Below are 61,582 nucleotides of genomic sequence, written 5' to 3' on the forward strand. Positions count from 1 at the left end.
CTTTAAATTGTTTAACTTGGGTCAAACGTTTCAGGTAGCCTTCCACAAGCTTCCCACAATAAATTGGGTGAATTTTGGCCCATTCCTCCTGACAGAGCTGGCGTAACCGAGTCAGGTTTGTCGGCCTCCTTGATTGTATACGCTTTTTCAGTTCTGCCCACACATTTTCTATGGGATTGAGGTCAGGGCTTTGTGATGACCACTCCAATACCTTGACTTTGTTGTCCTTAAGCCATTTTGCCACAACTTTGGAAGTGTGCTTGGGGTCATTGTCCATTTGGAAGACCCATTTGCGACCAAGCTTTAACTTCCTGACTGATGTCTTGAGATGTTGCTTCAATAAATCCAGATAATTTTCTTCCTCATGATGCTATCTATTTTGTTAAGTGCACCAGTCCCTCCTGCAGCAAAGCACCCCACAACATGATGCTGCCACAACCTTGCTTCACGGTTGGGATGGTGTTCTTCGGGTTGCAAGCCTCCCCTTTTTTCCTCCAAACATAACGATGGTCATGACGGCCAAACAGTTCTATTTTTGTTTCATCAGACCAGAGGACATTTCTCCAAAAAGTACGATCTTTGTCCCCATGTGCAGTTGCAAACCGTAGTCTGGCTTTTTTATGGCGGTTTTGGAGCAGTGGCTTCTTCCTTGCTGAGCGGTCTTTCAGGTTATGTCGATATAGGACTCGTTTAACTGTGGATATAGATACTTTTGTACCTGTGTCCTCCAGCATCTTCATAAGGTCCTTTGCTGTTGTTCTGAGATTGATTTGCACTTTTCGCACCAACGTACGTTCATTTCTAGGAGACAGAACGCATCTCCTTCCTGAGCGGTATGACGGTGTCACGTCCTGGCCAGTATATAAGGTTAATTGTTTTGTAGTTTGGTCAGGGCGTGGCAGGGGGTATTTGTTTTCTGTGGTTCGGGGTGGTGTGTTTTGTGTAAAGGGTGTTTGATTTAGTAATTCCGGGTTTTGGTTTATGTTTAGTAATTCTATGGTTAGTCTAGGTTGTGTGTTTCTATGTTTGGTTGATTGGGGTTGGGACTCTCAGTTGAAGGCAGGTGTTGTCTATCTGCCTTTGATTGAGAGTTCCATATATTAGGGTGTGTTTGTATGTGTGATTTGTGGGTGATTGTTCTGTGTTTCGCCTTGTGCCTTACCAGACTGTTTTTGTTGATCGTTCGTGTTTTTGTTATTTTGTATGTTCGTTTTGAAAGATAATTAAAAATCAAGATGAGCATTCACGTACCTGCTGCGTTTTGGTCCTCATTCACCGACAACAACCGTGACAGAATCACCCACCACCAAAGGACCAAGCAGCAGAGGAAGGAGCAGACGGAGTTCGAGTTGGACTGGCGGGAGAAGTGGACTTGGGAGGAAGTTCTGGACGGGGCCGGACCCTGGCATCAGGCTGGGGATTATCGACGCCCGCAGGGGGAAATTGAGGCAGCCAAGGCAGAGAGGCGGTGGTACGAGGCCAAGTACGCGCTGAAGGAGAAGCACGAGAGGCACCCCCAAGAAAATTTTGGGGGGGGCACACGGGTAGTTTGGCTAGGCGTAAGAAGAGCCGGAAGCCAGCTACTCGTGGTTATATGGAGGAGCGTATGGGGTGGAGAGCGCTATGTTTCGCTGAGGAGCGCACTATCTCACCCATACGCACGCACAGTCCGGTGCGCGTTATTCCAGCCCCTCGCAGGTGCCGTGCTAGAGCGGGCATCCAGCCTGGTAGGAGGATGCCTGCGCAGCGCATCTGGTCGCCGGTACGCCTCCGAGGACCAGGCTACCCAACTCCCGCTCTACGCACGGCTACCATCAGGCCCCTGCACAGCCCAGTCTGCCCTGTACGAGCACCCCGCTCGTGCAGGGCTACTAGTTCCATCCAGCCAAGGCGGGTTGTGCAGGAGGTAAGATCTAGACCGGCTGTGCGCCTCCATAGCCCTGGGTTTCCAGCTCCTGTCTCTCGTGCGGACCCGGAAGTGCGTCAACCCAGTCCGACTCGTCCTGTTCCCGCTCCCCGCACTAGCCTGGAGGTGCGTGTACATAATCTGGTAATCCCAGTACCAGCACCACGCACCAGGCTACAAGTGCGTCAACCCAGCCTCGCCAGTCAACAGTCTTCATCAGAGCTGCCCGCCAGTCAACAGTCATCGTCAGAGCTGCCCGCCAGTCAACAGTCATCGTCAGAGCTGCCCGCCAGTCAACAGTCATCGTCAGAGCTGCCCGCCAGTCAACAGTCATCGTCAGAGCTGCCCGCCAGTCAACAGTCATCGTCAGAGCTGCCCGCCAGTCAACAGTCATCGTCAGAGCTGCCCGCCAGTCAACAGTCATCGTCAGAGCTGCCCGCCAGTCAACAGTCATCGTCAGAGCTGCCCGCCAGTCAACAGTCATCGTCAGAGCTGCCCGCCAGTCAACAGTCATCGTCAGAGCTGCCCGCCAGTCAACAGTCATCGTCAGAGCTGCCCGCCAGTCAACAGTCATCGTCAGAGCTGCCCGCCAGTCAACAGTCATCGTCAGAGCTGCCCGCCAGTCAACAGTCATCGTCAGAGCTGCCCGCCAGTCAACAGTCATCGTCAGAGCTGCCCGCCAGTCAACAGTCATCGTCAGAGCTGCCCGCCAGTCAACAGTCATCGTCAGAGCTGCCCGCCAGTCAACAGTCATCGTCAGAGCTGCCCGCCAGTCTACAGTCATCGTCAGAGCTGCCCGCCAGTCTACAGTCATCGTCAGAGCTGCCCGCCAGTCAACAGTCGTCAGAGCTGCCCGCCAGTCAACAGTCGCCAGAGAGGTCAGACTGCGCTGAACTGCCGGAGTGGCCAGACTGCGCTGAACTGCCGGAGTGGCCAGACTGCGCTGAACTGCCGGAGTGGCCAGACTGCGCTGAACTGCCGGAGTGGCCAGACTGCGCTGAACTGCCGGAGTGGCCAGACTGCGCTGAACTGCCGGAGTGGCCAGACTGCCCAGACTGTCCCGAATTGCCAGACTGCCCAGACTGTCCCGAATTGCCAGACTGCCCCGACTGCCCCCCGGCGAAGCCAGAGTGGCCGGACAGCCTGGAACGGCCGGAGCCAGAGCCACCTCCAGAAATAGGTGGGTTGGGGAGGGGGGGTGTAGCACAGTGCCGTCGTTGACGGCAGCCACCCTCCCTTCCCTCCCTTTAGAAAAGGGGACTTTTTGTTGGTGTTTCTTGGGGTTATTTTTTTGTTAAGGTGCTTCTGGGGTAGCACCTTTAAGGGGGGGTACTGTCACGTCCTGGCCAGTATATAAGGTTAATTGTTTTGTAGTTTGGTCAGGGCGTGGCAGGGGGTATTTGTTTTCTGTGGTTCGGGGTGGTGTGTTTTGTGTAAAGGGTGTTTGATTTAGTAATTCCGGGTTTTGGTTTATGTTTAGTAATTCTATGGTTAGTCTAGGTTGTGTGTTTCTATGTTTGGTTGATTGGGGTTGGGACTCTCAGTTGAAGGCAGGTGTTGTCTATCTGCCTTTGATTGAGAGTTCCATATATTAGGGTGTGTTTGTATGTGTGATTTGTGGGTGATTGTTCTGTGTTTCGCCTTGTGCCTTACCAGACTGTTTTTGTTGATCGTTCGTGTTTTTGTTATTTTGTATGTTCGTTTTGAAAGATAATTAAAAATCAAGATGAGCATTCACGTACCTGCTGCGTTTTGGTCCTCATTCACCGACAACAACCGTGACAGACGGCTGCGTGGCCCCATGGTATTTATACTTGCGTACTATTGTTTGTACAGATGAACGTGGTTACCTTCAGGCGTTTGGAAATTGCTCCCAAGGATGAACCAGACTTGTGGAGGTCTACAATTTTCCAAGCTGTTTAAAAGGCACAGTCTACTTGGTGTATGTAAACTTCTGACCCACTGGAATTGTGATACAGTGAATTATAAGTGAAATAATCTGTCTGTAAGCAATTGCTGGAAAAATTACTTGTGTCATGCACAAAGTAGATATCCTAACCGACTTGCCAAAATTATAGTTTGTTAACAAATTTGTGGAGTGGTTGAAAAACGAGTTTTAATGACTCCAACCTAAGTGTATGTAAACTTCCGACTTCAACTGTAACTTGTAAGCAGGTCTACTTTGGCAATAAAATAATTTTGCACAAATACTTTTCTAAAATCGTCTGAATAGGAGAATGGTATCCTCAAGTGTGGAGAAAAGGCTGAGACTACCTCAAGCTAAAGCATGTCACAAACAATATAATTTTAGTTAGTGAATAACATTTTTTAAATGTACAATAATTCCAACTCTTTTGACCCCATTCTGGCATTACTGGCATGTGTCTCTAAAGGTAGTAATTTCTAAGATGTCTAACAGTTACAGCAGTAGTAATTTGGGAACATACTGAGACAGAGCACAGATGTACGCGCCTCAGGGCAGTATGGGTAGAATGCAAATTAAGGCCATTACATCACCCGCAGCTCCACTCTACAGGCTGAGACATTGTGGGATGGGGGTGAAGTTGTGGATTGCTGGTTCCCCAATGGTTCGGTGCAGCCAGAGAAGGACTTAGGTCAGACTTCACTTAATTTGTTCTGGATCAGTTCTATTTAGTGTGGGATTTCCCTAATGGCCCCATTGCCAGTTCTTGACTCGGGCCCCAGCTCACAAGAACTGTACTGGCACCTCAAATGTTCTACAGCTTGAGTTCCAACACCTTAAATATTGGCTTAAAGTTCCAGCACCTAAATACAAACAGTACTGGGACCCAAAAATAGTACCGACACCTATTTCAGACCAAGTCAAGCACTGCCCATTGTCAACCAGGCAGCCTAAGGTCGTCGTCATCCAATCTTTTCAAAATGTTATGTTGCAAACATGGATTAAAACTATAGGTTTTGTGTGGGTGTTTGTCTGGATGAGGTTGGTTGGTTATAAAATGCACAAAATACAGATGGATCTGGTGGAAAAGCAAGAGTGATAAAATGTAAACTTAGATATAGCTTAATAATGGGGGGATGACTAGGACTGGGAAAGAAGAGCCCTAAAATGGGAAGTGGTCGTTTAGGAGGAAGACAGTGGAAGTGGATGCCGGGGTTGAATCGAGCAGTGCGTTGAGCAAAGTTGGTGAAGATGAATGGACAACAGTAGTGTCATAGAATGAAACAAAAAGGAAATGATCTAAAGTTGGAATGGAGGATAGATATTTGTGTATGTGAAGGATGCATGCATCCTGGGGACGCAGCGTAACCTAGTGGTTAGAGTGTTGGATTAGTAACCGAAAGGTTGCAAGTTCGAATCCCTGAGCTGACAAGGTACAAATCTGTCGTTCTGCCCCTGAACAAGGCAGTTAACCCACTGTTCCTAGGCTGTCATTGAAAATAATAATTTGTTCTTAACTGACTTGCCTAGTTAAATAAAGGTAAAATTTAAAAAAATACATGGGAGACCTGTTTGAGGTGTTGAAGATGGTGAAGCATACTCTGGGAAAAGTGGAATCTATCAAAGTGACCAGAAGTGCTATTATTCTGATTAAGTGGGTTTCTGTAGAACAGAGGAAGGTTGCAGTATCCCTCAAAAGAATCCATACAACAGAAGTATCATGCTTTGAACTTCAGAGCAGAGTGCCTGTGAAAGGAGTCATCTCAGGGGTGACGATGGATGTTAACATTAAATACCTGAAGAGAATTCCAGGTTGTCGTAAATGTTTGCTGCCATTCAAAATATACCGTGTGTTATAAAGGTGGATTTTGTGGCATTCATCCCCACAGTTATAAACTTTAGGTAGGTGGCGGTGTACTCACCTTAAGTCAGATGCGAGCCACCAACCCAATCCCAAAGAAGAAGAATCTTAACTCAATTAAAGGTAACCTGTAGTGGACTTGTGATATTTGTTTGTGTTACTTATGACCAGAGGGAGAAGGCGCTTTGTGTCATGCAACGTGGGTTAAGATCTGTTTCTTGTTTGCTCTTAGTTCTCTGTGGTAGCGTTAAGTGTGGAGGTGTAGTAATTGAAGTTGAACATTCCTGGTGTTTGTGATGCCTGCCGTTTGGTGCGATGCAGACCCAGTGGGGAGCATGGTGAAACAAAAGAGTCATTGTCAGTCTCTATCAGACAAAGTCATGTTAGGATATATCAGTTATCTGGTTAGGGCTTTTGTGCAGAATCCACTGCTCTGTTTCAGGTGCAACGTTTATGTTCATGTTGCAGCAGTGTGTAAGAGGGAGATTCCAAGATGTGGGAAGTGTGCTGGAGGGCATGTGCCAGAGGATTGTGAAGTTAAGGTGGATAAAGTTGTTTGTCAATTGTAGGGGTGCTCATGTTTCTGGGGATCTGAAATCTATGTGGCTCTAGAGGCAGGTTGAGGTGGACCCTGGCAGAGTAGTGCAGAGGGTGTCATATGCTGAGGAGGATGGGTCAAGGGTGAGGATCCCAGTGAGTGTTAGATTTGTGCCAGTACAGAGGGATAGGCCAATCAGTGAGTTATGCTTCAGTAAGGTTGGCTTCTTAACGTTCATAGTAATGGATATCAACTGTATTGCAGAAATGGGAAGTAAATCACAGAAAATATATGCTGTAGTGGCAACTGCAGAGAAGTATTTAGTTATACAAGATTTAACTTCAGAAGAGTTACAGGGTGTGTTGAGCAGTGATGTCCCATCTTCTCAGGCTGTTGACCTAGGGTAGGATCAGAGAGGGTTAAAGTCGTGGAATAAGGTGATGGGTTTTAATCAGTATAGGGTTAGTTGATAGGGTAATATTTGTTTAGTTTTTATTCCCATTTAGTATTTTAAGTGTAATGGATCTATAGTTCAGTTGGGGGCGGTAATGCAACATATTGGATGCCAACCGCCATTAAATCTCACCGAAGAAGTCTATTTTTTCTGGGGGCGCACGTCTGCTGAGAAGCTAGCTGTGCTGAGCCAAAGAGGGTGTTAGCTGACCTAGCATTAGCTAGGTAGGAACCTTTTTAAGTTAGCATTATGACCGGCGGGAAACTTAACTTTTGTAACTTAACGACCGTAAGCGTTGTGAACGTGTGCCTATTATGGAAGTGTTTGTACAGTAAACAAGCAAGGTATAGTAGCTAGTTCATGTTATTCATTAGGATATGTTCCTTAACACTAGAGAAACTAGCTTTGTTGGCTAACGAAATGAGTTTAGGCCTAAAAGTCGACCCCGTAGTTTCTTGCTTAACACAGACGAAGCCGCTGCACTTGCAAGGAGAGGGGGACAAATGCTGTTAGCAACTCACAGAATCATGTCCTGGCCCGTGTGATGTGTGGCCATTTAAACATCTAGTTAAGTTATGTATCCCATAAATATGTATTATAGACGGAAATAAATGATTTCGCTTACTTGTTTCGCCTTTAGGCACGTTGTATGAAATGCCTAACGTTTAGCTAGCTTTATTTAGTAGGAGGTTGTCCTGCCTGCTTGCTGTGGGTGCGTTCCTACATTAGCTCTATCTACTCCGATTTCAGAGCACTCTCGTCTGAGTATGCAAGAGCGCAGAATACCGTTATGAAGTTACGAACGCTCAACACCCGTTGAATATGGCCGGAATCAGTAAACGGCAAAAAAACGTGATTAACTTGTTTCCAGCACCCCATTTAGTCACCAAAGCTCTGAATAACATGAAAACAGCCTAACCTGCTCTGCTAGGGTGAGTAATGGTCAGAGTGAGGTGTTCTCTCATTTGTGTCTGGAAGTAGCTAGCCAACGTTAGCCAGTTCGTTTGGGTGATTGACTGCGGTTGTGAGGTCAGAACGCTCGGATCAACCCTACTCTTCTTTGGCCGGAGCGTCCAGTGTGCGCTTGCGCTCTGAACGCTACAAGAGTGAAACGCTCTGAATTTACAAACGCCCAGGGCACACTCTGTCACTCCAGATTGAATTTACAAACACACCCTGTTGCTTGCGATGCAAAAAATGATTAATGTACACTGCCAAATGTCAATTTAACATAAGGCAAAGCCTACTATTCCATCATAGTTAAATCATGTTAGCAACAATGTAGCTGGACATTAAGAATGATTGCAGGCTTGGTTATGTGTTTAGAAAGGTTTATTCAGTTAGGCCTATTTTATTAGTGTGTTCAGACTCCGAGCCCATACCGTGGTAGAAATCGTTATGGTACCAGCCATTAGTCTAGTGTACATATAAATCAGTAATCAACCACTGCCCATGCATATATAGAGTGACAGCAGTAGCTACGCAGAGCTGGGACCAGGCAATAATGCATATAAACTAAAAAGTCAACAAATATGAGTGTAAATAAAATAGTTTCTTGATATAATCTACATTATGCAGGGCATGCATGCATTGTATAGCGTTGTGGATGTCATCAAATCACATCGGTTGTGTTTTTTTTGCTGCTGCAGGGCGTCTGATGGAGAGGATGAGTTGGGGCCGGGGAGCGAGGAGGAAAGCTGGCAGGCAGCAGCCCACTGACGTGGAAGCCTTTGACCCGGAAGTAGTTGCAGAGGTCAGAGAACTCTTCAATAAAGTCAGGACATACGTCAAACCGGCCAATGGGGAGTGGTGTATCCCTGACCCCAGTGACGCACTGAGACACCCGGCCCAGGACCACGTCCTCCTGCAGACCCTGAAGACGTCACTAAATGAGGTGAAGAACCAACTTAGCGATAAGGATCTGGAAGTCTGGCACCAGCATACCAATTCCACCAACCGTGCCGGGAAGGTCATTGCTACTGTGCGAGCTGCCGCCAATGCCGAAATCTGCACTCAGGCCTGGTGCAAGTTCTATGAGATCCTGGGCACCTTCAACCTTCTGCCAGAGGAGGCGTTGCAGAGCGGGGAGCTGAACACTGTTCACCTGTGTGAGGCTCCAGGGGCCTTCATCGCCGCTCTGAACCACTATCTCAAAACCAGCAAGCACACGCACTACTGTGACTGGAGTTGGGCAGCCAACACACTCAACCCCTATCACGAGGCCAACGGAGGGGGCACCACCATCACGGACGACCGCCTCATCGCCAACACTCTGCCCTGGTGGTTCTTTGGCTCGGACAACACAGGAGACATCATGAGCCAGAAGCACCTGTTGGAGCTGCAGACCTTTGTGGGTAACATGCGTCGTATTGACGTGGTGACGGCGGACGGGAGCTTTGACTGCCAGGGGAACCCCGATGAGCAGGAGGCCCTGGTGTCATCGCTGCACTACTGCGAGGCTGCGGCCGCACTCTTCCTTCTGGGCCCAGGCGGCTCGTTTGTACTGAAGATGTTCACTCTGTACGAGCACTCCTCCGTCTGCCTGCTCTACCTGTTAAACTGCTGCTTCCGCTCCGTCAGCGTCTTCAAACCGGCAACCAGCAAAGCAGGGAACTCTGAGGTGTACGTCGTCTGTCTTCACTACGATGGTAGGGAGGCTGTGAGGCCCCTGCTGTCCAAGCTGATCCGTCACTTCGGGCCGGACCTGGCTACACGTGAAGCCCTATTCCCCAGCAAGCTCCTCCCACAGTCGTTCATGGCGCAACATGAGCAGGCGTGCTCCTACTTCCATGCCCTACAGACAGGGACGATTAGGGAAAACCTGAGATTGTTTGAGGGCCTGAATGAGAAGCAGAGGCAACGACTGGAAAACATCAGGGACTGCACTGCTCAGGAGTACCTGCAGCGCTTCCAGGTAAGAGTGGCAAATGTGCAAAGTTAAAGTAGATGGCGAAGCCTATAGCTCGATAAAAGTTTGCTGATGCCCTTTGACCATTAGTTAGACATTATAAAGTGCTAGGATAATAATTATCTACAATTTAAGAATAATTCTTAATGAGTATAATATGAGATATTCAGTGACCGATGGCCACCTCCTGAATTTATTTTTGGTGGATCTGTCATTTAGTATCAGTGACTTGTTTAATACAAAGTTCTGCATAAAAATTTTCAAGCCACATGCTTGAGCTGTTCTTCCTATTCCTGTGTGTAGGTGAGTTTTCTGCCGCGGGCCCGCTGGTTGTCTCGTAACACAGTGGCCCTATCGTGTTGCAGCGTAACGAGTCGGAGGCCCCTGAGCCAGAAGAATCAGATGGGCTCCTTTAACCAGCGGATTGAGCTGCAGGCCCTGGGCTGGAAGGAGCGTGTTGGTAAGGGCCGCTACGCTGCCTGTGTGGAAGGGCACGGCCCCGAGGGCACAGGGACAGGCTGTGTGCTGGCAGGGCCACTGGCAGAATGCCATATGGACACCTGGTTTGTGATGGTGGGGGCGGTCCTCACTGTAGTCAGGAATTCACCATTCTGTGATGGGGGTCTGTTGAACCACCTCAATGAAGCCTTGGAGCAGGCTACCCTAGGCTCAGGCATGGGCAGGTCAGCTGCCTGGACTCTGGTCCCTCCCTGTAGCTCTTGCCCAATGGTTGGTACCACCTCCATCCTCTCAGAGGTGGCAGCCCAATGTGACATCACTCCCTGCAATGGCAAGGGAAACAGAAACTGCCTAGTCTTTGGCAGAGCATCGTGTTGGGGGGATTGTGAGGAGCAGGCTGGGGGGTTGGTGCTGGAGTTCTGTTCGGAGCCCTCGTTACCACCTATGGCCCACACCACTCTGCATGACGGGGAGCCGCAGTATCAGAGAGACCTGCTGGACTGCGTCCTGATCTCCCTGCGCCGCATGGGACCCGGCGACGCCCTCCTCCTGCCCATCCTCTCCGCCTTTACCCGTGTAACCGCGGCAACCGTCCTTTGCCTCCACCTGTCCTTCCGCTCTGTCACCTTCAGGTGTCCTTCTCCTCCAGGTGCTGCGGGGGCGGTGCTGGTATGTGTGGGGTTCTGTCCAGAGGCTGCTGCTCGACTCCTTCCCTACCTTGGTGACCTGCAGGAGCGTATGGGCTGCCTGGCCAGGAGGGAGGAGGACACTGACAGTCTGCCTCCTGGAGGCCAGAGACAGGTACTGCAGTTTGTTCCCATGGAGGAGCTGCTCAAAGGAGAGCTGACAGAGTTCCTGTGGACCATGAACTCAGCCATCGCCCGTCAACTGCTGCACCTGCTCATGCAGGCTTAGCTGGGGTCAACAGAGGGGCTCTGAGTGTCTCAGGTGGATTGTACCATAGCCTGGCCCAAAAACAAGCACTGACTAGCTAATTTCTCTAGCCCCTACCCCATCAGTGTTGACAAATGTGAAGGAATTGGATGGGTGGAAGCAATATGGTGGAAGCTCCCCCTTAACTTAATCCCATCTGGTCCCTTCAGATCTGTATCACAGAAGTGGGATGGGGTTGTTTTTGGACCTTGCAACTTTCAATATTTAATAAGGGCACAGTTGGTCCTTGTTTTCATGAAAATTAGAGGCAAGCAATTCGGTGAAGTAAATCTATTTGATATCATATGATTGGTGCTGTGATGATCAGACATTGAAGACCTAACTGACTTATTTTTTTTTATGATTGTAAATATCAACAGTTAATCTGTTTTGAATTAGGACAACATTTGGTCACATTTCCCTGGGTCTCTGATCTAATGTATTTTTAGGACAGCACAATAACTCATGTACTGCTAATTCAAGTTATTTGAAGTAAAAAATACTTCATATTAGTTTCACTATTAAAATAAAAATATTATCATGCATTTTGTTAGGAGTTAAAAAGCCTTTTTTGTGTCATTTTCCTGACACTGTCTAACCAGAAGTGACTAAATACAGTAGATTGTGTGACTGTTTTTTTTACCTGGTGACTGCTGTGAAGGCTAGCAGTGCATGCACTGTTTCACTCTGCAGGGGTTTGAAGAAAATGTAGTCTTGCCTCTACGGCATCTATACTTAAACCCCATTTACACCTGGTGTTAAAATGCAAATGAATACCTGATTATGTAGGATCTGATAATGTCCACAGCACAGCTGGCCTTGAAATGCGTCTCATGTCAGTCTTGTCTGCATTTTTACGTTTTCTTTGGAATGATGCATCCACTAGAACAGGTAGCCTATGTGGTCAGATACTTTATTGAAGAAAATGGTTGGACCGAAATGTGTTTTGGGAACGTGCTGTGCAAGCCAATGTGTCCACAATGTGTTTTATATATACTTTTGTATAGGTTTTGTTTGCCTTTGAAAAAACTATTTTTTTATATTTATGTGCTGTTGAATATTTGAAGTCATTTTTTTTGGGGTGCAGGTTGTATTCCTTTAATAAAAAAAATATTGACTTCACTGAATTCTTACCTTGTTTTGCCTTACTTTAGTGAACAGAAACAGAGGAGAGTTTATTTATTTTCAGGATATTCACAAGAGTCTGGAACACAGCCATTTGTGAAAACCAAGAAAAGTCTTCATTAGCAGAAACTGTCAGGACAATCCTGGTGTCTACTTCAGCAAGAGCCTCCACTTCAGGAAGAGGGTTTAAGGTTTACCAAAGCGAGTGAGAACCCCCAAGGGTGCTCTGTAATAAACACAAGCTGCTGAAATCAGGGTAAATAAAGATCCTGGGAGAGGATTCTTCTTTCTCTTTGTTGTGCTCTAAATTTGTTTTTATAAAACCATCCAAAAGCACAAAGGAAACTTCAGAGCTACAGCCCTGAGCCTTCTTTATGCAGTACAATGTACTGTCAGTACATGTTATAGGTAGATGAGGTATAAGATTAAGTGATGATCAAATCTTTGTATCACAGTAGGCCATTTGGAGAAAGGGAGTGTTTGAGAAGCTGTATCAGTGTATCATCTGAAGACCAGCCATTCCCTAATTTTCTGATTAATACTTTTCCTGTGTGTGTTAATTAGGCAGCAGTCAGGAGGGAAACAACTGAAGGACAGGGTAATAGAGAAGATGACAGTGAGGCTTAAAATGCCTCAACAGCCAAGGGGTTCCTGTCAGCTCAAAAGGAATAGATTCAGATTGCATTTTTAGACATCTCATTGTTTCGCTGCTGACCTCTTCTTCTAATCCCTGTGGCTGCTGTTGAACACAGTTTGTCATTTTCACATTCTTCCTCTATCTCTCTCACACTCTGTTCCTCTTTCTCAGCCCCCTCCTCCCCCACTACTCCACTACCAATTCATCTCTGTTGATTTCCATAGCTGTGGAGTGGAGGGCTTCAATGAGTGTAGTGCGATCTAATGAATTGTTTTAATGGAACCATTGAATGATTCCGAGTAGAATCCCTGCTTTTGCTTCGATTAACCAAATCCACTCACCATTTGTGAGTGAGGGTAGAGATGGGGTTTGGAGGGGGGGAGAGTAGCCGAGTCGGAAGCTTTATGTAATATCTGAACAACTAGCATCTCCCCTGGCAAAATACACACGCCAGAGACTACTAATGAAGGACTGAGCAGATGTCTGGATGAACAGAAAAGGAGAAAAGGAGAAGGTAACAAGCCACCCCTCTGCAGGTTCATTCAGATCAGAATGTGTGTGCGGGTGAGAGAGTGTTGAGGCAACAGCAGAACAGAGAATAGTGTTTGTCTTTTTCTATGTCTTGTTTATCAGAATCTTGCTGTGTGGATGAGGCTAAATGGTGAACCCTATGATGGATGGCTAGTGTTCTACAGGGTCACACACACACATTCTCACACTTTAAGCACTGACCTGGTGTAAGCTCATTACCCACACATTGCCTTTGCTGAATAAATCACAGTTTGAATCACACAAACGTGTACATACATGCTAACAATACCTTGGAGAGTTTCAAAGGCATCAACTGAACATGGAAAAGCAATGTCCATTTGATTACATTATGTCTGTGTGACAGTGTGAGATTACTGATTAACTTCTGTCTGTGTAATATACTATAGATGAATTTACGTCACAGAGAGTGAAATAGAGAGTGTGTGTGGATAAGCGAGATAGATGACAATGAGTTATGATAGGCTTAAGTTGGTGAGAGTGGTAGAAATTCAGGTGATTGGGTGACATTTACTGTAAATGTAATCCCTTTTCAGTGCTCCCAATTTGTTCCTCTGTCACTGCTCTGTCCAATCCCAATCTGTACAAACACACACACACACACACACACACACACACACACACACACACACACACACTGCTCGTTCATGATACAACTGCTACTACCAGACTCTTAATTACTATTGTTAATAATGCACAATTTAAAAACTTGCCCCCCAATCCCCCCTTCCCTGATACGTACATGTGTACATATTGGACTATAAATTGTGCCTTACTGTATTATACTTCTGCTAAAAAGGTTATTCTATTCTCCTCAGTCATTTACTTTATGTTCGTATTCTTATCTTTGTTGCATTGTCGAGAAGGAACCTGCAAGGAAGCATTTTGTTGAACGGTGTATACAATGTGCATCCTGTACATACGACTAATATAACGCTAAACTTGAAACACACACACACACACGTACACACACACACACACTGGATGTTCTCTATGAACCCTGCCTCTTACACACTGAATGGATGAACCCCTTCCCCTGCCCCCTCTTCAGTGGATGGATGGTCTACACTGGTGGCATGATTCCAGCTACATCAAAATCTGTGGAAAGCTTCTCCTTCCATATGTCCCTCCATCCATCCAGGAGTGAATCCAAATATAGTTTAGCGATGTAATCACTTAACACCAGAGAGAAAGGCCAAAGGTGAAGTGAATGGACTGGAAAGGCCGTCCTCTTATAATAATTAATAATTATGGGGGGAACGTGTTGCGTTGAAGATGTAGGGGCTTGTTTGGGAAATTACACTGAAAATCCCACCCTACGCCCCAGTGATGTTGTCCACCATGCCCCACGTCTGCCGCCCAGGTTATACTTGTGTGTCGATGTCAGCCATTGTGTGAAAGGGGGTATTTACTTTCTGTGGGATGTCTCCAACCCTGGCTATAATAGCAGACTGACATTGACATGTCATAGTGACAGTGTGTCAGACATAAATGGTTTACAGTGTCAGGGTTTTCGAATGATAACAGTATCAGCGTGTTTGGGTTTTTGGAATGAAACATGTGTCAGAGTGTGTTTCTGTTTGGAAATGATGGATTGGTGAAGTTCTGCATTTTGGGAATGATGGAGTGTGGGGATGACAGCTCTGTTCTGTGGCTGGTATGCCCTGAGACAAACTATCACACTGAGACACATTGGGATGCAGAGACTTGATATAAATACACAGTGAAAACAGAAGGGCCGCTAGAAGCACAGTGAAAAGCTGTTTTCTGTTGCAGCAACACAACAACAGGACAGAGAGGCAGTCACCCTCCTTATTCCTACACTTGCTCAGTTAAGAGATAGAATAGATTTAAAGGAAGCAGGTCGAAAGAGAGAGAGAGTGAAGAGTCATAGGAAGGGAGCGAAGACAGGAAAGAGAGAGGGAGTACAGAGACAGAGGAAAATGAAGGATGATGAAAGTAGGGGAGATGCAGGAAGAGAGGGAGAGAGAGAGTTTAAAGAAAGGGAGGTGCGTGGAGAGGTTTGTGAGACACAGTTGTTCTCCCCAGATGCTTGTTACAGGCAGAGCCTTCTGAAAGAGAACTGTGAGAGCAGCTGTGAGAGGAGCTGGGCTCCTGTACTGTTCGCTCTACAATAAACATGCAAATAGGAATAAATATAGAATAGAATAAAAAATAATAGAAATCATCAATGGCAAAGACTGGTAATCAGGTCAGGCCACAAACAGCAGTAATTAAAAAGCTGATGCTCAAGGGAGGCTTTAGTCCTTAATGAGGTGCCTTACGGTATGTGATTAACCAAGAGGAGCTTGTTGGGTAAATGAGGAGTAGGTTCCCCTGTCATGTCATTGATTAACGAAGGAGTCTTGTCCAGCCTCATAAAGTTGCTATGGTAATAAACATAAAGGGGGTGCTTGGAAGAGGGGGGGTCTACAGCCAAATCAAAGGCTGGCCAATCAGATGAGAAGGGGAAGGGGTGTGAGGATATGGAGGGGTCACAAATCTCTCTGGATGGCAGGTGTTTTCCATCAACAAACAACAACAAATGAACCACTGACACCTAGTCTGGATTGGAATATCCATCTTTGTCGTTACTTGAAAATATTGAATTCTGCCCCCCAGTTAAACGGCTGGTTTTATGGACTGAATATATATGTACATCATGCTAGAATGTCTATGTATTGCTGACTCCAGATGGTCTATGCCTTTGTCTCTTTAAAGTGTTCTTCATCAATGCTGTCTTTCTTCATGTATTTACATTCTGTCTTTCATTTGCCGTATGGAACAAATGAGGCCTGTGTGTGTTTGTGTTTCCTAAAGATTTGAATTAAGCGTTTACTGATTTAATTAACATTTCTCCCCTAATCTGTGCTGATGTGACGAGTTGTCTGTGTGTGTGTGTGTGTGTGTGTGTGTGTGTTTGTGAGACAGAGCTAGAGAGAGAGAGAGAGTGTGTGTGCACTTGAAAGTGTGCATGTGCAACTGTGTGTGTATATGTGTGACTGTGTATGTGCATGCAAGCATGCTGGTACACAGAGCAGTCCCATAACACACACAGTGCCTTAGGTGAACTTCTGTCCTGGTTGTATTTGGGAACAGAGCCAAATATTTAGGGAATGAAATTCAAACACTCTTAACAACCTAGTGGAGCCTGCATAGTCTGACACTCTAATAGTCTACTGCAATCATCCCTCTTAAGCTCTCACCCATCAACATAATGGAGATGCTTCAGTGTTTGTGTATATGATTAGATGAGGAATGGTACTGGTGGGACTGGTCTGAGGTCAGTCTTCTGTATTTATGATTTCTGTGCTGTGAGCTGGAGAAACTGACGCAAACACCCCTCTCAGTTTTATTGCAGTCTCGCTCCTCCTTCTCACATGACAATTTACTGTCATAACTCAGTGTCAGTGTGTGATAAATGGATGAATGTGCAGCTTTGATGATGTGTCTGTAAATTCCACATCTTCCTTTCCCCAACCTGTGTTGTGTGTGTTCATTGTGTTGTTTTATGGCTGGATTGTATTTCCATTTCTCTTGGTAAGTGGAGGCCTTACACTCCCCTTGCAGTAAGGGTTGTGATTGTATAGGCCCCAGCCCAGCTCAGAGTGAGAGTGTGTGGGTCGGGGCCACTATGTGGCTTTTCTCTTCCTGTCACTGTAAAGTGTAAACTAATGCCATGAAGCCTCTCTCATGCATTACAGTATGGCCATTAGTGCGCTTATTGACCCCATGCGAGGGGTCTTTTATTCATGCTTTTAATGCTTTTAAGAGCTCCAATTGGGCTCCATTAATTGACACTACTTCAGTTTCCATGAAGCCACAACACTTTTTAATTTCCTTGCATTTATACACCCACTCCTTTACTTCTCGCCCTTTGCTATAAGCACACATGACAATGAGAAATTGTTACCATTTATGCAGAGGTGCCTATTTATAGAGATGGTATTTTCTGATCCAAAAATGGTTTGGGGTGAGTAATCCCCTTTGATGTGAGGCCTTGCTCACAATGGCCCAGATCAATGCGCTCAATGCGCTCAATAGGCCTATGTGTAAAGTTCCCTATAGCTTATGCTTTATGGCCTACTAAGCACATCACTTGTCCTAAATTCTTGAATATACACTCTGAAACGTGGTTGGTTATTTCATGACAGGAATATGATTAATCTAATGGCACAGGCCATATGACCAATATACAGTGCACTCGGAAAGTATTCAGACCCCTTGACTTTATTCACATTTTGTTACGTTGCAGCCTTATTCTAAAGTTGATTAAATAACACACAATACCCCATAATTACAAAGTGAAAACAGAAATGTTTGCAAATGTATTAAAAATAAAAAACAGAAATACCAACACAGTGAAAATTGTACAATTAATATCCATTATGGCCGCCATAATTCAATAAAGGGGAGAAGGGTATAGTAGTCAGCCTTGAGAGCAACGTAGGTTATTAAATCATGCAACAACTATAAAAACAGACATTAACACGTGTATTTTTTTATTTCTAATGGACCCAGATGGCAGATTTTTCAAGATGGCCGCCATTGAAACTTTAAAAAAGAGTAAATGAAGTCACCCTTGCAGTGGAGGTTTCAGTGAGGAGGCATACAGGTGGATCCAGTGCAGCGCACGTGATGAGGGCTTTTATAAGTGAAATCACGGAATCAAAGACCGTACACTATGTACATGTATGTACAACAAAATAACAAACAGGACATAGACTGGACAGGTAACATAAACTGGGGGAAAACTGAAAGTACATTTAAACATTGTAGAGCTCTAAAAATTAACCAGGCCTCAATCATGCCTGTAGACTGCCAGCATGGCACCTTACCTCTGTCTGTCCAAGACACAAATGACAAGGTTTAAATACACTGCTCCAAAAAATAAAGTGAACACTTAAACAACACAATGTAACTCCAAGTCAATCACACTTCTGTGAAATCAAACTGTCCACTTAGGAAGCAACACTGATTGACAATACATTTCACATGCTGTTGTGCAAATGGAATAGACAACAGGTGGAAATTATAGGCAATTAGCAAGACACCCCCAATAAAGGAATGGTTCTGCAGGTGGGGACCACAGACCACTTCTCAGTTCCTATGCTTCCTGGCTGATGTTTTGGTCACTTTTGAATGCTGGCGGTGCTTTCACTCTAGTGGTAGCATGAGACGGAGTCTACAACCCACACAAGTGGCTCAGGTAGTGCAGCTCATCCAGGATGGCACATCAATGCGAGCTGTGGTAAGAAGGTTTGCTGTGTCTGTCAGCGTAGTGTCCAGAGCATGGAGGCGCTACCAGGAGACAGGCCAGTACATCAGGAGACGTGGAGGAGGCCGTAGGAGGGCAACAACCCAGCAGCAGGACCGCTACCTCCGCCTTTGTGCAAGGAGGAGCAGGAGGAGCACTGCCAGAGCCCTGCAAAATGACCTCCAGCGGGCCACAAATGTGCATGTGTCTGCTCAAACGGTCAGAAACAGACTCCATGAGGGTGGTATGAGGGCCCGACGTCCACAGGTGGGGGTTGTGCTTACAGCCCAACACCGTGCAGGACGCTTGGCATTTGCCAGAGAACACCAAGATTGGCAAATTCGCCACTGGCGCCCTGTGCTCTTCACAGATGAAAGCAGGTTCACACTGAGCACGTGACAGACGTGACAGAGTCTGGAGACGCCGTGGAGAACGTTCTGCTGCCTGCAACATCCTCCAGCATGACCGGTTTGGCGGTGGATCAGTCATGGTGTGGGGTGGCATTTCTTTGGGGGGCCGCACAGCCCTCCATGTGCTCGCCAGAGGTAGCCTGACTGCCATTAGGTACCGAGATGAGATCCTCAGACCCCTTGTGAGACCATATGCTGGCCCTGGGTTCCTCCTAATGCAAGACAATGCTAGACCTCATGTGGCTGGAGTGTGTCAGCAGTTCCTGCAAGAGGAAAGCATTGATGCAATGGACTGGCCCGCCCGTTCCCCAGACCTGAATCCAATTGAGCACATCTGGGACATCATGTCTCGCTCCATCCACCAACGCCACGTTGCACCACAGACTGTCCAGGAGTTGGCGGATGCTTTAGTCCAGGTCTGGGAGGAGATCCCTCAGGAGGTCATACAGGCACGTGGAGGCCACACACACTACTGAGCCTCAATTTGACTTGTTTTAAGGACATTACATCAAAGTTGGATCAGCCTGTAGTGTGGTTTTCCACTTTAATTTTGAGTGTGACTCCAAATCCAGACCTCCATGGGTTGATAAATTGGATTTCCATTGATTATTTTTGTGTGATTTTGTTGTCAGCACATTCAACTATGTAAAGAAAAAAGTATTTAATAAGATTATTTCTTTCATTCAGATCTAGGATGTGTTGTTTAAGTGTTCCCTTTATTTTTTTGAGCAGTATACATTTCAAACATGGCATTCACCTGGACCATACCATTCTCAGCCAATCAGAAATCACTTGTAGAATTAACTTTAAAAAAGGCATGAAATGCACAATAAACCGATTCCAGCAATAAATCAACCATTCTTAAATACATATACACTTCATCATAGTGTTTTAACAAGCATGAAGCATACATCAATAAAAACGTGTATTTCATTCAGAAAGGTCCGGCCGGCCAGATAAGTAGGTCAGGCCAGATAGGTCCTTTCGGATAGGTAGGTCTAGCCAGATAGGTCAGGCCAGAAAGGTCCTTTCGGATAGGTAGGTCTAGCCAGATAGGTCAGGCCAGAAAGGTCCTTTCGGATAGGTAGGTCTAGCCAGATAGGTCAGGCCAGAAAGGTCCTTTCGGATAGGTAGGTCTAGCCAGATAGGTCAGGCCAGAAAGGTCCTTTCGGATAGGTAGGTCTAGCCAGATAGGTCAGGCCAGAAAGGTCCTTTCGGATAGGTAGGTCTAGCCAGATAGGTCAGGCCAGAAAGGTCCGGTTGGCCGGCCGGCCGGACGGCCAGATAGGTCAGGTCGGTCAGATAGGTAGGTTCGCGGCCAGCCAGATAGGTAGGTCCGGCCAGATAGGTCAGGCTGGCCAGATAGGTCAGGCCGGCCGGCCAGATAAGTAGGTTCTGCTGGCCGGCCAGATAGGTAGGCCAAGTTGGCTGGCAGGCCAGAGAGGTATGTTCGGTCGACCGGCCAGCCAGATAGATCCTGCCGGCCAGGTAGGTAGGTTCGTATAGGTGCGGTGAACAACCCATCATATTATGTGGACACCTGTTCAACTTAGTGGATTCGGCTATTTCAGCACCCGTTGCTGACAGGCCTAGAAAATCGAGCACACAGCCATGCAATGTACATAGACAAACATTTGCAGTAGAATGACTTTCAATGAGGCACCATCATATGAAGTCGGTTCATCAAATTTCTACCCTACTAGAGCTTCCCCGGTCAACTGTAATTGCTGTTATTGTGAAGTGGAAACATCTAGGAGCGACAACAGCTCAGCTGCGAAGTGGTAGGCCACACAAGCTCACAGAATGTGACCAGCGAGTGCTGAATCACGTAATGCGTAAAAATCATCTGTCCCCGGTTGCAACACTCACTACCGAGTTCCAAACTGCCTCTGGAAGCAACGTCAGCACAAATCTGTTCGTCAGGAGCTTCATGACATGGGTTTCCATGGCCGAGCAGCCGGCTGGAGTGGTGTAACGCTTGTCGCCATTGGACACTAAAGCAGTGGAAACGCGCTCTCTGAAGTGATGAATCACGAATCACCATCTGGTAGTCCAACGGACTAATCTTGGTTTGACGGACGCCAAGAAAACGCTACCTGCCGCAATGTATAGTGCAAACTGTAGATTTTGGTGGAGGAGGGACAATGCTCTGGGGCTGTTTTTCAAGGTTCAGGCTAGGCCCCTTACTTCTAGTGAAGGGAAATCTTAGCGCTACAGCATTCAATGACATTCTAGACGATTCTGTGCTTCCAACTTTGTGGCAACACTTTGGGGAATAACCTTTCCTGTTTCAGCATGACAATGCCACCGTGCACAAAACGAGGTCCATACAGAAATGGTTTGTCGAGATCGGTGTGAAATAACTTAATTTTTTTATTTAATTAACTAGACAAGTCAGTTAAGAACAAATTCTTATTTACAATGACGGCCCAAACTTGACTGGCCTGCACAGAGCCCTGACCTAAACCCCATCGAACACCTTTGGGATGAATTGGATCGCTGACTGCGAGCCAGGCCTATTTGCCTAAGATCAGTGCTCGACCTCACTAGTGCACTTGTGGCAGAATGGAAGCACGTCCCCACAGCAATGTTCAACTTGCAGTGGAAAGCCTTCCCAGAAGAGTGGAGGCTGTTAGAGCAGTAAAGGGGGTGACAAACTCCATATTACTGCCCATGATTTTGGAATGAGATGTTTGACGAGCAGGTGTCCACATCCTTTTGGCCACGTAGTGTATGCAGGGGCAGCTAGTAGAGCTTAATTGCAAATCACATGTTCATCATCATAAAGGCTGGAGTGAACTGTATGGAACAGTATCAGATGGAAAAATAAATAATACAAGAAGACATAATAATTTATGTCCATTAGACATACAGTTGAAGTCGGAAGTTTACATTCACTTAGATTGGAGTCATTAAAACTTGTTTTTCAACCACTCCCCAAATTTCTTGTTAACAAACTATAGTTTTGGCAAGTCGGTTAGGACATCTACTTTATGCATGACACAAGTAATTTTTCCAACAGTTGTTTACAGACAGATTATTTCACTTATAATTCACTGTATCACAATTCCAGTGGGTCAGAAGTTTACATACACTAAGTTGACTGTGCCTTTAAACAGTTTAGAAAATTCCAGGACATTATGTCATGGCTTTAGAAGCTTCTGATAGGCTAATTGACATAATTTGAGTCAATTGGAGGTGTACCTGTGGATGTATTTTAAGGCCTACCTTCAAAGTCAGTGCCTCTTTGCTTGACATCATGGGAAAATCAAAAGAAATCAGACAAGACCTCAGAAAATAAATTGTAGACCTGAACGTACTTTGGTGTGAAAAGTACAAATCAATCCCAGAACAACAGCAAAGGACCTTGTGAATATGCTGGAGGAAACAGGTACAAAAGTATCTATATCTTCAGTAAAACGAGTCCTATATCGACATAACCTGAAAGGCCGCTCAGCAAGGAAGAAGCCACTGCTCCAAAACCGCCATAAAAAAGCCAGACTACAGTTTGCAACTGCACATGGGGACAAATATCGTACTTTTTGGAGAAATGTACGATATTAACAGAACTGAACTGAAAAATAGAACTGTTTGGCCATAATGACCATCATTATGTTTGGAGGAAAAAGGGGGAGGCTTGCAACCCGAAGAACACCATCCCAACCGTGAAGCACGGGGGTGGCAGCATCATGTTGTGGGGGTGCTTTGCTGCAGGAGGGACTGGTGCACTTCACAAAATAGATGGCATCATGAGGAAAGAACATTATCTGGATTTATTGAAGCAACATCTCAAGACATCAGTCAAGAAGTTAAAGCTTGGTTGCAAATGGGTCTTCCAAATGGACAATGACCCCAAGCATACTTCCAAAGTTGTGTCAAAATGGCTTAAGGACAACAAAGTCAAGGTATTGGAGTGGCCATCACAAAGCCCTGACCTCAATCCTGTAGAAAATTTGTGGGCAGGACTGAAAAAGCGTGTGTGAGCAAGGAGGCCTACAAACCTGACTCGGTTACACCAGCTCTGTCAGGAGGAATGGGCCAAAATTCACCCAACTTATTGTGGGAAGCTTGTGGAAGGCTACCCCTAAACATTTGACCAAAGTTAAACATGTTAAAGGCAATGCTACCAAATACTAATTGAGTGTATGTAAACTTCTGACCCACTGGGAATGTGATGAAAGAAATAAAAGCTTAAATAAATCATTCTCTCTACTATTATTCTGACATTTCACATTCTTAAAATAAAGTGGTGATCCTAAATGATCAAAGACAGGGAATTTTTACTCAGATTAAATGTCAGGAATTGTGAAAAACTGAGTTTAAATGTATTTGGCTAAGGTGTATTTAAACTTCCGACTTCAACTGTATTAATAGGCAAATAGTATTTATTGTCTTAGTGCCTTCAGAAAGTATTCACACCCCTTGACTTTTTTACAGATTTTGTTGTGTTACAGCCTGAATTTAAAATGGATTAAATATAGATTTTGTGTCACTGGCCTACACACAATACCCCATAATGTCAAAGTGGATTTAAAAAAATAAATTAAAAAAATAACAAATGAAAAGCTGAAATGTCTTCAGTCAATAAGTATTCAACCCTTTTGTTATGGCAAGCCTAAATAAGTTCAGGAGTAAAAACAAGCCACATAATAAATTGCATTGACTCTCTGTGTGCAATAAAATTGTTTAACATGGTTTCTGAACGACTACCTCGTCTCTGTAACCCACAAACACACAATTATTTGTAAGGTCCCTCAGTCGAGCAGTGAGTTTCAAACACAGATTCAACCACAAAGACCAGGGAGGTTTACAATGCCTCGCAAAGAATGGCACCTATTTGTAGATGGGTAAAAATTAAAAAGCAGACACTGAATATCCATTTGAGCATGGTGAAGTTATTAATTACACGTTGGAAGGTGTATTGGATGGTGACACCTACTCTCGTTGCCTGCTGCACTACTGCTTGGATTCCAGCTGGCGATCTGTTCATCGTCTGCCCTGGTTGTCTGCTGTACAATATGCTGTACAATATGGTCTTGTTTCCATCTGATGCACATTCAGATGTCATAAATCAGCACTGCAGAGCTCTCCCTATCCTATGCCATGCCTTGATTGTATTACTGTTGATGATATCTGGAAATGTGCATGCACCCCCTGGCCCATCTACAGTTGCTTGCCCCAAATCTGACTTGTGCTCTGATATCTGCTTCACTGATTTCTGCTCTCGTAAAATCCTGGGTTTTCTACACGTTAACACTAGAAGCTTATTACGTAAAATAGATCAATTGAAAGTGTGGGTTCCCAGCTCCAATCCAGATGTGTTGGTCATTACTGAGATGTGGTTAAGGAAGAGTGTTTTGAAAACTGATGTTAACCTTTCTGGTTATAACCTTGCAAGTGGCAATCTTTACCAAGGATCACCTTCAGTGTTCGGTTGTCTCTACCAAGTCTGTCCCCAAACAATTTGATTTGCTGGTTTTAAGTATTAAACTTTCAAATAGCTCTTTGTTGACTGTTGCTGGGTGCTATTGTCCTCCATCAGCGCCGGCCTGTACCCTACCTGCCCTGACCTCTCTCCTGGCCCCTTACACTAAGTCTGAATTCGTCCTGCTAGGTGACCTAAACTGGGACATGCTTAAACCAACTGACCAAGTCCTAAAGCAATGGGACTCCCTAAATCTTTCTCAGATTATTACCGATCCCACAAGGTATGACTCCAAACACCCAGAAAAGGCTACTCTTCTTGATGTTATCCTCACAAATAATCCTGATAGGTATCAGTCTGGTGTTTTCTGTAATGACCTGTGTTCGTAATGGCTGCTCAGTGAAACGACCTGTCCTGATTTGACATAGACACTTGCTAAAAATGTTTAATGAGCAAGCCTTCCTTTATGAACTGGCCTCTGTAAAATGGTATAGAATCAGCTTGATCCCCTCTGTCAAAGACGCTTGGACCTTCTTTTTTTCTATATTTTCAGTGGTATTGTTAGCAAACACGCCCCCATAAAGAAAACGAGAATTAAAAACAGGTTCAGCCCCTGGTTCGACGGTAATCTTGCAAAGTTACTCTACCTCAAGAACTGCATTTGGACGAAATGAGAAGTAAGTGCACTCAGACGATCCGGAAGTTACTTTAAGGAGCAGTTCTCTCTCTGTGGGTCTAACCCCAAGAAGTTCTGGAAAACGGTTAAAGACCTGGAGAATAAACCCTCCTCCTCACAGCTGCACATGTCCCTTAAAGTTGATGTGGTTGTTACTGACAAGAAGCACATGGCTGAACTCTTTAATCACCACTTCATTAAGTCAGGATTCCTATTTGACTCAGCCATGCCTCCTTGCCCGTCCAACATTTCCTCGTCTCCCACCCCTTCTAATGAGACTATCCCCAATGCTTCTCCCTCTTTTTCCCCTGCCCCGCAACAAAGTTTCTCCCTGCAAGCAGTCACTGAGTCTGGGGTGCTTAAGGAGCTCCTGAAACTTGACCCCAAAAAAACATCTGGGTCAGATGGTTTAAACCTTTTCTTCTTTAAAACGGTCGAAGATAGGCTTGGCGATGATAGGGGCAGCAACCTTAACCTGTCTCTCCTTTCTTGGGAGGTACCCATTGCTTGGAAGGCAGCCACGGTTCGTCCTTTATTTAAAGGGGGAGATCAAGCTGATCCTAACTGTTATAGGCCTTTCTATTTTGCCCTGTTTATCAAAAGTGTTGGAAAAACTTGTCAATAATCAACTGACTGGCATTCTCTCAAAGAGTGCAGTGTATAAAGTCAGAAAATCTGCTGTCTCAGCCACTGCCTGTCACCAAGGAAGTACCCCAAGGCTCAATCCTAGGCCCCACGCTCTTCTCAATTACATCAACAACATAGCTCAGGAAGTAAGAAGCTCTCTCCTCCATTTATGTGCAGATGATACAGTCTTATACTCAGATGGCCTCTCACTGGATTTTGTGTTAAATGCTCTACAACAAAGCTTTCTTAGTGTCCAACAAGCTTTCTCTACCCTTAACCTTGTTCTGAACACCTCCAAAACAAAGGTCATGTGGTTTGGTAAGAAGAATGCCCCTCTCCCCACAGGTGTGATTACTACCTCTAAGGGTTTAGAGCTTGAGGTAGTCACCTCATACAAGTACTTGTGTGTTTGACTAGACAGTACACTGTCCTTCTCTCAGCACATATCAAAGCTGCAGGCTAAAGTTAAATCTAGACTTGGTCGCTCCTCTTTCACTCCAGCTGCCAAACTAAACATGATTCAGAAACCATCCTACCCATGCTAGACTACGGAGACATAATTTATAGATCGGCAGGTAAGGGTGCTCTCAAGAGGCTAGATGTTCTTTACCATTCGGACATCAGATTTGCCACCAATGCTCCTTATAGGACACATCACTGCACTCTATACTCCTCTGTAAACTGGTCATCTCTGTATACCTGTCGCAAGACCCACTGGTTGATGCTTATTTATAAAATCCTCTTAGGCCTCACTCCCCCCTATCTGAGATATCTACTGCAGCCATCATCATCCACATATAACACCTGTTCTACCAGTCACATTCTGTTAAAAGTCCCCAAAGCACACGCATCCCTGGGTTGCTCGTCTTTTCAGTTCGCTGCAGCTAGCAACTGGAACGAGCTGCTACAAACATTCAAACTGGACAGTCTTATCTCAATCTCTTCATTCAAAGACTCAATCATAGACACTCTTACTGACAGTTGTGGCTGCTTTGCGTGATGCATTGTTGTCTCTACCTTCTTGCCCTTTGTGCTGTTGTCTGTGCCCAATAATGTTTGTACCATGTTTTGTGCTGCTACCATGTTGTGTTGCTACAATGTTGTGTAATGTTGTTTCTACCATGCTGTGTTGTCATAGATTGCTGCCTTGCTATGTTGTTGTCTTAGGTCTCTCTTTATGTAGTGTTGTGTTGTCTCTCTTGTCGTGATGTGTGTTTTGTCCTATATTCATATTATCTATATTTTGTATTTTTAATCCCCGTCCCCGTAGGAGGCCTTTTGCCTTTTGGTAGGCCGAACTTGCCTAGTTAAATAAAGGTTAAATAAAATTGTGTTTTTAAAAATACACCCAGTCACTACAAAGATACAGGTGTCCTTCCTAACTCAGATGCCGAAGAGGAAGGAAACCGCTCAGGGATTTCATCATGAGGCCAATGGTGACTTCAAAACAGTTACAGAGTTTAATGGCTGGCATAGGAGAAAACAAAGGATGGATCAACTGTCACACCCTGATCTGTTTCACTTGTCTTTGTGCTTGTCTCCACCCTCTCCAGGTGTTACCCATCTTCCCCATGTGTTCTCTGTTTGTCTGTTGCCAGTTCGTTTTTTTTTGTCAACCCTACCAGCGGTTTTCCCGTGCTCCTGTTTTTCTCTTGTTCCTGTTTCTAGTTTTCCCAGTTTTTACCATTCTGCCTGCCCTGACCCTGAGCCTGCCTGCTGTTCTGTACCTTGTCACACCACCTTGGATTACTGACCCCTGCCTGCCCTGAGCCTGCCTGCTGTTCTGTACCTTGTCACACCACCTTGGATTACTGACCCCTGCCTGCCCTGAGCCTGCCTGCCATTCTGTACCTTTCGGACTCTGCTCTGGATTACTGACCTCTGCCTGCCATTGACCTGTCGTTTGCCTGCCCTGCTGTTTAGTAATAAGCTTTTGTTACTTCGAAACTGTCTGCATCTGGTTCTTCTCCTGAGCCTTGATATCAACAACATTGTAGTTACTCCACAATAATAACCTAATTGAAAGTTTGAAAAGAAGCAAGCCTGTACAGAAAAAATGTGGCAAAGAAATTTACTTTATGTCCTGAATACAGCACAACACATCACTGAGTAACATTCTTCATATTTTCAAGCATGTTGGTGGCTGCATCATGTTTATGGGTATGCTTGTAATCGGCAAGGACTAGGGAGTTTCTTTTGGATAAAAACAAACAGAATAGAACTAAGCACAGACAAAATCCTAGAGGAAAACCTGGTTCAGTCTGCTTTCCAGCAGACACTGGGAGACAAATTCACCTTTCAGCACGACAATAACCTACAACACAGGGGCCAAATATACACTGGAGGGACTGGCCTAGTTACAGTTTCGACTTAGTTCATCTTGAAAATCTATGGCAAAACTTTAAAATGGCTGTCTAGCAATGACCAACAACCCACTTGACAGAGCTTGAAGAATTAAAAAAATAATAATGTGTAAATATTGTACAATCCAGGTGTACAAAGCTCTTAGAGACTTTCCCAGAAATACTCACAGCTGTAATCGCTGTCAAAGATGATTCTAACATGTATTGACTCAGGGGTATGAATACTTATGTAAATTAGATATTTGTGTTTTTAATTTTCAATAAATGTCATTATGGGTTATTGAGTGTTGACATGTTTTTTTTATTCAGGCTGCAACAACAAAATGTGGAACAAGTCAAGGTGTATGAATACTTTCTGAAGGAGCAAAACTGAAATAGCCCATCATTTATAAAAAAAAATGGGTCAATGAATGGGTCACATAAGAAATGTAATTCTTGTTCATGGCTGTTTAGTACTGAGGGTAAGACAATACTACTGTGCCCCACAGAGTTATACGACAAGCTTTTTGTTTTTATTGTATTTTTATTTAGAAAAAATTCATAACTTTGATTGTCAGAAAACAGTGCAAGAAGACATTTCTCTTCAAGGACACGCATCCAATTCGCTGACTATCATTGCAGCTATCAACACAGGACCGTATGTGTTATGAGGGTGTGAGCCGAAATGAGGGGCGGAAACGAGTGGGGGAATTGAGGGGCGGAAACGAGGGGCAGGAAATCAGAACGGGGAAGCTATCCTGATGGATGAGACACCTGAAAGTTGTCTTTCTTCATATTTGACAGTCAACAGTCCATTCATTTGGACAACGCTTTCTGAATAACATAACTACTACATATTCACCATCTGCAACACTGTAAAAAAGCTTCACTAATCACTACAAGCGAAAACTGGGCAGCATCCTCGAATGCTGCACCTCTGGAATTGAATTCGTTAGCTAAGCTGCTAGCTCTGAGTTTCAGGGCGACAGTACATTTTCTATCTGAAATCTGCAGAATATTAAACATGACTGTGGGTGAATATATATGTACATACAAGGTAAACAATCTACAATTCAACGATCAGGAACTTCAAATTCCGTGGTGTATTTTCGACTTCTTCTCTTTAAATTGGCACAGAAAAATGTCCTGAAAAGATTGGCGAATCGGGATGATAGGAATAGGAAGTTGGATTTCCATAGATTCAAACAACATATAGATCATGTTGATGATGATTTGTCCAAACCGCAGAAAAAAAAACTAGAAACGCATCTCCAAGTTGTAAAATTAGCAGAGATTGGACCAGAACGGCGCCGCTGAAAGAGGCATGTACTAGCTCCAGTTGTCACGTCCTGACCAGTATAAGGGTTATTTGTTATTGTAGTTTGGTCAGGATGTGGCAGAGGGTATTTGTTTTATGTGGTTCGGGGTGGTGTTTTTTGTAGAAGGGTATTTGATTTAGGTATTCCGGGGTTTTTGGGCACTGTTCCTTGTTAATGTATTTCTATGTTTAGTCTAGTTAGTTGTATTTCTATGTTTAGGTTAATGGGGGGTTGGACTCTCAATTGGAGGCAGGTGCTTTCTCGTTGCCTCTGATTGAGAGTCCTATATATGGGTATGTGTTTGGTTTAGTGTTTGTGGGAGATTGTTTCTTGTTTTGCGTGTGTGAGCCTGACAAGACTGTTTTGTTGATCGTTTGTTCTTCTTTTGTTATTTTGGTGTTCACTTTAAGGTAAAATAAATACAAGATGACATCCACATTCCTGCTGCGTTTTGGTCCTCCATTCCCGACGACAACCGTGACAGAATCTCCCACCACAAACGGACCAAGCAGCGAAGGAAGGAGCAACAGGTGGACTTTAAAGAGCAAAGGGATTTTGAGATGGACTGGCGGGAGAAATGGACCTGGGAGGAAATTCTGGAAGGGGCTGGACCTGGGCACCAGGCTGGGGAATACCGTCGCCCAAGGGAGGAAATTGAGGCAGCCAAGGCGGAGAGGCGGATGTACGAGGCCTTGTACGCGCAGAGGGAGAAGCACGAGAGACACCCCCAATAATTGTTTTGGGGGGGCACACGGGTAGTTTGGCTGGGCCAAGGATGAGCCATAAGCCAGCTACCCGTGTTTATATGGAGGACCGTATGGAGTGGAGGGCGCCGTGTTTTGCTAAAGTGCGCACAATCTCGCCCATACGCACGCACAGTCCAGTGCGAGTTATTCCAGCCCCTCGCAGATGCTGTGCTAGAGTGGGCATCCAGTCCGGTAGGAGGATGCCTGTGCAGCGCGTCTGGTCACCGGTGCGCCTCCTAGGACCAGGCTACCCTACGCCCGCTCTACGCACGGCAAACATCAGGCCCCTGCACAGCCCAGTTCGCCCTGTACTAGCACCCCGCTCGTACAGGGCTACTAGTTCCATCCAGCCAGGACGGGTTGTGCAGGAGGTGAGATCAAGACCGCCTGTGCGCCTCCATGGCCCGGTGTTTCCAGTTCCTGTCTCTTGTGCGGACCCGGAAGTGCGAAACCCCAGTCTGGCACGTCCAGTACCAGCACCACGCACCAGGCTTCCAGTGCGTCAACCCAGTCCGACTCGGCCTGTTCCCGCTCCCCGCACTAGCCCTGAGGTGCGTGTCCCCAGGCTGATACCTCCAGTACCAGCACCACGCATCAGGCTTCCAGTGCGTCAGCCCAGCCTCGAGAGTCCGGCAACAGTGTGCAGTCAGGAGTCGCCAGAGCTGCCCGCCAGTCAGGAGTCGCCAGAGCTGCCCGCCAGTCAGGAGTCGCCAGAGCTGCCCGCCAGTCAGGAGTCGCCAGAGCTGCCCGCCAGTCAGGAGTCACCAGAGCTGCCCGCCAGTCAGGAGTCGCCAGAGCGGCCCGCCAGTCAGGAGTCGCCAGAGCTGCCCGCCAGTCAGGAGTCACCAGAGCTGCCCGCCAGTCAGGAGTCACCAGAGCTGCCCGTCTGCCCGAATCAGCCAGAGCCGCCCGTCTGCCCGGATCAGCCAGAGCCGCCCGTCTGCCGGGGTCAGCCAGAGCGGCCCGTCTGCCCGGATCAGCCAGAGCGGCCCGTCTGCCCGGATCAGCCAGAGCGGCCCGTCTGCCCGGATCAGCCAGAGCGGCCCGTCTGCCCGGATCAGCCAGAGCGGCCCGTCTGCCCGGATCAGCCAGAGAGGCCCGTCTGCCCGGATCAGCCAGAGAGGCCCGTCTGCCCGGATCAGCCAGAGCGGCCCGTCGCGCCGGATCAGCCAGAGCGGCCCGTCGCGCCGGATCTGCCAGAGCGGCCCGTCGCGCCGGATCTGCCAGAGCGGCCCGTCGCGCCGGATCTGCCAGAGTGGCCCGTCTACCCGGAACCGAGGGGGTCTGCCTGTGACCCGGAACCGAGGGGGTCTGCCTGTGACCCGGAACCGAGGGGGTCTGCCTGTGACCCGGCACCGAGGGGGTCTGCCTGTGACCCGGAACCGAAGGGATCTGCCTGTGACCCAGAACCGGGTGAGTCTGCCTATGACCCGGAACCAAAGGAGTCTAGCAGCAACCCGGAACTGAGTAAATCTATTAATGATCCAGAACTAAATATAAGTAACTGTGTTTCAAATGAGTCTGCCGACAGTGTGGAATGGAAGAGGTCTGCCTACGATCCGGAACGAGGGGAGTCTGCCTACGGCCCGAAACGGATTAAGTCTGTCTGCATTCTGGAGGACAGTAGGCCGGAGCCTGAACCACCACCTGTATAGTTGGGTTAGGGAGGGGGGGTGTAGCACAAGTGCCGTCGGTGACGGCAGCCACCCTCCCTTCCCTCCCTTTAGTTTAGGGGGAATTTTTTTGTTGTTGTTTTGGGTTTTGTTTATTTATGAGGTGCATCCGGGGTCTGCACCTTTGGGGGGGGGGGGGGGTACTGTCACGTCCTGACCAGTATAAGGGTTATTTGTTAATGTAGTTTGGTCAGGACGTGGCAGAGGGTATTTGTTTTATGTGGTTCGGGGTGGTGTTTTTTGTAGAAGGGTATTTGATTTAGGTATTCCGGGGTTTTTGGGCACACGCTGCAGTTTTTGGGCACTGTTCCTTGTTAATGTATTTCTATGTTTAGTCTAGTTAGTTGTATTTCTATGTTTAGGTTAATGGGGGGTTGGACTCTCAATTGGAGGCAGGTGCTTTCTCGTTGCCTCTGATTGAGAGTCCTATATATGGGTATGTGTTTGGTTTAGTGTTTGTGGGAGATTGTTTCTTGTTTTGCATGTGTGAGCCTGACAAGACTGTTTTGTTGATTGTTCGTTCTTCTTTTGTTATTTTGGTGTTCACTTTAAGGTAAAATAAATACAAGATGACATCCACATTCCTGCTGCGTTTTGGTCCTCCATTCCCGACGACAACCGTGACACCAGTTACAATGAAATAATGCATTTCCAGTAACAACATAGTCAAATACAAGTTAACAAAGGTAATACCAACACACTGATGAACACTGTCGTGTATTTTAATGTTATGATGGCGAGAAAAGGGTGTTTTTAACATTGATTAAGTAGTATCCCCTTGAGTGAAGTCGTATTTTCCTGCATTCTAAGAGCAGTGTATGAACTATATATATATCCTTATTTTATTTGTATTTTTTGTGGCCTCTTGGGCCCCTCACAGGTCTGGGCCAAGGGGCTTCAGCCCCGGTAAGCCCTTGCATTAAGCCGGCCCTGGCCCTCAAGCCAGTCCACGTGCTGCACTATTGTCAATCCACCCCGTGAGCGAATCAGTCCACTCCATCTTTCAAGCCGAAAGCTGTATCACAGACAGCGAGATAAATAAATCTAACAATTTCCTCAACCGTCGTCGACATGTCATCCACCAGCGAGAGCAGGTACGATAAATAAACGACTACATGATATTAGGCTGGGTCAGAAGGAATAAACCTTAATCTATCACCTCATAAACTTGTTTCGCCTATTCGAATTAACCATTAACTCGGGCACAACCAGATCATTGCCATAGCAACGGAGATCATTCCTGGTAGAGAATTTGACATTACAGTGAGAAAGCGCAAGAGTAATGTGGCGGCAGTAGCTCTCGTTTCTGATAACGCCCCCGGTCAAAGTGACAGGTAGATAGCCAAAACGTCCTTCCCATATGATTCAAAGAGGATGGAAGGAAATAGACTACAGATGGCCAGTTTGAATTCGATGAGAGCTTGCCTATATTGCACACAATATATCCACGCTGCAGCCTAAACACTGCAGGCTATGCTTGCACAATATTAGGCTATAAGCCTATACTCTCTTAGAAAAAGGGTTTCAAACGTGTTCTTCGGGTGACCCAATAGGCATTTGTGTAAAGTACTTAAGTAAAAATACTTAAATGTACTACTTAAGATGTTTTTGGGATATCTGTACTTCACTATATATTTTTGCTAACTTTTACTTTTACACCGTTAAAGAAAATAATGTAGGCAACGTTTTACTCCATACATTTTCCCTGGCACGCAAAGGTACTAAATGCATTTCGAATGCTTAGCAGGACAGGAAAATGGTCCAATTCACACACTTATCAAGAGAACACCCTGGTCATCCCTACTGCTTCTGATCTGGCAGACTCACTAAACACAAATGCTTCGTTTGTAAATGATGTGTGTTAGAGTGTGCCCCTGGCTATCCATAAATTAAAATAATAAGAAAATGATGCCATCTGATTTGCTTAATATAAGGAATGTGAAATTATGTATACTTTTTATATTTTTATTTTTGCAATTACGTTTACTTTTGATACTTAAGTATATATAAAACCAAATGCATGTAGACTTTTACTCAAGTAGTATTTTACTGGGTCATTTTCTATTAAGGTATATTTACTTTTACTCAAGTATGACAATTGGGTACTTTTTCACCACTGTCCCTTGCCGGTTCCAGGTAAAACCCTTTTGGTTCCAGGTAGAACCATTTTGGGTTCCATGTAGAACCCTCTGTAGAAAGGATTCCACCTGGAAGCCGAAACGGTTCTACTTGGAACCAAAAGGGTTCTCCTATGGGGAACGCTGAATAACCCTTTTAGGTTCAGGATAGCATCTTTTTTCTGAGAGTGTAGGCATGAGTTTCATTTAGGTAGCTTATAGAAAGTTTTGAATAGTTTATGTGGTAACACTTTATTTTAATGTTCCGTAATAAATCATTTATTAATCATTACTCACACATTTATAACCTTTAATAATAATAAGTAAAGTATTTTTGCAGTCCCTAATCTAAAGTGATCGCTGTTTAACCCTAACCCTTACCTACCCTAACCTAACCTAACCCCAATCCTTAATAGTGTGCAATCTTTTTGTAAATGTCTTATAAATAGTTGAATATGGACCGTATTAAAGTGTAACTGTCTATTTAGCATACAAACTACAGAGGCAGCTCACCCTACAAAAAAACGATGCTAAAACATGCAGGATTCCGCTGCATAATTTCAAGATTCAAACTTGAAAACTCATCAGTCACTGGAGTTGTTTTCCTGCACAGCTACAGGAGGGACTAGGCTAGGGAGAGATTAGAATTCAGAGAACATGCCTCTCTAGGCTGCTCCTGAGAAGAAATACTGTATATCAGGGCTTTTTGTTGTAGCCTACATTAGGCCTGTTTGGTATTCAAATGCTCTGAACGAGGCTGCTGTGTTGTGGTCGGTCCCGCTTCCGTATTCATAGTGCAATGGGACAGGAACGTTGCCAGAGCAACCGCCAGGACCTTCGACAGCTCTGTGTGGGAGGGAAGGCATGGGGCAATGTTGGGCAATCTAGTTTCCCCTGTTGCGCACTCCGTGCTCATCGTTTGTTTTCTGGTTTCTCAGTACTTTTCTGCTTTCTCAGACATGAGCAGTCGTGCAAGTTGAGTCTGTGGATGCCCCATGTGGCAGGTGATTTTTTTTTTACTGATTACAACTAGATGCAAAGAATTCCAGTAGTCTGGTCTTTCTGGTTCAACACACACGTGAGTGGTGATGTGTGTGTGTGTTTGTGTATGTGTGCATCCCCTGTGTGTAGTGGAAAATAGCTATTTTACATTTTCGGCAAGTAATCATAATCTTTGGGCAACAAAAATATATTACTTGCCCAATGGGCAAATGTCTTTGAGACCTGAATGTCAATTCCTGCATTCTATAGGATGAACTAGACTAGACTAGACTATTTGCTTCTTTGCTTGCCTAGTTCCCCTTAACTTAGTACCCCATTGTTCCCTTTCCTATAGCCCTTCCTCTAGTTACCTTTTCTTGCAACCTCTCACCCATTACTGCCTTTAAGAGCTCTATACACCGAGAGAGAGGGAGAGCATTAACCACACTGATTGCTCTCTTCAGTGGCTTCTCATGTCAGAGAACTCTAGTCCACTCCATCCCCACAGACCATCTTTCTTTCTTTCTTTCTTTCTTTCTTTCTTTCTTTCTTTCTTTCTTTCTTTCTTTCTTTCTTTCTTTCTTTCTTTCTTTCTTTCTTTCTCTAACTCACTCTGTCTGTCTGTCTGTCTGTCTGTCTGTCTGTCTGTCTGTCTGTCTGTCTGTCTGTCTGTCTGTCTGTCTGTCTGTCTGTCTGTCTGTCTGTCTGTCTGTCTGTCTGTCTTTCTCTAACTCACTCTGTCTGTCTGTCTGTCTGTCTGTCTGTCTGTCTGTCTGTCTGTCTGTCTGTCTGTCTGTCTGTCTGTCTGTCTGTCTGTCTGTCTGTCTGTCTGTCTGTCTGTCTGTCTGTCTGTTTGTCTGTCTGTCTCTAACTCTCTCTCTCTCTCTCTCTGTCCTTGCCTTCAGGACAGAGTGAGAGATGTCTACTCACCCAGTGAATTGAATTGATTGAATTTGATGAATTGCTCAAGCCATTCCACCCCCACCTCCCACCCCCCATGACCAAGGCTATCACAAGCTCGTTTATCCCTGCTGGCTGATGGGGTTTATTTACGCATCCTAACCCTCCAATCAGGCTTCAGGGCCCACTTGTTGGAAGTGTGTGCATGCACACACACTCACACATCACCACCCACGCGTGTGTGTTGAGTATCGCATTTTGATGTGTGTGTAAGGGACTGCTTGCTTGCTGTGCTCCAGTGGATTTGCTTATGGAGGCTACTCGGCCTGTGATTCATCACCATCCTGCCAAGTTACCTTGCCCAGGGCCTGAGCTAAACGCTCCACTGCAGTAGTGGGACAAAACTGCATTTACACCCCCCAAATCCTTCCCTTTGCCCCTAACCCTTCACTGTTGGCTCTTTCTTTCTTTCTTTCTTTCTTTCTTTCTTTCTTTCTTTCTTTCTTTCTTTCTTTCTTTCTTTCTTTCTTTCTTTCTTTCTCTCTTTCTCTCTCTCTCTCTCTCTCTCTCTCTCTCTCTCTCTCTCTCTCTCTCTCTCTCTCTCTCTCTCTCTCTCTCTCTCTCTCTCTCTCTCTCTCTCTCTCTCTCTCTCTCTCTCTCTCTCTCTCTCTCTCTCTCTCTCTCTCTCTCTCTCTCTCATTATCTCTCTCCACTTCGCAGGTACACCTATGAGCAGTACAAGGAGACAGCTGATTGGCTGCTGGAGCGTACACAGCACATGCCCAAGGTGGCCATCATCTGTGGTTCTGGACTGGGAGGGCTGGCAGACTTACTGGAGAATAGTGTAGCCTTCCCTTATAAAGACATCCCTCACTTCCCTCAGAGCACAGGTACAGTATACACGCATAACCTTGAAGACTTCTTATCTCTGACACAGTGTTGTGAGTCTGTAGCTTAACATCTTCTTCACCTCAAAGCACATGACTACATTGCATAATAAAGTTCTAAAGCCATGTCATCAACATTGGTCTCAGGTGACATCATTAATGAGGGACCATGGTGAGTAGATGGGGGGGGTAGCTGGGTTGTTTTCCTACTCAGGTGTAAGCTCTGGGGTACAGGGCTTAATCACACCTCAGGGGGTAGGGGAACTGGCCCTGCCACTGAGACACACAGGGAGAGGCCCACCTACTAAACACACACACCAAACTCCACCATACTGCACACCAGGTAGACTGGTCTGTTAGTGCTTTGACCTGCAACTTGACCCCATTTCCTCATCTGTCTCCCTTAATCCCATCCCATGTAGGGTAACATACGTGTGTATGTATGTGTGTGTGTTTGCGTGCGCATGTGTGTGTGCAACACCTCGTCGGGCACAAATCTGGCAAGGAAGTTGGTGTATTTAGTGTGAATGTGCCAGTGCACCACAAGCTGCCGGTGGAACCTTAATTGTGGAGGACAGACTCCTAGTAATGGCTGGAACTAAATAATGCAATGGTATCAAACACATGGTTCCATGTTGTTCATACCATTCCATTCACTCCATCACAGCCATTATTGTGAGCCGTCCTCCCCTCAGCAGCCTCCTGTGCCGTGCACGTATTTGTGTATGTCTCTCTCTTTCTCTCCCTCTTTCTATCAGTGCCAGGCCATGCTGGGAATCTGGTGTTCGGGGAGCTGCAAGGGAAGGCCTGTGTTTGTATGCAGGGCAGGTTCCATTACTATGAGGGCTACAGCATTGCCATGGTTAGACTGCCTCTTCCGCTCTGAAACATAATGCAACACACATTCAGCACATACCATGCTGTGTATGCTATGCTTTCCATAAAAAGTATTTTGAAGACAAATTGCTGTAAAATAAAGACATGCAATAAACATATGCAACTGATACTGTCTAAGCAGGACCTAAGCTTGTTACAGAGTGCTGTATTGGATTCTGCTGTGTCACTGTCCAACATGAAGCTCCTAGACTACTCTGACCACAGGACTGGCAGATGACATTATAGTTGAGACAGCAGTGGGCTGCTGAGTCCTAAGTAAAGACAGCTGATTAACGTGATGATGCTCTCTGTCACTCCAAGACACTGTAACGGTGTAGGTCCACTCTGACTGCTGAAGTACTGTATATTCTGTGTGTTGTGCAGGTGACGTACCCGGTGCGTGTGTTTACTCTGCTTGGGGTGGAGACGTTGATAGTGACCAACGCTGCAGGAGGACTGAACCCTAAGTTCAATGTTGGTGACGTCATGTTGATCAGAGACCACATCAATATGCCAGGCCTGGCCGGGATCAACCCTCTGAGGGGACACAACGATGACAGGTGAGACAGTCAAACAGGTGCCTCTGATCATCAGTGAGCCTCCCAAACACTGAGGCCAAATGACCATAAATGACACCCTATTCTATGGGGTTCTGTCCTATGCACTTTCTACTGTATTGAGAATAGACTGTAATTTGAGATTTGTCATGTTTGAGTCTGAACTAGCAATTCAAGTGCCTCTAAGCAGTCATCGCTAAGGCACTGATAATGAGATGTCGATAACCTAAATGGAGTTATTACGATAATGAGTCATTTAGCTGTGATGAGCCCTTATTACCATCATTAGGTGCTTTGATTGTTGATGGTATGTGTGGACTTTAAAAAAGTACACTTTGGCGTGTGAAGTTTTGGGGTGTATGTTTGTGTGTGTGTTAACTCTACTGTTCTGTGTGTGTGTGTGTGTGTGTGTGTGTGTGTGCGTGTGTGTAGGTTTGGTGTACGGTTCCCCTGCATGTCGGATGCGTATGATGCAGACCTGGGCCGTTTGGCTCGAGAGGTGGCAGAGGAGCAGGGCTGTTCCTCTTTCCTCCAACAGGGGGTGTACTGCAATGTGGGCGGCCCCGCCTTCGAGACAGTGGCAGAGAGCAAGATTCTGCTAAGCCTGGGGGCAGACGCTGTGGGTGGGTACAAGACACTGATTTATGGTCAGCTTTCAGATCTGTGCTAAAGGGAAACTTGTACCTTCAGGGAGCACATCAGGCCTCTGATGTGTATACTGTCTTCTGACTGAGGAAATGGAGAAAGCTCTCCCCAAGAGCACTCTATCTGAAAGAGAGTGCCCCGGCTCTACATATTTTACTGGTTTGTGACTCACTGACACCGCCCCCCGGTTAGAGGGGAATAAAGCAGCCAAAGAATGAACACACAGGAACTTTATTTAAACACACTGAGGAAGATGAATATGTTGATGCATATGGGGATGAAAAGTGGGAGAGGTTGTGGAATGGTAGTGGATTTTGGGCATGCACACCTCCCACAAGTCCAGAGATATTATTGCGTCCAGTTGTTGATGGGCAGAGACCTGCTTGAGGGAGACTGCAAGTATTGTGTGACCTGTATAATCAAGAGCATGGGCAAATGTCCGGCCCCCTACTAACCTCCCTAGCAACCTATCAGGGCACATCTGACACAGGTCAGGGAGAGTTTGAGAGGCAGGTTTATGGGGCCCCCTAGACTCTCAGGCTCCAGTTGTGGGTGATGGGGAGTGGAGTGTGAAGCTCAGGGTTTGTTAGGTGCTAATACCAGTCACTGGAATTTGTAATACTATCTAACCAATGACACCATCAATAACACACACACACACACACACACACACACACACACACACACACACACACACACACACACACACACACACACACACACACACACACACACACACACACGAAGAGCTGCATGCAGCTAGAAACAAAATTAGGAACAAACAAACGGATGTTAATAACAGAAAACGTCAGGTGCTCCTCTCTCTCTAACACACATCAGGTGCCATCCCACTGGGCACAAACTGGCTGAATCAACAGTGTTTCCACGTAATTTCAATGAAACCAACGTGGAATAGACGTTGAATTGACGTCTGTGCGCAGGGGGATATCTATGCCAATGGGTTCAGCTTCAGGGGTCACAGTTCAATTGATCTGAACCCTGAGTGGTGTCAGTTAGAGGGTAACAGGTTGACAGGGAGGAAGCTGTACATGTTATCCTTTGACATGACTCATTTTCTGGGTCTCCCCCTCCCCCTATCTTTCCCTTCCCCTCTTTATCCCCTGTCTTCACACACCCACACCCTCCTATATCACTTTCTCTCTCTCCCTCTGTCTCCCTCTGACCTCTCCCTTTTATCTCTGTCTTGCTCCCTGTCTCTTGCTCCCTCTCACTCAGGTATGAGTACAGTGCCAGAAGTGATAGTGGCTCGTCACAGTGGTCTGCGTGTGTTTGGCCTGTCTCTCATCACCAACCGCGTGGTGTCAGAGTATGGCAGCCAGGACCGCGTCAACCATGAGGAGGTGCTGGAAATCACCCAGCGACGCACACAGGACCTGCAGAAACTCATCATCAACCTCCTGGCCCGAATATAGATACACACACTATCTGATAGTGATGTTCAATTTATTTTTGATTTATTTCACCTTTATTTAACCAGGTAGGCTAGTTGAGAACAAGTTCTCATTTACAACAGCGACCTGGCCAAGATAAAGCAAAGCAGTTCGACACATACAACAACACAGAGTTACACATGGAATAAACCAACATACAGTCAATAATACAGTAGAGAAAGTCTATATACAGGGTGTGCACATTTTGATTTTACCTTTATTTAACTAGGCAAGTCAGTTAAGAACAAATTCTTATTTTCAACAACAGCCTAGGAACAGTGGGTTAACTGCCTTGTTCAGGGGCAGAACAACAGATTTGTACCTTGTCAGCTCGGGGATTTGATCTTGCAACTTTTCCGTTACTAGTCCAACGCTCTAACCACTAGGCTACGCTGGATAAGGGTGGATAAGGGAGCTAAGGCAATAAATAGGCCATGGTGGCGAAGTAATTGCAATATAGCAATTAAACACAGGAATGGTAGATGTGCAGAAGATAAATGTGCAAGTAGAGATACTGGGGTGCAAAGAAGCAAGATAAATAAATAAATACAGTATGGGGATGAGATAGTTGGATGGGCTATTTACAGATGGGCTATGTACAGGTGCAGTGATCTGTGAGCTGCTCTGACAGCTGGTACTTAAAGCTAGTGAGGGAGATATGAGTCTCCAGCTTCAGTGATTTTTGCAGTTCGTTCCAGTCATTGGCAGCAGAGAACTGGAAGGAAAGGCAGCTAAAGGAAGAATTGGCATTGGGGGTGATCGCCAAAGTTGAGGATCGGCAGGATGGTCAGTTTTACGAGGGTATGTTTGGCAGCATGAGTGAAGGATGCTTTGTTGCGAAATAGGAAGCCGATTCTAGATTTAATTTTGGATTGGAGATGCTTAAGGTGAGTCTGGAAGGAGAGTTTACAGTCTAACCAGACACCTAGGTATTTGTAGTTGTCCACATATTCTAAGTCAGAACCGTCCAATACTGTCAGTACAATAAAAACTAAGGACAGCTTTAATCAGAGAGATACGAGTGTATCTGATTCCACACACTGTATCCAAATCAGTATTTGTGAGTTATTAATATGTGCCTGAGATTGAGAGGACTTGGAACTCAACTCCACCTTATTATTGTCCACATCTGATTATTCTTTCTTAAGTAATATCTTATTTTCTTGAAAAAGCTGACGCTGATATTCCATTCAGTCCAAAGTCATTTTTGTAACTATCTTTCTAAAAATAAATGAATACATTATATTATAGTTATCTGTTATTTTACTGACAGTATTGACAGTTTTAATTTATTAATATAAAAGGTTTTATTATTCTATGAACATAATGTCTAACCGTGCATCTCTTCTGAAACACTCTTGTGAAATAAAAGGCACCATTCCGATCATGTGTGTCTACCTCTATGTTCAACTGCCTTTAAGTTCATCAATCTATTAATCAAATGGTTTGGTAAGTTAAACCAATATTGCTTCTCTGATCATGTTACATCGAAAGAGAAGGAAGAGAGGAAGAGTGGGAATGGGGAGATGGAGAGATGCTAGAGTAAGTCTCATTGATCCAAGCAGGAGATGTGGTGAAACTACAGAAGACAAGAAAGGTATTGTCATCAATAACATGGATCAATAACCAAATGGAGAGAGGGATGGAGATAGAAGAATAGTGAGGAACTAGAGAGAAATGATGAAGGGAGAGTATTGCAGTTGCATAGAGGGGATGACGGGCAGGATCTACTGTAAGTAAAATGACCTCTTGGTTTAGGATGAGCTCCCTGAACACCCACCCTAAACACACACATGCCTAATGGAAACACACACACGTCAGGCATACTCTCATCCCACATAGCTCTACCCCAGCTATGGAGTTAAAAATATATATATATTTTTTTAATTAAAATGGTCTGAAAAGCCTGTTATACACCTGCCCACCTCCTTTATGCCCCCTCCCTCCCCCATGTCCCTGATTGTGTTATAATGTGCACGTTATCTTTTATTAATATCTATCACATTCTAGCCATTTCCTCCTCACTCTAATTTACATTTAAATGCTAAATATGCAGATGACGTTTTTTTTAAGGACGTTACCCTGATTGAAAATTTACTTTCAAATGATCCATGGGGGGTGCAGTGAGAGTGGCATGCTAAAATAATACCCTCACCTTCTTATCAGCAGATTAAATGTAATGGCCTTTCTGATGACAGGATGGTTAACTAAAGGGATTAGGTCTGAGGTCACTGTGCAGTATGTGTGTTAGTGCGTGTATACATGCATGTGTGGGGATATTTTTGTGTTCAGGTAAACCTTGCGTGAGGATTTAATGGACATATTCATGTGAGAGCTGATCAGTGGTCCATCTACTCTAACTACTACACCCTACTCTCTCTTCCAATCTCTCTATTGCTCCCTCTCCCCCCTCTCCCCCCTCTCCCCTCTATCTCTCCTCTCCCCCTCTCTCTCTCCTCTCCCCCTCTCTCTCCTCTCCCCAGAGAGATCAGAGCAGAGGGAAACACTGCTATATACACTGTCTGTAATTATTATTCATACAGTATAGATTTCACAACAGGGGTCCTCTCTCTCGTAATTTCACTCTAATCAATACACAACACTGCTATGTGGAGATAAAATGCTTTTCTCTCTCCCTTTCCCCCTTGAAATGTCTATCTCTCTCTCTCTCTCTCTCTCTCTCTCTCTCTCTCTCTTCTCTCTCTCACACGCACCTTCAGGCTTTATCAAAGCTTCTGGAGCCTCAAATAGAAAGAATGGGAGAAAAGTGAGAAGAAAATAGATAAAGGATGAGTGGGGATATCCCCCATACCAGAGCCTAAAGAGGCTTTATTATACTTTAGTGGCAGTACAATATAGTTCTCCAACTGTGTGATATGATTTGTGCCAGCTATGAGGTTGAATGGCCAAGGAGTCTGAGGGGAAACTTAAATCTAAACAGACCCTATAGAAGAGCTGGGCTTACTGCGAGGGAGATGGGGCAGTGAGAGAGGGATGCATTGATGGATGGGGGGAGAAAATGGGAGTAAATTAGGAACGGTGAGAGAGGGGATAGTACAGTCTTTTTGAAAGGGATATTTGATAAGTACAGTAAGATCAATGGTGAGGCATTTGGTAGAGCAGAGAGATAAATACTCATTACCAGAGCATGTGCACTCACACATTAACACTCGCACGCACACACACACACACACACACACACACACACACACACACACACACACACACACACACACACACACACACACACACTTAGTTGGCTGTTTGATGGGACAGACTATGTGATGGAATGTTTTGATGTAATTTTCGGCTCATGAGTGCTAGTATATGGGGCCTTTCTCTGTATGATTATATTTCCATAATTCCAATCAACAGAGAGTGTTATTCTGCATGGACAGAGCCTGCATGGACAGTGCCATTGAGTATCTGTCATCCCTCTGAGGGGAGTGACAGATCAGTACAGCTCCTGCAGGCTCTCACACTCCTTAGCTCAGAGTACATGCAGGTTCAGAGCCGCTGCGCCCCCGTTCTGTCAGCGTGAAAAGTGCATGCGCCGCGGGGGGGTTTAAAAGCCCCGGCTGAGTGCGAGCCGCTGACAGTTTAGGCTCTGGATCAGACTGGGACCAAGTTAACTCGGGAAGAAGAAGAAAAAGCTGCAGCGACTGAACGATGGCGAGTCAAGCACAGCAGCCCCCTCATCTCCACCTGGCAGAGCTCACCGCGGCGCAGTTTCTCGACATCTGGAAACATTTCGACGCAGACGGTCAGTACGGCTACGGCCAGGGGGTTAAACTTGGGCAGGACTGGACTATGGTCATATCATAGGAGTAGGCTGGTTGTAAATTCAGAATGGTTGGATAGTTGTTAAACTGATCGGCTAGTGCTTGGTGGGACAGAGAAAGTGAGCAGATGTGATAGATGAGGGTAGGAAGTCCTGTGTGTTGTACTGCGGGACAGAGAAAGTGAGCAGATGTGATAGATGAGGGTAGGAAGTCCTGTGTGTTGTACTGCGGGACAGAGGAGCATATGGATTGTTATTTAAACAGCGTCTTGGGAATCTTGGCTGTGATTGTCAGTCAGAGTTCCCTGTGCCCTGTACCCTGTTCCGTGATCATGCACTTCTGAAAAATATTTTTAACTTGACACTCCTTTTTTAACTTTAATTGCACAATTAGCATATTGAAGTTGTATAAAGGGGCATTTGTGTGGTTTGTAGATATTTGTTGCAGAACTGTCAGATAAGGAAACATATTTTGAAGTAGCAAAGTAGAAAAGCATTTTCAAATAGTTCAGTTTGTGCATTTTTCCCACACGAGTGTTATATGAGATTTCAGTCGACACGTAGGCTACATATAATCCCCTATAACCATGTTTGTTAATCATCATTTTCTTTTAGTTCCTCAATTACGCATCAAACAGCAAGTTACGCATCAAACAGCTAAGTTATGGAACAGAAGAGCGCTGCTTTGGACCACATTTGTGGCACTATTTTCTGTGCGTAAAACACGAAAGTCTACTACAGCACTACATTATTTGAGAGTAAACATGCGTTGTTCTTGCTAGATCATTTATTATATAGAGTGGTGACGTGTGTGCAAAACGGAGTGGCTGTTTTTAGCGCTGTTTGATCGCTGTGAATTATATATGTGCCTGGCTTGTAGCGACCCCAACGAGGCAACCGGATCCGCGCGTCTCCTATGAATGAATCTACAGTAGCCTATGTCATCACCGGGGCTTCTGCCAGGCGCGGTGTATTGACAGGCAGCTTGCCGTGTCCGGTCTGGGAATGGGAAGGAGTGGAGCGGGAGAGAGAGTAGGGGGGAAAGGTGGGTAGGAGAACGGGGAGCAGTGTGCGAAGAAGATGGGGCGAGAGGACAGAGAGGATGGTAAAGTGGAAGTGGGGGGAGAGGAGAGACGAGGGAGAAGTAGTGATGGGGAAAAGGAGAGCGACGGAATTAATATAGGGAATAGCCATATAGCCTTTACAGTCATTGGGGGAGAGGGATGGGGGGGAGTGCACGCACTAGATACTGGGCGGTTATGGGTGTGACTGACTGCAGCTCGATGGCCCAGTCACGGGTATGGTGTGCGTCACTGTGCGCTAGAGCTGGTCTCTGTCACACAGCACTCAAAAGTGATCATGAAAGGTTATAAACAGTGATTATAACAGCAGCTATACGAGTTGCTAAATCCCATGACCCTCAGTATCTCTCATTTACGTCTTTGGATATAAATATATTGCATGCTATAGCACTGCGTTTTCTTTCTTTAATCCATCCATCCATGCATTCATTTCTGCACTGCGCAAAGCATGTTGAATCCTTCTCCCCCATCCCATGGTGGTCCCTTAGGGCCGTTGGAGACATTCTGCTTGGCAGCAAAACGCTGGGCTAGGCCCATTTAGACTTACTGAGGGCTCTACTAAACACGCGCCTGTTGAAGTGTGTAAAGATGTGTCAAAAAGTCTGTGACATTGCGCAGACTTAACATGTTTCCGCCCCATAGCGCTCACTCTGAGCTCTGCAGCCTCTCACCTAGAGCGTGTAAACCTAGAGCGTGTAAACCTAGAGCGTGTAAACCTAGAGCATGTAAACAGTCACACCTGAGCAAGCGCAGGGATTCTCCGAGCCGCTCAAACACTCCACTGCCCCAGCCGAGAGTTAAATCCGCCCACCGGGTCAACTAAGCCATACGCATCCCTGGCGTGCACTGGGCTGGAATGGACCTAGAATTAGTAGAGCCAGGGATGAGGAATGAGTGCAATTACACACACACACACACACACACACACACACACACACACACACACACACACACACACACACACACACACACACACACACACACACACACACACACGACAACACACACACACGACAACACACACACACACTCTAATTCCACAAATTATAGTTTGTGGAATGTAAAAATAGGTCTCACTGTTCGCTGTGAATACATGAATGCATTTAAGGCTTTTCAGAGATGTTGTGCCAGTAATCCATCTGTGGGAGGCAGAGGTGGTTAACAGAAACATATTGTGGCCAAGCGGGTTTGTGTCGGTCTGTCAAGTCGAATCCGTGTGCCAATCTATGTCCATAGTCTCATACATGATAAAGTGGGACTAGAGCTGGGGTAGTGGAGCATGCTTTTCAAGAATCCTAGATTACATTTTTCGGTCAATGTCAATGACGCGTTTCAGATTTAAAACTTCAGATGATTCACTCTTAGGACAGGCCTTGTATGGTGTGTGTGTGTGTGTTATGGTTTGTGCAGAATGTGTCTGTGTGTGGAGTAGAGAATAGGCCTATGACATTTGGGAAGCGCATGCATTATTCCACTCTTCACACCAAATATTATTCCATGCAAGGAAACAAGATCTATGTCTGACATAACTGGAAAATGTATGAACAGGGCCAAGCCTTTTGGGGCTCTATATGAGATTTAGTTGAGGGGCCTACCACCTCGCTGGTAAAATATTTTAGTGGCTCCCCACTTGACCATGGAAATATTTATACATTTTTAAAGTAAATTTCCTGTAATTCCACACATTTTGCCATAGGTCATAGAGAAAGTTTTTCAGTTTTAATGCAAGTTTTCTGCAATTGTACACATTTTGCCATAGGGCTAAAAAGAAACTATAGTAAATGTCTAACTAATTTTATGCAATTTTATTCGTGAGTGAGAGTGGCAAACAAAATCAATGGGGGCCCTCTAAAGGGCAGGGCCCCTGCGCACGTGCCCTTTGTTCCTGTTCAGTAATTTGGTCATTATTACTACAAATTTAGATAGCAGGGTACACTAATTTATCAATCTAAAAATGCGAAGCTTCGTGGGCTAATGGAGTGCTGTCAGTGACTGACATAACAAGAGGAAAACTGCTGATGCACAACCACATTTCGAAATTGCGCTTTGTGTTTTCTGCTGTTCAAACTCTAATGAGTTCCTTTTTGGGTCATGGGCCCCCTAGCGGCCAGGGGACGTAGACAAACCGCCTATGTCGCTTATGCCCAAGTCCGGCCCTGTGTAAAGACATGGGCATAATTCACACTAAATCCTCACATTGGGAAGAGCAATTGGGATTATTTGTGATGGTCTGCACATATCTAGCATAATATCCATGTCTTTGGTGAAACCTCTTTACACAGTTAACCAGCCAACTCACCCACTTCCCTCCCACACAGTACAGGAATATGTTTAGTTGTGCTTCTGTGGAGTGATGACATGTTGATATAGAGAGGAGACAGCCCTCAGTCCCTCCATCTGATGGGCTGATTTATTTACATACACAAAGCTTTGTGTTTCTGCAGTGATTTGCTTACATCTCAAAGACCAGCCGAGCCAATGCACAGATGATGATTTACCTATCAAATACATCACACAAAGTTAAACGTTTTACGTTGAAAGTTGTATTAGTTGTACGGGTGTCACGCTCGTGATAATGGAATGACCAAGGCGCAGCGTGATTTGAGTTCCACATCCTTTTATTAAGTGAAAACTTCTCAACAAAACAATAAACAAGCAACGAAACGTGACTTATGTGGTGCAACAAGCACAAACACAAACAATATCCCACAAAAGCAGGTGGGAATAGGGACACCTTAAGTATGATCCCCAATTAGAGACAACGATAATCAGCTGCCTCTAATTGGGAACCATACTCAATCCCAAACATAGAAATGAATTGACTAGAACACCCCCTAGTCACGCCCTGACCTACAACACCATAGAGAACCAAGGGCTCTCTATGGTCAGGGCGTGACAGTACCCCCCCCCCAGAGGTGCGGACTCCGGCCGCAAAACCTGAAACCAAATGGGGAGGGTAGGGGGGGTGACTAGTGTCGGTGGCGGCTCCGGTGCGGGTTGTAGCCCCCGCCCAGACTCCGGATTCGGCCATGGCGCCGGGCTGAACGCCGTGCCTGGACTGGGCATCGGCGCAGAGGAAGGCTCCGGCCTTGGAGCGGTACTGGATGCCATGCCTGGACTGGGCACCGGCACAGAGGAGGGCTCCGGCCATGGAGCTGGGTTGGACGCCATGCCTGGACTAGGCACTGGCGCAGAGGGCTCCGGCCATGGAGCTGGGTTGGACGCCGTGCCTGGACTGGGCACCGTCGCAGAGGAAGGCTCCGGCCATGGAGCTGGGTTGGATGCCGTGCCTGGACTGGGCACCGGTGCAGAGGAAGGCTCTGGCCATGGAGCTGGGTTGGACGCCGTGCCTGGACTGGGCATCGGCGCAGGTTGCACCGGACTGATGACACGCACTTCAGGGCGAGTGCGGGGAGCTGGCACAGGACGTACCGGACTGGGGAGACGCACTGGAGGCCTGATGCGTGGAGCCGGCACAGGTGGCACCGGACTGGTGACACGCACTTCAGGGCGAGTGCGGGGAGCTGGCACAGGACGTACCGGACTGGGGAGGCGCACTGGCGGCCTGGTGCGTGGAGCCGGCACAGGTGGCACCGGACTGGTGACACGCACTTCAGGGCGAGTGCGGGGAGCTGGCACAGGACGTACCGGACTGGGGAGGCGCACTGGAGGCCTGGTGCGTGGAGCCGGCACAGGTGGCACTGGACTGGTGACACGCACTTCAGGGCAAGTGCGGGGAGCTGGCACAGATGGCACCGGACTGATGACCTGCTCTTCAGGGCGAGTGCGAGGCACCGGCACAGGACGTACCGGACTGAGAAGGCTCACTGCAGGCCTGGTGCGTGGAGCCGGCACAGATGGCACTGGACTGGTGTCACGCTCTTCAGCACGCCTGCGCTGCAGCATACTACTCGCTATCACCTCTCTCCGGTATCTTTCATTGTATTCCTCCACCGACTCCCAAACGGACTCTGGCACTCCCCGCTGCTCAGTCGACCATCCCATATGCCCCCCCCCCAAAAAAAATCTTGGAGTTTCTGTGGCCGTGGCCCCCGGCTTGTCGCTGTCCTTCCAGTACTTTCTGCGATTCTCTCAAAGGAAGGGTCTCGCATCCTCCCCGGATTTCCTCCCAGGTCCAACTCACTTTATCCTCCCGAGCATTCTGCTTGGTCCTTGATTGGTGGGATATTCTGTCACGCTCGTGATAATGGACGGACCAAGGCGCAGTGTGATTTGAGTTCCACATCCTTTTATTAAGTGAAAACCTCTCAACAAAACAATAAACAAGCAATGAAACGTGACTTACGTGGTGCAACAAGCACAAACACAAACAATATCCCACAAAAGCAGGTGGGAACAGGGACACCTTAACCTCTCTAGGGTAGGGGGCAGTATTTTGACATCCGGATGAAAAGCGTGCCGAGAGTAAATTGCCTGTTACTCAGGCCCAGAAGCTAAGATATGCATAGAAAACGGATAGCTAAGATATGGATAGAAAACACTCTAAAGTTTCCAAAACTGTTAAAATAATGTCTGTGAGTATAACAGAACTCATATGGCAGGCGAAAACCTGAGAAAATCAAATTCTGAAGTTTGTAGTTTTCAATTGAATTGAACACAGTATCCGATGGCTGTGGGGTCAGATTGCACTTCCTATGGCTTCCATTAGATGTCAACAGTCTGTTGGAAATAGTTTCAGGCTTGTATTGTGAAAAATTAGTGAGTAAGAGCACAGAGAGTGAATGGACTGTCTGATGTCCCAGAGTTGTTTGTTGTTCATGGCCGAGAGCGCGCCATGTGTTATTTTTCCTTTTCTATTGACAACGCTATTGTCCGGTTGAAATATTATTGCTTATTTATAACTAAAACAACCTGAGGATTGATTCTAAACATCGTTTGACATGTTTCTATGAACGTTACCTGTACTTTTTTGACTTTTCGTCTGCCTGTTGTGCCAGCCCTGGAGCCAGTTGATTACTGAACAAAACGTGCCAGCCAAATGGAGGTTTTTGGATATAAAGAGGAACTTTATCGAACAAAACAAACATTTATTGTGTAACTGGGAGTCGTGTGAGTGCAACCATATGAAGATCATCAAAGGTAAGTGATTAATTATATCGCTATTTCTGACATTTGTGTCGCACCTGCCTGGTTGAAAAATTATTTTCATGTGTTTTGTATGAGGGACGCTGTCCTCAGATAATCGCATGGTGTGCTTTCGCCATAAAGCCTTTTTGAAATCTGACACTTTGGCTGGATTAACAAGAAGTTAAGCTTTATTTTGATGTATAACACATATATTTTCAAGAATGTTAAATATTAGAATTTAGTATTTTTTAATTTTGCACTCTGCAATTTCACTGGATGCAATTTCACTCAGCTGCCTCTAATTGGGAACCATACTCAATCCCAAGGATAGAAATGAATCGACTAGAACACACCCTAGTCACGCCCTGACCTACAACACCATAGGGCTCTCTATGGTCAGGGCGTGACAACGGGATACGTATTGTATACATTGTCCAACGAAATGCTTACTTGCAGGTTCCTTTTCGACAATGCAACAACAATAAAAAACAGTAAAAAAATAAGAATAAAAACTTAAAGTGAGCCTGTTGGTATTAGACCACATGCTTCGAAACAGTCTGCCCGAAGGTAAGGGAGAAAACAGCTAGTGGCTGGGGTGTGTGGGGTCCTTGACGATGCTGAGTGCCTTCCTCAGGCACAGTTTCAAGTAGACGTCCTGGATGAGTGGAAGCATGGTCCCAGTGATGCACTCGGGCCGTCTTCACCACCCGCTGGAGAGCTTTGCGGTCGTGGACGGAGCAATTCCCATACCAAGCCGTGAATCAACTTTTCAGGACGCTCTTGATGGTTCAGCGGTAGTATTTCTAGCAACATGCCAAATTTCTTCAGCTGCCTTAGGCAGTAGAGGTGCTGTTGCACCCTCTTGACAAGAGTGATGGTGTTGTTGGTCCAAGAAAAGTCCTCTGTGATGTGGATGCTGAGGAACATAAAACTAGTGACTCTCTCTACTACAGTCCCGTTGATGTGGATCAGGGCATGTTCACTCCTCTGCTTCCTGAAGTCAACAGTCAACTCCTTTGTTTTGCTGACATTGAGGGAGAGGTTGTTGTCATGATGTCACCACAATGCCAGTCCACTTATCGCCTCCCTATAGGTGAACTAGTCATTGTTGGTTATCAGGCCTACAACTATTGTGTCGTCAGCAAACTTGCTGTACACCATGCGTAGCCAGTCACATGCCTGCCATGTTTGTGAATGTCGCTACAGAATATCTAGTGCCCCAATAAACATCTACCTGACCCCCCACTGTCAATCCCCCAGGCACAAAGCCATTCCACTGTGAATATGTTTCTAATGCCTTCTGAGCTGCAGGCGATTCCTGTTTTTAAATATCATTCTGTGGCAGCATTACCAAAGAATTTCCACACTTCCCATTCGTAAATGCCACCCTGATCTGCCTAAAGTTTCCAGATGCCAGCAGTGCTTTGGTCATGTGACTAATGCAGAACCCCTACCTTCTCCCAACACTGAGCTAAACTACAAGAATGTTAGAGCGGGTCCTTTCTTCTGCCCTCTCTTTACCCCCCCTCTCTCTCTATTGCTGCATCTCCTAGCTATTTCTTCCCATTCTCTCTCTCTGTTTCTCCTTTTCTATCTGCCTGTAGGGTGTGTGTGTGATGTGTGTTTCTCCCGTGTGTGTTTGATGGCCTCTGAGTGTTTCTCTCATCTCCCCGATGGGGGAACTCACAGAGCACAGACCTGGGGGAACTCACAGAGTACAAACCGTTAGAGATCTGATCGGGCAAGACAATTAGGAGCTTGTTATATTCTCAATCAGCCTTAAATATCTAGAGTATGTGGGTTGCCCCTACAGTGTGCGCACACAGACACGCGCGTGCACACACACACACACACACACACATGCACACACGCACACACACACACACACACACACACACACACACACACACACACACACACACACACACACACACACACACACACACACACACACACACACACACACACACACACACACACACTTATCAAGTAATCTCTTTCCCCTTTCCATAATTTTCTTCCCGTGAGGTTAGCTATCATTTTATTCCTATGATGCTATGACACAATAAGTCACATTAAGCCCCTGCCCTTTCAGATCCCTCCCTCCGACCTACTCTCCCTTTCTCTCCTCCTCCCTCTATCTCATCCTCCCATCAGATACTGAGCCTGATGGTTTTGCTGGGATATCAGACTAATCCTAGTAAGGACCAGGGAGCTCAGCAGTGTTGGATATAAATATGTGACTCAATGTTATGCTACTGTACTCCTGTGGGAGTCGTGTTGGCCAGATGGACAATATCGTGTGACTGTAGCATTAGGCTAGATAATGAGAGTGTTTTTGTCAACATGTTTCCATATCGTTTAGAGTATGCAAACAGTCATGGCGGTGCTATACAACACTTGACTCTCTGGACTCCTTGTGGACTCGTTGTTCCGGACATTCATTGAGCTACTTGTTGAACAAAGGGCTTAAAAAATGCCTCCATATTGAACCCTGTTTATTTTTACAGTAATGAAACACACACTACATACCAGAGTTCTATCTCAATTCACATTTGGTGAGATACTGAGCATCTGATCCCCTCACCTCCATCTCAGCTGTATTGGAGAAGAAGGTCCAAAGTCCCTCCCTGACTTTTTTCTCCAATAGGATTTGCGAAGGAGGTGAGGAGAGAGGATGCAAGGAATCAAGGAAAGATTAATTGAGAAAGTGCCGTGTAACTATTATGTTTTCCACAGGTTCAAAAGTCAATGTAATCCCCATCTCACTGATCCCAGGAATGACCTTTAACCCTTGGGTATGTCCTACAGGAAATGGCTACATTGAGGGAAAGGAGCTGGAGAACTTCTTCCGGCAGCTAGAGACTGCGCGGAGAGGAACAGGTGTGGTGAGTGGGTTTGAATACATTGAAAATGCATCCTTCCTTGCTTCCTGCCTTAAAGTGAGTAACTGACTCCATCCTAGTCGAAGCAACCTTAAACATTGTATTTAAATGAGAACATGGTCCACTTTACTTGACTGTCATCATCCATGGTGTATTCAGGCTTCTAGATAGGCTAATAGACTAGATAATTTGATATAATATGCTACAACAACTCATCATCATAGAGAGTCGTTAGGTAGGAAGTCGCTGTTTTATCCGTTTTTGATTTATTCTGTGTGTTTGTGTGTGTGTGTTTGTCTATTCAAGGATCCCACACATGCTGCCTTTAGAGAGAAAATGAAGGAATTCATGATGAAATTTGACAAGAATGCAGACGGAAGAATTGAGATGTCAGAAGTAAGACTCATACTGTACACAAGCACATTCAAACTCCTCTGTTGAAATGTCTGCTTACTTCTTATGTTTACCTCTGATGTTATATCTGCATATATGTTCTTTGTTTTGTACACAGTGTTGTTGTTGAAATCCGCTTTAATATTGAGTTAGTAGCCAAGTGTACTAATCCTCTCTCTCTATATTTTCTCTCTCTCTCCCTCTTTCTCTCCAGTTAGCTCAGATTCTGCCCACAGAGGAGAATTTCCTGCTTTGTTTCAGAACATTTGTGGGATCCAGTGCAGAATTCATGGCGGTAAGTTGTGTCTGTCTGTCTGTCTGTCTGTCTGTCTGTCTGTCTGTCTGTCTGTCTGTCTGTCTGTCTGTCTGTCTGTCTGTCTGTCTGTCTGTCTGTCTGTCTGTCTGTCTGTCTGTCTGTGTGTGTGTGTGTGTGTGTGTGTGTGTGTGTAAGCCCACTGCACTGTAGAGTATATCGATCACTAAAGATGGCTCCTGCTATCATTGCTCTCCGATACAGATAACTTTTTGGTGTATTGCTAAGTCTGATCACTTCGTCCCATACACAAAAACCACCACAAAAATACATCCATCCACATACACAGAATCAATCCCAACAGAGATTAGAAATATCAGGGAAACAGGCATCTCCTTGTCTAAAGCGTTTTATATCTAGAAATAACTAGAGAGAGAAAGAGAGAGAGGGAGGGGGGTTCCTTTTAACTGTTCTCTGCTGGTGGAGACACGCAAAGTAAGGAGAAGGGAGGATAGACAGAAGGAAAGAGTTTTGCAGTGGTCCAGTGTGCTGGCTACCCCGTGTTAAAAGTGGAGGGGGGAGGGGAACACAGAAGCTATTCTCAGACTGCCATACATTATGGATGGTTTGCAGGCTTACTGCAGGAGAGTGGGGGGAGGGGTGATGTAGTTTGGGCATCCATCTTTGATAAGGTTTCGCTCTAGACACGGGACAGCTGGTAGATTAAAACACAAATTATATACTTTTCTGTCTCACTCTCATCCTCTTCTATCTCCGTCTGGCTACATTCTCTCTACCGATTATAGCATTATGACTTTTCCACTTGTTGTTAAAGTAAAGAGGGTTTTAAGGCTTTAGAGTTCTTAATCTCTGTGTTTAAATGCATGTGTACTGTGTTGTAATGAAATGTTAAAAATGCTCTGTCTACAGGCATGGCGAAGGTATGACACTGATCGCAGTGGATACATCGAAGCCAATGAACTGAAGGTAAACAAATGTGTCAAAGTTTAATACATTCATAACCTTCAGTAGTCAGTTTCCAAGGACTTGTGCTTGTTGTCAGAGGAGGACCCCTGAGCTCTCATCCTTAAACTTTAATTTTGGGTCATTGAGCCAGTTACCAGTGGGGTAACGAGGATCTGTCTTCCTCAGGGTTTCCTGTCAGATCTTCTGAAGAAAGCCAACAGACACTATGATGACAAGAAACTCAACGAGTACACACAGACAATAGTGAGTGTGACACACATACTGTACATGTGTACACAAACACACAGGTTTAACACTGTGTAGTAATGTTACGCCACTCACTGTTGTATTTCACTCTCCAGCTGAAGATGTTTGATCTGAACGGTGATGGGAAACTGGGCCTGTCTGAAATGGCCAGGTGAGTGTATGTGTGTCTTGTTCATTGAGAGACTCTCTGTGCTATACTTAAATCCATTTTGAAGTAAAGAATCTGAATATGAACGATTTTCTTTTATCTCATTTAAGGCTGCTGCCGGTTCAAGAAAATTTCTTGCTCAAGTTCGAGGTGAGACCACACCCACACACCCCACCCCACCCCACCCCCACACCCCACCCCACACACAACATTCTTTAGGAATTGGGGCAATGTATTCATTTGTGAAAGAGTCGGTCACTATGTGAATTAAAGCAGTCTTGACCAGAACCCTAAGGTAAAGGTCATACAATATGTATGTCGGCAGATCTATGGTACAATTCAGCTTTATTGCATTCACTGTAAGAGGATTAAACTGTTTATCACAGGAGACGTTTACTGAGTCTGCACCTGGCTAGACTATCACATCGACAGCCTTAAGTCTTTGCAACACTCTTTCACATGCACTCAAGCACGCTTGTTCACACACACACACACACACACACACACACACACACACACACACACACACACACACACACACACACACACACACACACACACACGAAAACACACACACAAACACACACACACACACGAACACACACACACACACACACACACACACACACACACACACACACACACACACACACACACACACACACACACACACATACACACACACACATCTGTCGTTCAGTCCTTTAGGCTCGTTAATTAAACCAGTTAGTCTCCAGTTTGTGAGGAACAGATGCAGGCATTCCCAGGGTGCTATGTGTCAATATTAGGAAGGTGTTCCTAATGTTTGGTAAACTCAATGTATATATATCATGTACAATTATTATTTATTTCCTTTCCCTTCACTGTCTTTCCCGCCTCTCCAGGGATGCAAGCTTTCAGCAGAGCAGTTCAACATAATATTCACCTTCTATGACAAGGTAAATGAGCACAGTTGTCACGAGATACTAGGAGTGGTGGTAGGAGTCAGGCGCAGAGAGCAGAGGTAAGGTATAATGTCCTTTATTCTTCCCGGCACAAAAACGGTCAACGCCAACACAAACGGGCGCGTGAACAAACGACCAACCAAGAACAACGGGCACACAGTCCGGAGAGAGAATACAAGGCGAATAGCCAGCACATCCAAAAAACACAACGACAGCAAAACAATCCCGCACAAACCTGGGCGGGCTAAACTGGCTTAAATAAACACAAATCAAGACACACAATAGGGAACAGGTGCAACCAATAAGACATTACAAACAGAAAAGGAAAAAGGGATCAGCGGTGGCTAGTAGGCCGGCGAAGACGACCGCCGAGCGCCGCCCGAGCAGGCAGGGGAGCCACCTTCGGTGGGATTTGTGACAACAGTAGACATATTTGCAGGGAGGGTGTGTGGGTGGGAGAGTGTGTGAGAGAGATTGCTTGTATCCCTGTCACTCAAGCTACTAGCTCCATGCAAATGGTCACTTGCACAGGTAAATACTCCAGAGACACACCTGCGTCTGTATCATTCATTTTGTTAGTGTTACCTTGGTAACCTTCCCAGTAGTGGTGCGTGGGTAAAATCAGGGGGGAAGTCAATCCAGAAAAAAAGCCATATTACAACCTATGTGTTGTGATAACTGCGCTGTTTGCTCTATAACCTGTTAGTTCATATGCCTTGCCACCATGATATATAGGCCTAATGCCAAGACAATAAGAAGACACAGTGGCAGAATAAATTCAACCACACATTTGTTTCATCACAAAACCGGAGAGCAACATCTGTCCACAAAACATATTGCATGTAACAGTTACATGATCTACAGCATGGTCAAGCAAGGTAATGTTTCCCACATTTTTGGACTACTAAACAACTATTGATTTAGAACCACAGAGAGTTATTGCAAGTTACAAAGAAAACAGGAGCTGCCTGTCAATGTTACTGATTTATGTACTGATTTATGTGTGTGTGTGTGTGTGTGTGTGTGTGTGTGTGTGTGTGTGTGTGTGTGTGTGTGTGTGTGTGTGTGTGTGTGTGTGTGAGCAAGTAGAAAAAACATGTCGACTCAACCTACTTGTAGAGAAACGCCAATGCCATCCTCCTCTTTCGTGTTGTCTAAACGGTCTATGACTATCATACAGTACACACTTTTAGTTTTGGTTGTCCTAGGCTACCTTGCTAAAATACTTGCTCACTAGCTTCCTTTCATACGCAACGATACACCAGAACAGCTAGTTAACGTTAGCATACTACACTCTTTGAAAAAAATCTAGAACCTAAAAGGTTTCTTCGGCTATCCCCATAGGAGAACCCTTTGAAGAAACATTTTTGTTTCCAGGTAGAACCTATTTGGTTTCAGGTAGAACCCTTTTGGGTTTCATGTAGAACCCTCTCCACAGGGTTCTACATGAACCAAAGGGTTCTACCTGGAACCAAAAAGGGTTCTCTTGTGGGGACAGCCGAAGAACCCTTCTGGAACCCTTTTTTCTAAGAGTGTACATCTAGCTACATGTTGAACTTCCATCCTCTCAGGCCAGGGGCGCAATGCATGAATTTATTGATCGATCAGAATCGCCATTATAATCATTGGCCAGTATGGAGAATTAAGTAAAACCACAAGTCCAAATCCCTAATTTAGGAAAGGGCCGAACACAACGAGATGCAACAATTCAAGTTTTATTCTGTCATTAATGACATTTGGCTTTGGCTTGTGATGTGATTGGTCTGAAGCCTTCCCTTGACACTTTTTTTATGGTGAGCTAGCACCATTCACAGCTGAGTTCACTCAGTTTAGCTCAAAGCTGATTGACAATTATTTAATGTATTTTTTATCAAGGGAGGCCAAATGCTCACTGGCTTCCCTTGAATTCAATGCTATGAGCAGCAACAATGTCATACTCTTTCTGACCAGAGAGCATCAGATAGATACTCTACACATACTGAGACAGAGGGGAGCTGTTTGGTTTGCTCAGATGCTTTCTCCGGTGAGATATATTCATTTCAGCCTCTTGTGAATTGAAGGAAATTTATGAAACACAGAGCCACAAAATATATATTTTTTCTTGGTCAACATTTTGGGGAAGCCTGGCTTCCCTTGGCATCCATGAATACATGCCACTGAATCTTCCACAAAGAAAACAGTACAGTAGGAAAGACAGGTGTACAGTATAGGAGTCTCATACTAATGCCTTTGTAATGACTTGGATTGGCAGTTGGTCTGTGAATGATTGATCTTACCTGTGTATACTCTGAGTGGGAGGATATCTGAGTGTTTGATTGTTCTTTTAATGAGAATATGATATGAGATGCCCAGCCCCTGTCTGCTGTTTCACTGTTTTTCACTGTTTCACTAGGATGGAAACGGTTACATCGATGAGCAGGAGCTGGACGCACTGCTGAAGGACCTACATGACAAGAACAAAATGGTAAAGAACGAGAGACTTCACTTATTTACTGACTCATCTTTTGATTAGTTGATTGGTTGATTATGTCATACTGCACCTGGAGTGTTTACAAGAGCAGAACGTTGTGGTCTTGTACAAGACCCAAAATCCCAAGAAAGTTCTAAAAAAAAGTCCTTGGGACGTACCTGGGACCAACTGGGAACTAGACAAAACCTCCAAGGGACCATGAGACAACGTCCTGACGACTTCAGGCGACCATTTCGTGAAGTCCTGGGGACGTCCTAATGACTCATTATTGTTTACAGGGTAGACACCATAGTTAATGATATCATTGGTTGAGGCACTAGCACTCACGTCTGTTTCTCTCCCTGTTTGCTGTAGGAGTTGGACTCGACCGGTCTGGTGGGCTATAAGAAGAGCATCATGGCTCTGTCCGACGCGGGGAAGCTCTACCGCACCGAGCTGGAGATCGTCCTCTGCCGCGACTCCACACTGTGATCTTTCACCTCTGACCCATGACAACTCCCCACTGCCCCCATCCTGGCATTACTAGGTGCATGTATGCCCCCCTCCTCCACTCCAACATCTGTAGAGTGAAAGTGAATGTCCACTTGAAGGCATAAACAAGACCCTCAGCCCAACTGACCCACTCTGTTTAATTACCTGTCCCTTACTTTGCCCCACCTCACCTCCCCCCTTATCGCAGTGTGGCGCTACCTGATGATGTCATCAGCATCTGCAGCTTTTTTGTTATTTTTTAAATGCAATTCTATAGTGAGTTAACCATTACATATGGAAATAATAGAAGGAATATATGATATGACTATTTATTTGAACGCATGTACATTTTGCCTGAATGTCCTTTATACTGTACTCCCTTAGCCTACTCTTTGTTTTTTTACAGTTCGCCTGTAAATCTCTCTTTCTCTCTTTTTCTATTTACCTCCAATCTCAATGCCCCCTCCCTCACTATTCGTTTCAGTCTGTTGCCTTGTTTTTGAATTGGGTTTAGGCTCGTACTATTTTAATGGAGAAATTATTGAGAGCATCAATAAATATAGCTGATGATCACTTATGGCTCTGCCTTACTCACATCCACAGGGCCAAACTGTCTCTATCCAAACCATGGGATCTCAGTCTGCTAAACTTCTATATCAGCCTATACATCTCTATAAATGCCTAGTTATTTCTGTTTCTATGAAGACTTAATCTTGGCCAGGCAAGGGAGAGCTATTTTTCTTTGCCAGCATAATGGGATTCCTGTGAAGATAAAAGTTCCAATACAGATGTTGGGAGCAGGCGCGTTATCTCCCTGAGCACTCCATTCCCGCTGTTCTAATCTCCCGTTGAAAGGCAGTTTGATGGAGGGAGCCTGCACACTCCATTTTTCATAGATGAGAACTTTCAGAGGTACTTATCTGTCTCTATTGCACACTACGAACACTGAGTGGGTCAAGGCTGGAGGAGATGAGTGACCGATGGGAGGGATATGAGTGGAGTTAAACAACCATTCTCCAACACCTCCTGCTAGTAGACTAGTCCTACCATAATAGCCTAACAAACCTTTGAGATCACAAAGGAATTGAAATTCTCAATAAGTTTGTTTACTTACTGTATCACTACAAGAAAAACTCCTGATGTTTTTTTGCCTCAGCAGCTCCATCGGAGCCTTTGAGCCTCACTACTTACACGCACATCCCGAATTTGCAGACAGAGCAATTTAGGGCACTCCAGTTGGTGGACACATTTCCCTGTGTAATATATATATATATATATATATATATATGGGAGAGTCCTGAGTCCTGAAAGAGAATGACAAATATGCACCAGGCTTGTTTAAGGTCTTTAAAGGTTTAAAATAACAACACCACACAACACAGTAAACATTATGTTGTTGCACATTTTTTTTAAATATATATTTTTGTGAAAACCTTCAGTTTCTTGGGTAATACATCTAATGTTATGCACAAGCTTTTGGAGCTGTCCACATTTTTCACTGTATGGAGAAGTCTGGACACCCCTGGTTTAGTACCAAATGGAACAGTGTGACTTCTATCAATTAATCATCCGCACTTTCATCTTTAATTAAACTCACTCTAGTTTTCTTAAAGCACAAAAAAACACCTAACCACGCACTTACGCACGTACACACACACACACACACACACTCTACTTTGATCCCCAAGCAGCCAACTGCTGACAACAGTACAGGAGAAATAGAATCTGCTCTGATTCCCTCCCCCACATTGGTTCCTCACTCAGAAAGAAAAAGGGAAGCGAGCGAAGCGAGAGATGGAGGAAAAGACAAGCTGCTAAGATTGGGGTCCATATTTAGCTATTCTCCCCTGAGTAGAATTGCTATTGCTTCAAACAAAAGGGATAGGTGCACACAATATTAGGAACAAACAAACTGATGTTAATAACAGCATGAGGATGAGGCAAGGTTGCAGCCTCGGTGCACAAACACATTTAAGAGTTATCGGCACACGAAGTAGAAAAGTTGAGTCTTTTTAGAAATGAGTTTGGGCTTATAAAGTCTGCTGTCTTTTTGGTCCAGTACAGATACAGACACAGTCACGCACGCACACGCACACACACACACACACACACACACACACACACACACACACACACACACACACACACACACACACACACACACACACACACACACACACACACACACACACACACACACACACACACACACACACACACACACCACTAAGTGTTGTTGGACAGCTCTGCGGTGGCTGGATAAGGCAAACAGTTGTAAAGCTTTTCAGGAATTTTCTCGTGAGTCATGGACATGGCCAGAGCAGAGAGGGGAACAGATGCTGTCAAATCCCTGATGGGTTTTGGAACACAGGCCTCTCCTGCTCAGCACAGTCCCAATGTGCCACTAATCCCTGATTTCTGAAATGGTGGCAAAAGAAAAAACACTCTTTGGATTTTCCCTCCATTGTTTCTGTCTCTAATCCATTTATTCGGCAGAGAAATTAATCTCCATCATTTCTGAAAATGAGTGAGACTAAGAGAGACAAAGATACTAACATGCACACACACACAAAAACACACACATACACACACACACACACATGGATGAATGATTTTTCACAACTGTCAGTATCAGTAGTAGTAATATGTTG

At 45.4% G+C, this 61,582-nt stretch overlaps 3 protein-coding genes across 7 annotated transcripts; all 3 read left to right on the forward strand.

Annotated features, from left to right (window-relative positions):
* Positions 1 to 5,742: 5,742 nt before the first annotated feature.
* Positions 5,743 to 12,110, forward strand: cmtr2 (cap methyltransferase 2). Of its 5 annotated transcripts, none has more exons than XM_014126990.2 (3): positions 5,743 to 5,814; positions 8,333 to 9,597; positions 9,895 to 12,110. In XM_014126990.2, the coding sequence occupies exons 1-3, from the start codon at positions 5,763 to 5,765 to the stop codon at positions 10,963 to 10,965; spliced, it is 2,388 nt and encodes a 795-aa protein (XP_013982465.2). In that variant the 5' UTR covers positions 5,743 to 5,762; the 3' UTR covers positions 10,966 to 12,110. The 5 variants fall into 5 exon arrangements, with proteins under 5 accessions (XP_013982465.2, XP_013982466.2, XP_013982468.2 ...); XM_014126991.2 differs by lacking the exon at positions 5,743 to 5,814 and adding an exon at positions 5,831 to 5,890; XM_014126993.2 differs by lacking the exon at positions 5,743 to 5,814 and adding an exon at positions 6,805 to 7,027.
* Positions 12,111 to 32,731: 20,621 nt separating this feature from the next.
* Positions 32,732 to 41,568, forward strand: LOC106562242 (purine nucleoside phosphorylase). The gene is made up of 6 exons (XM_014126996.2): positions 32,732 to 32,863; positions 36,488 to 36,657; positions 37,413 to 37,516; positions 37,915 to 38,090; positions 38,520 to 38,710; positions 39,969 to 41,568. Exons 1-6 carry the CDS (start codon positions 32,841 to 32,843, stop codon positions 40,163 to 40,165), a joined length of 861 nt encoding a protein of 286 aa, XP_013982471.1. The 5' UTR covers positions 32,732 to 32,840; the 3' UTR covers positions 40,166 to 41,568.
* A 2,126-nt stretch (positions 41,569 to 43,694) lies between these two features.
* On the forward strand, positions 43,695 to 59,504 carry LOC106562260 (calretinin). Its single transcript, XM_014127025.2, has 11 exons — positions 43,695 to 43,946; positions 52,946 to 53,022; positions 53,326 to 53,415; positions 53,627 to 53,707; positions 54,596 to 54,652; positions 54,818 to 54,895; positions 54,994 to 55,049; positions 55,157 to 55,196; positions 55,931 to 55,984; positions 58,383 to 58,454; positions 58,815 to 59,504. The coding sequence occupies exons 1-11, from the start codon at positions 43,853 to 43,855 to the stop codon at positions 58,929 to 58,931; spliced, it is 816 nt and encodes a 271-aa protein (XP_013982500.1). The 5' UTR covers positions 43,695 to 43,852; the 3' UTR covers positions 58,932 to 59,504.
* The last annotated feature ends 2,078 nt before the right edge of the window (positions 59,505 to 61,582 follow it).

The sequence above is a fragment of the Salmo salar genome, chromosome ssa11 (genome assembly GCF_905237065.1).
Source record: "Salmo salar chromosome ssa11, Ssal_v3.1, whole genome shotgun sequence".
Classification (NCBI taxonomy): domain Eukaryota; kingdom Metazoa; phylum Chordata; class Actinopteri; order Salmoniformes; family Salmonidae; genus Salmo; species Salmo salar.

Excerpts from the sequence above, each read along its gene's own strand:
- cmtr2 (XM_014126990.2), top strand. The coding sequence starts at position 5,763 with ATGCGAGCCACCAACCCAATCCCAAAGAAGAAGAATCTTAACTCAATT. Across the intron at positions 5,815-8,332 it reads GAATCTTAACTCAATTAAAG|GGCGTCTGATGGAGAGGATG; the intron begins GTAACCTGTAGT and ends TTGCTGCTGCAG. Across the intron at positions 9,598-9,894 it reads AGTACCTGCAGCGCTTCCAG|GTGAGTTTTCTGCCGCGGGC; the intron begins GTAAGAGTGGCA and ends TCCTGTGTGTAG.
- LOC106562260 (XM_014127025.2), top strand. The coding sequence starts at position 43,853 with ATGGCGAGTCAAGCACAGCAGCCCCCTCATCTCCACCTGGCAGAGCTC. Across the intron at positions 53,416-53,626 it reads GAAGAATTGAGATGTCAGAA|TTAGCTCAGATTCTGCCCAC; the intron begins GTAAGACTCATA and ends CTTTCTCTCCAG. Across the intron at positions 54,653-54,817 it reads TCGAAGCCAATGAACTGAAG|GGTTTCCTGTCAGATCTTCT; the intron begins GTAAACAAATGT and ends TGTCTTCCTCAG.
- LOC106562242 (XM_014126996.2), top strand. The coding sequence starts at position 32,841 with ATGTCATCCACCAGCGAGAGCAG. Across the intron at positions 37,517-37,914 it reads AGGGCTACAGCATTGCCATG|GTGACGTACCCGGTGCGTGT; the intron begins GTTAGACTGCCT and ends TGTGTTGTGCAG. Across the intron at positions 38,091-38,519 it reads AGGGGACACAACGATGACAG|GTTTGGTGTACGGTTCCCCT; the intron begins GTGAGACAGTCA and ends GCGTGTGTGTAG.